Source organism: Eubalaena glacialis, chromosome 10, assembly GCF_028564815.1.
Source record: "Eubalaena glacialis isolate mEubGla1 chromosome 10, mEubGla1.1.hap2.+ XY, whole genome shotgun sequence".
NCBI lineage: Eukaryota > Metazoa > Chordata > Mammalia > Artiodactyla > Balaenidae > Eubalaena > Eubalaena glacialis.
Genome location: NC_083725.1, coordinates 121005688 through 121073568, shown reverse-complemented (window position 1 = coordinate 121073568; position 67881 = coordinate 121005688). Strand labels below are relative to the sequence as shown.

Below are 67881 nucleotides of genomic sequence, written 5' to 3'. Positions count from 1 at the left end.
GGGGTGTAGCCTCTGTGCCCCCAGCTGCACTCTCTTCATTCTGCTCCGTTTGCCCTGTGCCCTTGTCCACTTCTGCATCTTCTCCTTTCCGGACTGAGCATCTTTTGGGCAGGGACCAAGTGAACCTCATTGCAGGACAGCCGGTGCCAATGACGGGGCATCAGAGCCTCCTGCCCAGACGGCACTGGAGTGAGGGTAGACCACAGGGCACGTGGACGCTCGCGGTCAGGCATCCAGGTCCGGGTGACAGCAGGGCCTCCTTCCTCCCTCTCCGAGCTTCATCTGTACTCAGGGTTCCCGTCCCCAAAGCCTGGGCAGCAATTTGCTGTGCCCACCACCTGCCGTCACCCTGTCCTTGCTGGGTCAGTGCCCAGGGAGCCAGACCAGCCCCGCTCTTGATGAGCGCCCTGGACCCTGGGAAGCGGCTCGGCTGAGCCCGGCGCACCCTCCCAAGGGCTGAATCCACCCTTGACCGGCCAGCGCGCCGTCACCTGGGACCTCACCGTGCACGCTCCCTCCTGGAGGTGTTGAGCTCCTCTGGTACTCCTGGCCCCCGCCGGGTGGGGCCTGTGGCCGACCCGGAGCCTCAGTCCTTCAGGAATGGCTCTGGTACCTGTGGCTTTCACTGCAAAGTGAAATTAAACAACCCCAGGCTGCCCTGCCAGCTGGCAGGGGCACTCTCATGGGGAGTAGCCTCTGGGTGCCAAAGGGCCCTCTGGTGCCAGGCTGCTGGGCTGGGCGCACCCCCTGCACGCTCCTCTGCCCACTCACCTGCTGGCCACGCCCCTCACCGCGGCACCTGTGGAGAACGCCGGGCCTGGCAGCCACACGCCGATCTTGCCCGAGGCCAGTACCAGGCAGCCTGCTTGGCTACTCTGCTTCCCTAACCAGCGCAGGAGCACGAGGTGGGGGGGCATGGGAAGGCTGACTGGGGCCCCAGGTCAGGTGCGTTCAGGTCACAAGGCCATCCACTGCGTTGGCCACACCGGAAGCCCTGCCGGAGGCTGGCCTGGGCGGGGGCTGGGGGGCAGATCCCTGCCCTCCGCCATCCGGGCATTAATTCCCAGGGCCCTGGGCTGTCACCAGCCTGCCTCTGCAGAAAGACCCAGGCCCCAGGTTCCCCTCTTACCACTCCCTGCCTCTAAAATGTCCTGCTTTTCCATAATTTAGGACTCACTAAGTCTGGCCAGTCTTCATCTACTCGTGTATACATTGAGTGGGCACCTACTGTGTGTGGGGCTCCAGGTCTGCGAGCCCGTGACTGAAGATGCTCCGTCCTGGCGCGGAGCAAAGGCTCTCGAGGGCAGAGCCCAGCCCACCCAGGCACACGCAGACGTGTTTTCCTCAAGCCAGCCAGAAGCCCGAGCTGAGGGCCGCCTTCCCTGAGCCCCGGTGGCCTTGTCCCCGCCCTGCTCAGACACCTTTCGGTGCAAATGTGTGGGGCAGGTTTCAGCCCCGGGCCTTGTCACCTCAGACACTGACGTCACTGCCTGCTGGGGGCGGCGGGGGTCACTTCCCAGGGCCAGGCAGGAAGTCTGCCCAGCGCAGGGAGGGAGGCGCCGCCAGGCCCATCTCCCCGCCGGCTCCATCCCCGGAACCGTGGTCAGTCCCCACCTGCTCCCTCCTGGTCTGCGGGCCAGCCTCAGGCAGCCGGTCCCCAAGTCACGGCCCTGAGGACAGCTGCCAGACCCACACGCTCTGTTGAGGCCCCAGGGTCCAGGATTTGAGGGGCAGGAGGTCTTGGGCCACAGGTCAGGAGTCCCCTTGGATGGCTTGTGGCCGCTGAATGGGGACTGGAGGTCAGGAGCCGGGGGCCGGTGACAAGGGGCTTCCAGCATTCCCCGTCCGAGGGGCAGGGTCACAGGGTGGGGAGGACAGGGATAGAAGAGCAGGCTGTGCAGATACAGGGGCCCGGCAGGAGGACCAGGAGGACCCGAGAGGCTGGCCGGGGTGCCTGGGGTCTCAGAGACGGGCTCAGGCCAGACTCAGAGCAGAGGGCACCCCGCCCTGCAGACTCGGGGAGCAGAATCAGAGGCTTCCAGACGCCGCACACCAGAGGAGAGCCTTCTCCGGCAAAACGTCGCAGCAGAGGATGCTTGGGGCTTGGAGCAGGGCTCCTGGGTTCACCATCTTCCCTCTGGGAATCTTCCTCTCTGACAGCATTCCCCTCCCCCCCTCCCCACCTCTCAGAGCTGCTTCTGGCCAGCCGGCCCTCACACCCACTCTTCCAGGAGTGGTGAGGAACCCCTAGCCCCCGTGGGCTCCCAGTCATGTTCAGTCTTTTGGCCTGGATCGGAAGACCCTCAGGCTCCACTCACCACCCCCTCCCTCTCCAGCCACCATCACAACCGGTGCAGGCCTGGACATAAACTGCATGCCAGCTCCAGCCACGTCAGACTCCCTGCAAACCCAAAATGTCAGACAGGGCCTCCCTCTCACCTCTGTTCCTTCTGCCTGGAATGTCCTTCCTGCCTTCATGTGGCAGACTCCTATTCATCCTTCAAACCCCTATTCAAATGGGATGAGCGCTCAGTACAACAACCGTATAATTAACTGTCCCAACCACGATTCTTGAGAGTTAAGAGGGGGCCCATGAGTGCTTATGCTGGGACAATAGACATAAATTGGACTTGTGGCCACCTACCTACCATCCAAAGCTCTGTTTCTACCTCTAATCTGTGCAGATAGTTCCAGGGACTGGGGCACTGGCTGCTGGAGCCTGGGGCTACAAGATTCCTTTCCTGGAATGGACTCCCAGGAAACAGGGCCCCCGGCACAACCATCTCCACGGACAGCCTTGGTGTTGCCATCCCAGCTTCTGCCCGGGGACACTTTGAAACTGCTGAATCAGGAAGATTCCTGCTCCCCACTGACCCTCACAGAAGTCTCAGCAACTCATTGTAACAAAGAGCTGGCTAAGACCAGAGGAACGAGATGCTTTTTCAAGGTCATGCAGATCCAGGAGAGACCCTTCCCCACTGGGATCCTGGCCCCCTTGGTGCCCCATGTATGTTTCTGTCATCTGCATCATGGCAAATGGAAGGTCTTGACGGTACAGTGCCATGTCCCAGCCCTGGTCCCAGACATGACTCACCATAGTTCAAAATCTACAAGCCACAGACCCAAGGGACAAAGTGAGGCAGCATTTTACTTCTTGGCCAGGGAATTTATTCAAGATGTTTTCTTGGGAATGCGCTTCCAATTTTCAAACCAAGATGCTACAAAATTGTGATGCTACAAATTGGATGGGTGGATGGATTGATGGATGGATGGTGAATGGATGGTTAATGGATGGTGGTTGAGTGGTAGAGGGATGGATGGGTGGTTGGGTGTATGGATAGAGGGACGGACGGATGGATAGAGGGATGGATGGGAGGATGGATAAAGGTATAGTAGAGGGATGAGTGGATGGAAGGATGGATGGATGGTTGGATGGATAGATGGTGAGTGGATGGATGATGGATGGTGGATGGTGGAGGGATGGATGGGTGGGTGGAGAGAGGGATAGATGGGTGCATGGGTCAGTATAGGTGTGAGGACGGGTGTCGACATATGAATGGCTAGGTGGGTGGATGAGGGGTTGGTGGGCACCTGGAAGGGTGGGTGGGCAGTTGGATGGAGGATTGAACGGATCCTTGATCAGCACTTTCTTTGCCTAAAGGGCTGTAAGTCTGAGTCATGGAGAGCGGCTGGAAAGGTACCCTCCACCCTGTGAGGCGGTGGCTCGGCGCCGCGACTCCCAGGGCCGTACATGCCATGCGGCTTCTCAATCCCCAAATAAGGTGGACAAAGTCCACTCTGGCCGCCCAGGGAGCAGGAAGCCCGGGTGGGGTGGGAGGCCCTGCTGCCGGGGCTGAAGTCAGTTCCTTCTTCTCTAAACAATGGGCCTGGCCTGATCCTTGCCCTCCGCCGCCCTGCCCCACCCAGGCCGCCTCCACCTCGATGGGGTGCTGGGGCCCTCGGAACTGGATGCAGGGGGGCTGGGGGTGGGGCAGAGAGCAGAGAAGCGTCCGGCTGTGGAAAAGGTGCCGTCCCTCCGGGCCGAGGGCCCTGGCCTGGCTCCTGCTGCCCTGGCTGCCCCCAGGCTTTCTGCAGGTGTTGGAGAGGGGGTGCGGGGCTGCCTCCCCCGCAGTGTCCAGAACACCACTCGTTTTCTTCTCTGTGTCTTTTTCCCTCAAGTCACTCATTTCTCTCTCTCGTCCTCTTTCTGTGGCCGCCCCAGCTCCCGCCCCCCTGCCCCTCCCCCACCACGGCCAGTCTGGGCTGTGCCCCTCCCACAGACCACCAGTTGGCAGAAGAGGAGACTGGCCAGTTGAGTAGAGTTCAGGCCCCACCCAGATGCCAGAAGAGGGCGGAGGGCAGGGAGGGGGAAACTGAGTCAGCCCACTGTCCACGGAGTCTGACAGTGTCTCCTAGGGTTTTATTACTCAGCTGGGAATCTCCTGGACCTGAGCCGGGGCTGGCAGGGCTGCCCCACCTCGCTGCCCAGGCCACTGCGCCCATGACCCCCAGGAGAGAAGGCCCTACCCCAGGACCCCCTGACCCCTGACCCCCCACTGTCCCTGACCCCCATCCCAATCCAGGCAGAGGCCAAGCCTCCGGAGTGGGGGGGTCCCGGTGTTGACTAGGTCAGCTGGTCTGGGAGGGTCCAGGAGAGTCAGAATGAGGAGCCCAAGGGCTCCAGCCCCCTCGCTACCTGCCCAGCCCGGAGCGGGTGGGGGTCACAGTGGAGGTACCTTTTCAACCCACTGCTGCTCTGCCAACACTGCCGACCCACAGGCACAGACAGTGCTTCTGGACTGTTGTCAAATCAGTGAGTGAGTGAATGAGTGGATGGATGGATGGAGGATGGATGGATGGATGGTTGGAGGATGGATGATGGATGGATGGATGGATGGAGGATGGAGGATGGATGATGGATGGAGGATGGATGGATGATGGATGGAGGATGGATGATGGATGGAGGATGGTTGATGGATGGAGGATGGATGGATGATGGATGGAGGATGGATGATGGATGGAGGATGGATGATGGATGGAAGATGGATGATGGATGGATGACGGATGATGGATGGATGTGTATGATTGGACAGCAGGGCAGACAGACAGAGGCACAGAGGAGCAGCACCCCATCTTTGCCTCCTACACTTGTGCTCTCACACACACACACACACGCATGCGTGTGCAGTGGGCCTCCCTGGTCAAGGCCTCCAGAGCTGTCCTTCCTCAGGGCTTTAGTGATCAGGCAGACCCAGGGCCAGGGTCCCTGAGCCCGCCCAGTGGCCACCGGGTTCCTCCTGCTCCCAGTAGGGAGCCACGCGGCCCACGCACATGGCCTCCCGCACCTGCTAATCCCCTCTGATCCTGGCAACCTCGAGGTGAGGGTGTCCGCAGGGACCCCAGGCAGCCCAGAGGGGAAGGGAGCCCCAGGCAGGCCTCGCTCCCGGGGCGACTCCATCCAACGCCGGGACCCGGAGAGCCTGAGCTCTGCGGCGACCAGACCCCAAGCAGGAGGGTCTCGGAGCCTGCTCAGCGGCAACCCCAGCCGACATGTGGCTGCAGGCCCAGCCTGTTGCTAGGATTAGCGCTCAGATTAGCCCACCAAGTTTCCAGAACCCCGGGTGTCAGATTCACCAGTGCTATAGAAACCTGGCTGGGCTCGGTGGGCGGGACTGGCTCCCGGGGGGCCTCCCCTCCAGGCCCAGCCGCAGCCCCCCTCCAGGAAAGGAAGGGCCCCGGGGCAGGGACCAGGGCTCCCTGGGCCTGAGTTCCCACCCCCAGCCCTGCTGGGCGCCCTCCTCCTCAGCGCTCCTTGCCCAGGGAAGTTTTAGGTTTCCAGAATCAGCTGTTTTCCAGATACTGGAATGAAAACTAATGACCGAATCGTTCTGTGCCTGCAGTGGAAACGCAGAGCACTTTCCTCCGGCCCCCCCACCCCGACCCCCACTCCTTAATGCAGAAAATATCTGAGCCGATTTACCCTGTGGGCCAAAGTGTACCTTGGAACCTCACTTCCCAGGCCCAGCCCAGGGGCCCCTCCTCAGATCCCCTCTTCCCGCAGCCCCCCTCCCCGCCCGCCTCTGCTCTGGGCAGTGCGTGGGCCAGCCCGGCCGGCCAGGAGTCTGGGGCCTGGGGCCAGCCCTTGCTGGTGAGGCGGCCAGGACGCGGGGCCATCAAGGGGGGAGGCCCTGAGAGTTCCTGCAAACACGGCGAGGCTGGCCCGAAGGGGGTGCCCACACCAGGGCGGCGTGGGCAGAAACAGCAGCCAGGGCCCGACCCCTTCCCCAGGCCACCTGTCCGGGGCCCACACAGCGGCACCATATACCTACAGCCCCCTTTCACTGACGTCCCAGCATCTCAGAGGGGCCGGCTCCAGCCCCAAGCCCCACCTGAGCCTTTCAGAGCCTGCTGCGCTGCAGCCCGCCCCTCTGCTCCGTGAGGGCAACCGCATTCCTCCAGGGGCTCGGGACAGGCCTGGGGCTCATCCGTCCTGGGCACCTCCAGCCCCTCAGCAAATGCCCTCAGCTCCACCTCCAGCGCCCATTCGACCCCAGCCGCAATCACCTGCTCTTCAGCACCCCCAGTGCCCCGGCCCCTTTGGTCGGTTGACTCAACATCCAGAGGGCCCTTTGACGCTGAAATCAGACCCTCCACTAGCCCCTGCCTCAGAGAAAAAGGCACATCATCTCAGAGCCTTCCAGGCCCTCACCAGTTCCCCGGGGCCTCTGACAGTCTCTGAGCCACCCTCCCTGCCCATGTGGCCTCACCACTCTCCCCCTTCACCACCCCCCAGAGACAACGCGTCACTGTCACGCAGGACCTTGCACCTGTGCTCCTGCCAATGCTCAGTCTCTCCCCAGAAGCCCACCTGGGTATTTAGTTGTGGACGGACAGATGGATGGAGGCATGGAGGGAGAGATGGAGGGATGGAAGGAGCGGTGGATGGGGCGGATGCATGGGTGGATGCATGGATGCCTCCTGTCCCAGCCTCTTGGCCCTGACCTCCCACGTCTGTCATCTCCAGCTCCCTGTTTTTCGGCTGCGCACAACCCTCCCCCACCCCGCCCCGGCTTCTTAACCTCCAGAAGTTACCCACAGGTTGGGTACTTAGAATGTTCTCTTTAACCCCTTCACCCCCACCCACATGCACAGACCCAACCCTTCAAAAGACGCAGACCCACTCTGTCCTGCCGTTTCTCAAACCCTCCAATCCTCCCCCACCTGCACCCCGCGCTCTGCCCCTGCGGTAAAGACCCAGACCCTCATGGAGATGGGGCCTGCCCAGCTCCATGCTCCTGGAGCCCCTTCACCCTCCAAGCCCCACTGCAGGGCTTAGCACATGCTCTTCCCTCTGCCCCAACAGGTCCTAGTTGCCCTGGGCAACGCTGCACCTCCTTACCAGCTCAGGTAAATGGCCAGCGGGATCCTGGCCTGCCACAGGGCCAGGTCCCGGTCCCCTGCTCTCCAGTCTCTCGGTATCACCCGCCGACCCCTCACCCCTGGTTATACTGCAAGCTGCGTGAGCATGGAGTCCTGCTGGTCTCACCCCAGACTGTGTCCAGCTTCGGAGAGAACCAGGCCTGTGTGGGGTCCACGCCGGAGGAGACAGTGTGGATGAGATGGCGGAGGGCGATGCAGCGGGGTCTCCTGACACGTGGGGATCTCGCCTCCCCACGAGGCCAGGGCTCCTTGACTCTGCAGCCCTTTCCTTCCTTCCTCCCTCCCTCCTTCCCTCCATCCCTCCCTCCCTTCCTTCCTTCCTTCCCAAGGAGCATCTCAACCCCTCCACTCTCCCCATCCTCCTGCCCCCGCGGCCCCATCCCCCTCCAGGTCCTGGCCTCCTGTCTCCCTCCCTGGCCCTTCCCGCCCCCAGGCTGAGCCCTCACTCCCCAGCCCAAGCCCACTGCATCCCCTCTGTCCTCCATAGCCTCTCCACCTCCACTGACGCCCCTTCCCCCTCTGCCTCTGTCCAGAGACAGGCTCAGATCTCCCCTACTTGGGAAGAGTCCAAGCCCAGTGCCGGGAGCAGAGTATGCCAGGGCCTCTGTTAGGGAGGCTGTGAGGGTTCTGGGGTGCCCCTGCCCCCTGCGCCCCTCCCTGCTGTCTTGGCCAAGAGGTCCCCCCCTGGTGCCGCCCCTGCTGAGGGCCGTCGAGACCTTCCCCTCCGGGGCCCACCTGCCATTCGAGGGCCCTTCTCCCCGCGCTGACTGTGGCGTGGGAAGGGTCAGAGCGCTGCTGGGCCCTGCTGACCAGGCAGCCGGACAGAGCGGGCTGCTCCCCTGGCCTCGCTGCCCAGCTTTCCCAGCACAGAGCCAGTCCTGGGCTCCACCGCGCTCCCCGGAGCCCCTGGCCCGGCGCTGCCTGCTGGGCAGAGCACTTACAAGTGACGCCCGTTATGCAGGGAACGTCATAGGGCCCTGGGGCCAGAGCCGAGCGGGGGTCACTTTTTTTATTCAAAAGCAAAACCTAAACCAAGAAAACAAAGTGATTAAGTTTCTCCTCAGAGCGACGGGCCTCGCGAGGACGGGGCCGCCCAGCTCCCTGGCGCTCGACCCTCCGCCACCACCGCGGGAAACGACCGGATTCTGCACACAAACAGGAAGCAGCTGGTTTTCCCCAAACGTGAGGCCTGGGCTGGGTCCCCAGGGCGCGGGCTGTGGAGACGGGGGGCCGGAGCCAGGAGCTGAGCTGGGTGGGCTGCCCACGTCCTCGAGGGAACCGTCAGGAGGGACCCCCTGGGCTCGGTCCTGGGCCAGGGAGACAGGAGGAGGAGGAGGGGGCTCCCGCACGCGTCCCGCCACCACCGTGGGGCTCAGTCACCCCTCGTGAGCCGCCCGAGGGCACGTGAGTTTAAGCGGGGCTCCGTGGGGGCCGGGGGCAGGGAGGCTGGGCAGATGCTGGACATACCCCGGGAAGGCCTCCTGCGAGCCGGCAGGGGTCCACCCCGACACCCCCGTCCTGCCTGCTGCTCCAAGGCTGGATTCGATCCTGGGCCAGGAAGAGGGGGATCTCCCCCCTCCCAGCCCTGGGGTCCTCCCGGGGCCTCTCTGTGGAGTTCTGCTGAGATGAAAAGCTGGGAGCGGCCCGAGCAGAAATGTGTGCAGCTGGGAGCGCGTGGGCTCGGCCCAGCCCCGAAGGGCGCCACCCCGAGGGAGGCCCCCACCTGATTTGAGGGGGACACCGGGGTGTCCCAGGAGGAAAGCCAGGGTCAGGGGCGGGCAGGCGACTGTCAGCCTTGGGCAGGAGTGAGTTTCCTGTCACGGGAGTATGTAAAGAGAAGCTCACACAGGGAGGCCCCAGGCGGGGTGGACAGAGCAGGCTGGGCTCTGCATGGACCCCCCCGAGAAGCTCCATGGAGACACAGGCTGGGGGCGCCCATGGTGGGGACAACATCGCCAGGACACCTTGCTCACCGTGCAGCGCTCAGACGGCCCTCAGGGGCGGAGGCCGAGGTGGTTCTGATCCGGTCCCTCGTGGGGAGAGGTCCTGAGTGTGGATCAGGGGCCGGTTGTATGGGACTGTGGGCGGTCAGGCACACGTCCGTGTGTCTGTTACACTTCACCAGAAACTTACAACAAAAAAGACTGCTCGGACGAGGGATTCGGCCTGAAGGCTCTGGCCAGTCCTGCCGGGACCCGAGAGCCAGTGTCTCGTCCAGTGGGCGCTTCCCCAGACAGAGCGAGCTCCTGGGGCGGCCAGGGGGCCCTGAGCTGGGGAGTGGGCTCCCCACTTTTCCTAGCGGGCCAAGGGGCACGACGGCCCCCCCTGCCCATGGCTGCACCCCAGCCTGACTCCGCATCTCAGGGTCAGCATGGGGTGGGTCCTCCACACCCTCCCTGGGCCGGAGACCCTGACCCCACCGTGGTGATACTGCGGGGTAAAGGAGGTCCCTCTGAGCCAGGTTTGGGAGACAAGTGTCTTTAAAACAGGGTTAGAGGCCAGTTTTTCAGGAATGTTCTCAGATAGCAGGGCAGAGCGGGCTTTAGCCCGGCAAGACGTGAGAACACGTCCCAGGGAAACCATAGTTGGGACCGTGCGCCACTGACACCAGGATGGAACTGTCACCCGGTGGGGACAGACAGGATCTGGTGATAGACCCAACTGTTTATACAGGGAGCATTAAAACCACAGAGAAAAAGAACACCACAAAGTTACAACGGCATACGACCCACCAAGCCCTTCCGACAAGGGGCCAAAGAGGAATTACCTTCAAAATTGTCTTGAGGTAACTCCCTAGTAATTTGAAGTGAGATTAGATTAAAGAGAAAACCTATGTTTATAGGAAAACCTGCACACGGATGTTTACGGCATCTTTTTGCAGAACCGCCAAAACTTGGAAGCAAACAAGATCCCCTTCTGTAGGTGAATTAGATGAATAAAGTGTGGACCATCCAGACGATGGAATATTATTCAGTGATAGAAAGGAGCTATCAGGCCATGAAGAGACACGGAAGAAAAGTAAATATATACGACTGAGGGAAAGAAGCCAGTCTGAAAAGGCCACGTACTGTATGATTCCAACCACATGACATTCCGGAAAAGGCAGGACTATGGAGGACATTAAAAGGATCAGTGGTTGCCAAGGTTTAGGAGGAGGTGAGGGATGAACAGGCAGAGCACAGAGGGTTTTCAGGGCAGTGAAGCTATTCTGTGTGTTACCGTGATACTGTCACGGTGGGTACATGCCCCTATATATCTTTCTAAACCCATAGAGTGCACGACCCCAAGAGTGAACCCTAATGTGAAGTGTGGATGTCATCACCAATAATGTCTCAAAAGTACTTCATTAATTTTGACCAATGTCCCACCCTAGAGCAAGGTGTGAATGATGGGGCCACTTTGTGTGTGGTGGGGGTGAAGTGGTAAGGGTAACTCCCTGTACATTCTGCAAAATTTTCCCATAACCCTCAACTGGTTCTGTCTTCGTCCGAGGGCTTTCTGTCACCGATCTTTGATGCCGCTGACTTCATGGAGCACAGACTGTTCACACGGCCCACCTGTGTGAGCCCTTTGCTCCTATGGTCTCTGTCTTATGCACAGGGAAACTGAGACATGGCAGGTTTGAACCCAGAGCTGCTCCCCAGCCCAGGCCCTGTGAACTCTGTTCCCCCTTATTCTCTCCTCGGGACCCCTTTATATTCCTAAACATTCTGGAGGATGGCAAAGAGATTTAGTTGATGTAGGGTTGTACCTGCTGAGATTTGCTGTATTAGAAGTTCAAACTAATGCATGAAAATGTTTAATATTTAAATTTTTAGAAATTAAAAAAAAATTCTAAGTGAATTAAAAGTCACAACAAGAGGGACTTCCCTGGCGGTCCAGTGGTTAAGACTCTGCACTCCCACTGCAGGGGACACAGGTTCAATCCTTGGTTGGGGAACTAAGATCCCGCATGCCACACGGTGTGGCCAAAAAAAAAAAAGTCACAACAAGATTCTCCATATTAAAATAAAGTATTTTTTTTACAAAAAAGTAACTAAGCTTTTCTAATCAAAACACATTTAGTGGGAAGAGTGGCATTGTTTCAGGCTTCGAAAATCTCTGCGGCTATGGGGAGAGGAGGGCTGTCACGCGGGCATCATCATGCGGTCCATCGCAATACAATGTGGTGTTTGGGAAGAAGGAGAGTCATTTGATGGACTTCTCAGATGTGCCTGGGTTTCCTTTATGATACTACACCCAAACTTGACAAGAGGTGGGTTCTTAAAAGTGAGATGCACTGCGGGGTCTGAAACCCCGTCAATGATCTCTCCAGACGCTGTTATGTGAAAACCCATCCATCTAGGAGGTGAAGGAGATGGATAAACAAACGCATCTTGGCACCTGGATTGGGAACCAAAGGAGGACGGGGGTCGGAAACATGGGTGAAATCCAGGTGAAGCCTGGAGCTGGATCAGGGACCTTCGCCGTCTCTTACTTGACACACATGTTGGGCGATTCCGGAACTCTACCACCTTTGCAATTTGTCTGTTAATCTAAAATTGTTCCAAAATAAAGTTTCTTGGAGGTAAAAACCCACTGGTCTGTCCTGCACGCTCAGAGGACGTTTTCCTGTGCGTGGTCACTGGGAAACGCCAATCTCCGGATTAGGCAGATCTTCCAAGGTCCACGCTCTCCACTGTCGTGAACAAAAACTCACGTTCATGACCATCACCGCCTGGCTCCTCAGGGGCCTTTCAGGATTGCAAGGCTGTCCAGTTCAAGGTGGCAGGTGCACGCTTCCCAAAGTTCTGCTTTCCGCTTGAAAGTTCAGATGGGATCACCAACAACAAACGCCATGGGCTGTTTTCCTTGCGGCGACAGGATGGTCCTTCTTCTCCGACAAGGCGGCCAGCACATATGTGCAGGTGGCCAGCTGAGTTCGTAACTCAGACCGCCACACGAAGGCCGCTCCTGGATAAGCCGGGTCCTTCCTTGAGCGGCACCACGGCACAGCTCCAGGGTCCAGCTTAGTGGGATTCATCAAGTTGACTGCTTCACCAAGTGCTGCCAGCCTAGGTGCCTCCTCTGAGGCTGCCTCTCGGAGTGGAGCTCCACGTGCTGGGAGCCCCTCGCTCCAGCCCCACCCCGGCCCCCAATCCAGGCAAACGTCCCTCTTGTAAAGATTCCTGGTGGAAGAGCAGCCCCGAACCCACCCTCCACCCGCCTTCCCCGACTCGCCTTCCTCCCGATTCAATTCTCCTCGGCCTTCAAGGCTTTCTCTGAGTCTCTCCTCTTCCAAGGAGCCCTCCCTGACCAGCCCCACCTAGAGGAACACACTTCCTGGAGCTCCCACGGCCCATCCTTCTCCCCAGTGTGTTCCTGGCTCCCCCCACGTCGGGTGTGGACTTCTCGGGGGCAGAATCCCCCACTCCCCGATGTATCTATCTCCCCCTTGTCCACCCTGAAGTTCCCCGCCCCGCACGCCCGTCGCTGCCCCGTAAGCCCCGACTGCAGGCCTGGCAGCGGCCGGACTCCTTTGGTTCTGGGAATCCTTTTGACCCCCCGGTGAACCGCTGAGAGCAAACACTGGCCTCTGTGCTAATTACAAGCAGAGCATGGAGGGAACGTGCGGCCCTTGCTGAACCGCCCTGTCCCGCGTCCCTCGGCCTGCACAACTTCCTAGACTGTCACAGGGAATTAGGCCTGAAATCCCTGCGCGCTGGGAGGGGTTTCCATGGAACTCATGGTGGGCAGGAGTGACCAGGATTAAGGGGCCTGAGCCCCCTCAGGCTTCCTCTCCCGGGAACCCCCAAGGTCGGGCGGGATGGGTGTTGAGTGCTCCAGGGGCCCTGCCCGAAAGCGGCCCCTCCTCTTCGGCTGTGCCTGGAAGCGGCTCTTGCCAGCAGGGCCCCGTCGCCCACAGGACGGGGTTCCTAGCCCTCGACACTGAGCTCAGGGCATCTCCCAGACACCCCCAGCCTGCAGGACCCCGCCTGTACGATGCCTCCGGGTTGGGGTACTGGCCCTGGTGGGAGGGCCCTGGTCCAGCTGAGAGAACAGACTTGGTGCTGACCTGGCCCACTCCTTCTTCCAGGCCCAGTGGAGGAGACCTGCCTGTCCCGTGACCCAGGGAAGGGACCCTGGACACAGGGACACGTGCCTCCTTCCCTCTGGGCCCCTCCTCCAAGCTCCTGGAAGTGTTTCTTGGGCCCTGGATCTGGGAGATGCCTGGAGGGACTCCAGGGCACAGAGTGGTTTCCCCAGGTAACCTTGAGTGACCTTGACCTTCGTCACCATCTCCATCTTCTCACCTGGACAACAGGGCTGGTGACCACAGAGCCTGCCTTCCGGGGGTGTTGAAAGGATGCAGGAGGGTGTGTACAGACAACCCAAGAGCAGCCCTGGCCCCTGTGAGCTTTGGAAACATGCCGATAATTCTCACTCTTCACATGAGGGGTCCAGGAGAATCTGGGGGGATCCACAGCAGGTTCTCTTCACCTCTGCACCTGTGGGAGGGACAGTTACTCAGAGCTGGAAATGAGGCTGCACCCAGCAGGGGCTGGAGATCTGACCCCACACCCCAGCCACACTGGCCCCCAGCTTGCCCTGGGGTGGCGGGGAGACAGCAGCGGGGTCCAGAGCGCTGGAGCAAGCTGAGTCTGGGACTGCCCAGGAGAGACTGGCCCACAAGCGCGTCTTGCCTCAGCCTAGGGTGGCGAGAGGGCCTGGGCCTGCCCCTCGGCCTCGGGAGGGAGCCTGGGGACAGTGGGATTGCCAAGACCATGAGCCCCGTTATTCTCCGAAGCCCGTCATCATGTAATCGGCTCATTAAACACCTTGTTAGTTGTCCAGCCCTCCCTCCAGATGGTGAGCTCCCAGGGCAGCCAGCCCACCAGTCTACATGGCAATGGCCAGCCTAGGGCCTGAGGTCGGGCACTCAGGAGCTATCGATGACCATTGACGAGTCTTGACGTTTCTCAGGAGACCATCTGCAAAATGGGGGGAATGCGCTCCACTTTGAGGATTAAATGATAGCACAGATGTACACGGGTGCAGGAAGTTTCCCCAGTTGGTGGAAACTTCCGGGTGAAGGCTGACTTGTAAGTAGTAATTCCGGCCAGAAAAAAGTCACCTCAGGTGTGCAAGGTGAGAGAGATGGGAGTTTCCAGCGCCCAGAATGCTGGCTTGGGCAGCTGAGTGGCTGGGACAGCCATTCCTTGAGATGGGGAATCAAGAAGGAGGGCCACATGTGGAACGTGAAGAATTTCCAGTGCTACTGGGTAAATGAGCTGACACTGGATCCATGGTCCTGACCTTGGGCAAGTGGAACCAGGATCCATGGTTGAGGGTCTTCAGGATGTATGTGATCACTGAGGCTGTGGGAGGATGCCATCCCCCAAGGGGAGAAGTCCAAGGAAGGAGAGGAGAGAATGTGCTAAGGTCAGGACAAGGCAACCAACACTTAAGGAAAGGGGGACCGAAAAACCCCCAAAAGATGGACAGGGAAATGACCCCACAGCCACAGCAGCCAAGAGGAAACCATGTCTGAAGCCTTGAAAATATGGTTCCATTGTCTGCTGGTCTCCATGGTTTCTGTTGAGAAGTCTGTCACCTTCAACACATTGTTCTCGGTTATGTAATACGTCCTCCTTTCAAATCTGTCTTTTTGAATTTTCATGTTCATCAGTTGGACTTCAATGAGCCCAGGCATGATTTTCTTCAAATTGATCCTATTTGGGGTTTGCTGAACTTCATGAATCTGTAAGTTTATATTTTTAGTCAATTTGGGCAGGTTTTAACCATTATTTCTTCAATATTTTTTCTCCCCCATTCTCTTGCTTCTCCCCTTCTGGGACCTTAAGTACCCATGTGTTAGACATTTTAATACTATTCATGTGACCTTGAGTCTCTGTTCTTTTTTAAAAAAAATTTTTTTTTCTCTTCTTCTTTGCATTGGATAACTTCTATTGACCTGTCTTCAAGTCCACAGACTCTTTCTTTTGTCATCTCCATTCTGCCACTAATATCATCCAGTATTTTTTTTTTAAATTTCAGAGGTTGTATTTTTCTGTCTTAAGCATCCACTTAGATATTTTTAATATTTTCTATTTGCTGAAATTTTCTATCTTTTTGTTCATGTGAATGTGTTTTCCTTTATCTTCACTGGCATAGTTATCATAACTCTTTTAAAGTCCTTATCTGATCATTCCAGTATCTGAGTGACCTCAGAGTTGGTCTCGGTTAATTGTCTTTCCCCTTGAGAGGAAAACACATGTTCCTAGCCCTCAGGCATGTCATGTAATTTTGGATTGTATCATAGACTTTGCGACTGTTATGTTGTAGAGGCTCCCCAAGCCAGGAACGTGAGCAGAGTTTATACATAAAATTTGTAACGTCCCCTTCTCTGGCTCTTTTTGGGACTCCCATCTCACTCACCGACAACCTTGATTGCCCCAGGCACCTTCTCCTGGTTCCTCCAGCCAGAAAGATTGGGATTTTAGATGCCTGAACGGTACTGTGACTGCCCTTCCAAAATGACCTGCTTTTGCTAACTAACTCGCTAGAGCCCTTGGGTAGTTTTTTGTTTGTTTGATTGTTGTCCAGGTTTATGATTGTTATCTTCAGGAGGGCTTGTTTGTTAGAAACTTACTATCCATATAGGAAGGGTAACCAAGAGAAGTTTCAGGATGGGGGTGGGGGTAGGCGTCAGCAGCAGCAAATGCTCCTGAGAGGCCATGTCTTATAAAGAAAAAAGTGTCCATTGAATTTGGCTGCAGGGATGTTGGTGGTGCTGATGAAGAGTCATTCCAAGGGTAGTGGGATAGCAGCGTGGGATAGATATGGCAGGATGAGTCATAAATAGCCTCTCTTGTGTTAAGGAAATTTCTTTTTATTCCTAGCCTAGTAAACATGTTTTATAACTGGTAGTGCAGGGGACTTCCCTGGTGGTCCGGTGGGTAAGACTCCACGCTCCCAATGCAGGGGGCCCGGGTTCGATCCCTGGTCGGGGAACTAGATCCCACATGCTGCAACGAAGACCCAAAGCAGCCAAGATAAATAAATAAATAATAAAATAAAATATTTTGGGGCTTCCCTGGTGGCGCAGTGGTTAAGAATCCGTCTGCCAATGCAGGGGACACGGGTTCGAGCCCTGGTCCGGGAAGGTCCCACATGCCGCAGAGCAACTAAGCCCATGCACCACAACTACTGAGCCTGTGCTCTAGAGCCCACGAGCCACAACTACTGAGCCCACGAGCCACAACTACTGAGCCCACGAGCCACAACTACTGAGCCCACGAGCCACAACTACTGGGCCCATGTGCCACAACTACTGGAGCCCATGCATCTAGAGCCCGTGCTCCACAACAAGAGAGGCCACCACAATGAGAAGCCCATGCACCACATCAAAGAGTAGCCCCTACTCGCTGCAACTAGAGAAAGCCCGCGAACAGCAACGAAGACCCAACGCAGCCAAAAATAAATAAATTAATTAATTAATTAATTAATTTTTAAAAGACACTATACACTGTAAAAAAAAGAAAAGCTACACATATAACTGGGAGTGCACTTTAAATTTTATGGAACATGTTTGGGCACTTATCTATATTACTATATGGCTTTTCTTCTCTTTTCTATCATACGGCCTATTAACGTGATGATATTAATGGATTTCTTCATGTTGAGTCACTTTTGAATTCCTGGAAGTAAACTCTACTTGGTCATGGTGTATTATTACTCTAATTCAATACACTGCTGGATTTAATTTGCTCATTCTTTTATTTATAATTTTTGTGTCTATCTTCACATGTGAACTTGGCCTGTGGTTTTTCCTTTTTTTGTACTCTCCTGATTGGGCTTTGGTATCAGGGTTATGTGAACACAGAAAATGAATCAGAATTTTGTTCATCTTCTGTGCTTGAAACATTTTGTATAGTATAGGAATGATCTTGAACATTGAAAAAAAGAACTTACCCATAAAACTCTCTGGGCCCTGTGCCTTTTTCTAGGGTAGGATTTTATAGCTTTCAGTTTGCAACCTGTTTATTGACAGGTTTAGATATTCTAGGTCCTTAAGACAATTTCCAGATACATATTCAGTTAAACAAGACCTTTAAATTCCATTTAATCAACAAATATATTTCAATTCCTGTTATGTTCCAGACTCTAAAGGCAGATATATTTCAATCTGAATCAGCATATAGAATGTCTATGAGGATAGACATTCAGTAAATTTCAGTCTCTTTGCTTTCCTCCCTCCTCCCCGACTAGGGATGTCACAAGTGACAACACAGTAGATATCCTGCACTTGCCTTATACACACCCACATGTCAATTCATACATATATCTATCCCTGTATCTACCTATTCATCCATCCATCTATCCACCCACCCATCTACCCACACATATATACATACATTCATATGTACATACATATACACATACATACATCTACCCGTCCACCCACTCACCCATCTGTCCATTCAGGGCAACCACACTGAGTCTCTACTCTGCAACAGATACTGGTCTAGGTATTGGGGTCCATGGAGATATAAGCTAAGTGCTTAAGTGCTGGAAGACCAAATAAAGGATCAAAATGGCCCCAGGAGGCTACAATACAAATAGAACTGAACAAGATAAGATGCTGTGCTAGGATCCAGGGGACCAAGGGTCCAGAGTGGCAGATTTGAGTGACTGATTTCAGGGTGGGCCACCCCACCTGAGCAGGGTGGGTAGTTTTCAGCTCCTGCTTGGAGGAGGCAGCCTGGAGAAGGAGAGGTCCAGGGTCCCAGGTGAGAAGCCCCCTGGGGGGTAACTCTCCCGACCTGGGCATGCCCTCAGCTCTGCTGTCCCTGTTACCCTTGAGTTGACACACCAGGTTCCTCCTTCACTATGACTGTCTTGAGGGCAGGAATGGAACCTTATCCGTCTCCGTGGCTCTGGGACCTTGCTCAGAGCCCGGCACCAACGTTTACTGGATAAAAGATGAGGGAAAGGAGGACCAATGGCTGGGAGGCAGTGCGCACTCACACGGATGCTGTAGAGAGCTGGGTAGGGCACTGCCTCAGCATGGGTCTGGGTTTCCTCCCCTCCCACTGAAGCTCCGCACCCAGGTCCCCGGCGGTGGGAGATGCCCCCACAGCCTCAGCTCCCACCTGCTGGAACACCTCAGCACACAAGAGGTCTGGAGAACCTTTCTTCCCCACAGCTGCCCAGCAGGGGCAAGACCCTGGCTGGGGAGCATCCCAGGCCCCTGGGCTCCAGGAAGGTGGGGGGGGGAGCGCTTGTTCTCACTCCTCCCCCTCACCGGCTCCGCTGAGAACCAAATCGCCTTATCAGAAACTCCCTCGAGTGACTGGTTAACCAAATAGCTAGAATTCCTGCTCAGAGGCACATCTGTTCCTGATCGAGGGGAGGCCAGGGATGACAAGGAGGGGAGGGGGGAGCAGAGGTACAAGGCCAGGCCTTCCCTAAATGATGCTCGGGCCAGACCACGGGGAGTGGGGTGCCAGCCTGGCAGAAGCAGACCAGATTGTCTCCAGGGCTGGGGGCAGGACAAGCCCCCTGCCTGTACCACCCGCCAACAGTGGGAAGCTGGGACCTGCCCACCAGGGTGGGAGGGAGAGGGATGGGAAGCACCCCCCCGTGCACTGGTTCAGGGATGCTGGGCCACACAGAGCTCTTCCCAGTGGGCGTGCCTCCCCTCAGGGCTCTGCCCCCTCCACCCCCTAACACACCCCCAACCCTCAGGCTCCAGCTGGTCCCACGTTTAGACCATCCCTAGAACGGCACCTGAGCGGCTTTGCTCGTGAAGGCCACAGGTCGTTCCGAAGCCACCCATGCTCTTCCCTCTGCCCAGAATGCCCTTCCAGACTCAGCGTCCGGCCAACTCCTCTGTGCCTTCGGTAGCAGAGTCTCCCCATCCAGGTGGTCCTCCTCGGGTACAGGGGTTTCCAGGGCGCCTCTGCCTCACCCCCGCTGGTGAGACTGTGGATCTGCCCCATGACACCCGAGCCCTCAGCCCAGGAATTCCTTCTTCTTAGGCTCTGGCTCCCCGGCCCCCAGCGCAGAGCACGAGATAACGGAAGGATGAGAGAGGCCTCGCAGGGAGAAGGCAGAGGAGGAGGAGACAGGCTGAGGCCGAAACAGAGGAAGGGATGAAGAGGGAGGCTGTGAGGGGGAATTGCACACAGCGGTCAGAGTGGGAAGGGCCCAGTCCCTCCTCCTGGCCAGAGCACCTCGAGTCCTGCCTGGCACCCACCTCTGTGCTCCAGCGTGGGCCTGGCCCCGCCAGGGCTTGGGAGGAGCCCTGCCTTGCTGTCCCCCAATCTGGGCTGGGACCGCCAAGCTCTACACCTGCCACTTCACGGACACTAGCCTTCCTGGGTGCCCGCCCCCAGGGCAGAGAGTGTGCCCCCCACTGTGGGCTCCACGCTGAGCCGGGTGAGGGGACATGGGCCCTGGGCGTTGGGGCAGGGAGGAGCGGGGAGAAGGGGGTGCCGCGCAGGGCAGGCGGGTGATGGACCAAGTCCGGTCACCCCGCGACTCTGTGCGAAGGGGTGGGAGCTGGCGGGCTGACAGCAGACTCCGGTGGGGGCTTCCTTGGAGGGGAGCCGCTGGGGGCAGCATCTGCCCACCTCCCCCTCTGGGCAGGGCTGTGCGGCATCCCCAGTCCAGCTAGACGGAGGGGCACCTCCAGCCCCCAGCACGCTTCCTGTCACTGACACCCCGGAAGAGGCAGCGTCCCCTCACCCCAGCCTGAGGAGCCCCCCACCTCGGCCAGGCCCCGCGCCCCTTCTGCGCGGCCGCCCATCGCGGAGGGCCCGGCCTAGGGCGAGGGCCAGTGTAAACAGATCGTTTCTGTCTGCCTGGGGGGTGGGGGTGGGGGAGCTGTCTTGAGCTTTGTTATGTTCTGAAAAAAAAGGCAAAAAATGTGGGTCACAAACCACAAACTGTTTTGCTTTCGGCATAACTGGCACAAACAGGCATTTTCTCTGTGGTTTCTGGCCGCTGAGGCCTGGGCTGTCTGGGGCTGGGGCGGGAGAGGCTGGAGGCTGCGCTAATGAGGCCAGAGGGGGCTGGGCAGGTAGGGGCCAGGCCTCCCGGGGTGGCCTGTTGGCCTGTGGCCCCCCGGGGCGGCCACACCTGTGCAGGAGTGCCAGCTGGGTGCCAGGCCCAGGCAGCCGGGAGGAGTGGGGACCCCGGGAGCCAGGACCAGCCAGGCAGGTGGACACAGGTTGCTGGAGGTGAGGCCTGGGGCCCAGGGCCACATGCGCGCTTGCCGAGGCAAGGAGGCCTGCCTCGGGGAAGGCGGGGTTCTCCCCTGAAGGCGGAGAGCGGACAGACGGGGCTGCGTGGCGAGGGGTCCTCAGGGGTTGGTATGATGGGGTCCCTCCCCACACCCTCCGGGGCCTTCTCCCCGGCTGGCTCTGCGCTGGGGGCTTCGCCGAGAGCTCCGGACAGCTTGGGAGGACCTGACAGCAGGCGAGATGATGCACCTGTGGTTACGGCATGTCTGGGGGTCACAGGCAGGGGCTGCATGCCAGGCCGCTGTCTACACGGGAGGGGCAGCTCTGGACCCCAGAGACCCAGGAGCGGGGTGAGCCAGGACAGCACAGAATGATGGAGAGGGCACGGGGGCGGGGGGTTAGGGGGCCCAGGAGACAGCAGCCAGCCTGTGTGAAGCCTGAGGGGTGAGGGGGTGGGGACCGAGACACGACCCACCGAGAAACCGGAGGGTGCCAGGTGCTTAAGACCCCAGGAAAGCCTGGCCTGGGGTTTGCACTCTACCCAGTGGCCCACGGGAGCCATGGAGGGTCCTAAGGGGAGAGCAGCAAGCTATGGGCCTGCAGAGCAAGCTTGCCTAGTCGCACATGGAGAGTGTCTGGAGCAGAGACTGGAAGCAGCGTCCAGCTTCCAGTGGGCCTTGGCGACTGACTGAACGTGGCGGGAGGGGGCAGAGGACCCTGGAGCAGGTGTGGGGTGGTGGCCATGAGCGTGCTCTGGTCAAGGGTCTGCAGCACATTGAGGCAGCTGAACAGGCCCCAGCAGGTGCCATGCTGCATCTCAGGTGAAAACACCAGGTGGAGACACACGTGGGGTCAGCAGCGGGGAAGCAAGTCCAGTGCCTCCAGCTTAGCAAACTCAGTCTCCTCCCATGGCTCACGGTCAAGCCTTGGTGTCCTCCCGCCCTCCCCCTGTCCTCTTCACTCAGCAAGTGGTCGGGGGACCGGAACACACGGGGTGCTCCTGAAAGGGTGCTCAGGGCAGGCCTCCCCGAGGGGGGTGCAGTTCAGCACCGAGGGACGAGGGCAGGGCCCAGGTGGATGCCGGCAGGGAAAGGGGTCCAGGCAGAGGCAGCCCGTGCAAAGGCCCTGAGGCAGGAACATGCACGTGTGTTCAACCAGCCCAGCGGTGGGTGGGCCAGGGTGGCCTTGCAAGTCATCGCGAGGACTCGGTTTGTCTCCAGGGAAGCCAAGAGCAGAGGTGGGACCGGGTCTGATGTTTTATTTTATTTTATTTATTTATTTAATTTGGTTGCACCGGGTCTTATTTGTGGCAGGCGGGCTCCGTAGTTGTGGCATGCAAACTCTTAGTTGCGGCATGCATGTGGGATCTAGTTCCCTGACCAGGGATCGAACCCAGGCCCCCTGCATTGGGAGCTCGCAGTTTAACCACCGCACCACCAGGGAAGTCCCTGGTCTGATGTTTTAAAAGACCACCTGGGCTCCGCTTGGAGGTCAGAAGTGGAGACGGGAAGGGATCATCCTGAGGGGGGGTGCGGGCGTGGCCACCTGCTGGGCTCACTGCAGTGCCCTCGGCCTCTGGAACAGGGCCAGGCAGAGGAGGTGTGCCCTCGTGTAACTCGTTTCCTCAGTGACCACAAGCTGGGTGGCTTAAAACTATAGAAATTCATTCTTTCTCCGTCCTGGAGGCCAGAGGTCTGAAATCAGTTTCACTGCACTCAACTCAAGGCGTCCAGGGCCAGGCTCCTTCCAGAGGCTCTAGGGGAGGGTCCTTCCTGCCTCATCCAGCTTCTGGGGGCTCCTGGCTTGTGGCCGCATCCCCCCAATCTCTGCTCTGTCTTCACACGGCCCCTCCTCTGTGTCCTTTCTCCTCTCTGCCATGGTAGGAACCCCTGTCCCTGGATCTGGGCCCTCCCTAAATCCAGGTTGGTCTCACCTCCAGATCCTTCACTTCATCACATCTGCAAAGACCCTTTTTCCAAATCAGGGCACATTCGCAGGGGTTTAGAACATGGACACGTCTTTTCGGGGAGGACACCTTTCAGCCCACCCCCGTGGGTGCCCATAAATATTCCTTGAATGAATGACAATAGCCTCTGACCTCATCTCCCACACTTCCCCCGCGCCCCCCGCGGCAGCCCCATCCCCAGCCCCGGACTCCCCAGGTCCTGCTTCACCCCTCCTCCCAGGAGACCCTACCCCCACCCTCACCTCCTGAGTCACTTTCTCCACGAGGTCTAGCCACTGGAAAAAGCACCCCAATAATTCCCTCCATGACTCCGAGCCTGGGGTGCCCCGCACGGGGGTGCTCATCCACACATGTGAATGAGTGGATGAGTGAATGGATGAATGGAGCCCCGGGGTAAGCTGAGAGCTTGCAGAGCAGGTGGAGAGACTGGGCAGATCCAGGGCACCTGGGACACGGCTGGGCCAAGCAGAGCGGAGTGGGGGCAGTGACGGCAGTGGGGGAGGCTTGGGGCTAACTCAGGAGAGCCGCGGGAGGGCTGGCTGTGCCCTGGTTGTGGCGGTCTTGGTGGGGGCAGAGGCACGGGTGAATGGGCTGCAGTGAGGGTGAGCAGGCTGGGTGATGGGGCAGCTGGGAAGGGCAGGGGCTGCCCAGAGCTGGAGGAAGGGAGACCCTGGCCCAGCATCCCAAGGGTCCCGGGAGGGGCCCCGGGCAGGGCTGCAGTGGACTTTTCGGGGGTGGGTCCTACATGGGGTTGGCAGGAGACAGACTCCAACCTGGTCTGGGGGTGGGCAGGGCTGGGCAGAGGGTCCCGAGCTGGGTCCACACCCCAAACCCCCGGGAGTGTCTCAGCACCTCCCTGGTGGGGGGGCCCTCTGCCCCACCCTGGCCCCCAGCCTCCCCTGAAGGGCCCTGGCTGCCCAGAGGGCACGGTGCCCCCCCATCCAGCTCGCTCTTTCCCACTCTCCCAGCCCTCCTCATTCTTGATCCCACCTCCTCCAGGCAGCCCCTCCCCACCCCCTGGCTGAGTTCTCAGGGAGCGTGGGCAGTATGGCCGCCCCTGGGGACGCCACCCAGACCCCAGAGGCCACAGCCCAGCACCAGGCCGGCAATAAGTACCAGAGATGGAGTGAGCGGATTCAGGTGCAAGGCCTCCTCCAACCCAGACAGAGGCTGAGAGCCCTGGGCGCCCACTGAAGGCTGCCCAGCCCCCGGGCACAGCCCACCGCCCTCTCCCCACTGGGCACACCTGCTGACCGAGGGCTTGGGGATAGATGGGGTGAGGGGAGGGCTCGGTAGGCCTCGAGCATCTTGGATGCCAGTCTCACTGCCTTCTGAGGAGCACGAGGGTCCTAAAGGTCAGTGGTCAGGGTGGTCTGGGCGGCGGAACAGGGCTGAGCAGGGGAGGGGGTTTCCAGTGCCCTCTGATGCGGCCTCAATCTTGGGGGCACGGGGAGCCCGTCTGCGTGTGCAGGTGGGCACACAGGTGACATGAGTCCCCAGGTGTGGGTAGCCCCGAGTCCCCATCTGTAGCAACAGCTACAGTTTCCGGAACCTTTCAGAACCTGGCCCACGCCCTTCCCCCTGTCCCCCGAGGCTGGGAAAATTCCCTGGGGTTGACAAACAGCGAAGGCATTTTAGTCCTCATCCGTGGGCTCTTGGCAAAGCCCCCCGGGGCGCCCCCCCCCCATAGCCTGGAGCCCTGTCTTTGAGGATTTGGTCCCTGAGATGGTCCCAGAGCCTCCCGAGATCCACGAGAGTGGTGGCACCACTGCTGAGAGCTGCGGGCCTTTGGGCTGTTCTCCCTGCACCCCATCACTATTCCATGAGTCCTTTACACTGCCTTCACTCTTTTTCTCTATTTTGTTTTCCTCTTTCTTCTCTGATCGAATGAATTCGGCTGCCCTGTCTTTGAGTTCACAGATTTTTTTCTTCTGCTTTATCTAGTCTGCTGTTGAACCTCTATATTGAATCCCACAGGGGCCCAGAGGAGGTGTCCCCCCCCTCCAGGGTCTTCCTGCCCCCCCTTCCCACCTGCCCTGCCCCCTCCCCAGGGTTCAGACCTCCCCTCCCTCCCTCCACCAGGTACCCAACTGAAAAAGCAGAGGACTCAGAAGAAAATAAATTTAAATGCTTTATTGGGATTTGCGAGCGTTAAAAGTTAAAGACAAAACCCAAGCGGTGGATTCTGCCAGAAATAGCATGTTAGGGGCAAGTGGAGGCGAACACGGCCGCGGGATGGACTGGGCGGCAGGTGACACTCGGTGTTCTGCGCGTGGGGGTCCTCAGATGATGGCGTAGAGACCCAAGAGGGGGTCCTGCTGAAGACAGCTGGGGGGACTCGGGGAAGAGACACGATGGAGGGCCACAACCAGAGCATGGAGGTCAGAAGGGGCCCGGGTCAGGGTGGCGATGACCCACAGAGAGCTGCTCACTGGGGGACACAGAGGAGCCTCGGCACACGCCCCCGGAGCCCCCACCCGATCGAGGCAAACGGAACCCTGGGTGGGTGGCGTCTGGCTGAGTGGGCAGGTAATTTGGGGCGCCTCGAAGACAATTTGGATCTCAGGCCAATCTGTCTGGCTTCTCCGATTAAGACAATTTGGCTCTTTGGGCTTCTGTCCAATGGTCCAAATGGCCCACTCCCTGGGCGCTGGCCGGGGGACCCTCTGTGCCTTGGGTGGGCTGGCACGGACCGCCCCCTGGGTCGTGCCAGCCCCGTCACCGGGGCCCAGAAGCTTCGGGCCTCTAGATTGCTAGTCGGGCTGCCATGCAGGGGGGCTGCACTGGGGGCAGAGGCGGGGGTGAGGTAAACCTCCCAGCCGCCCGGGTCCCTGCCGCAGCCCTAGGCGCTGAGATGGTGGCTGGGTCGGTACCGCCAGACCCAAGGGCCTCGGGGCCCAAGCGACCCCAGCTGTCGGACACACTCGCAGCTCTCCTGCTCTGCGGGGCTCGTGCCCTCCGGACCTCTCCTACTGCCCGGCATCACCCCACCTGGTCACCAGGAAGCCCCGCGGAGCTCCGAGCTTCCTGGGGCCAAGACGGGGCACTGAGGAGGCGGGCAAGCTGTCACCGAGGGGTGCGGGGAGGGCTCCCCAGGTGCGCGGAAGGCGGCCACCTGCTCCCGCCCGATGGAGCCCCTTGCTCACGCATCTGTAGCCCCTTCCCCCCCGGCCGGCAGGGCCAGCCGGGGGCCTCACCTTGGTGGCCTCCGAGCACCTTCCTGACACCTGAAGAGACGCCTCCCTGATCCCTCCTCCGCCCCTCAGGACCCCCGGGGACCAGCCACCGTCCCCGGGGGCCAGGCCAGGCAGCGGCCGTCTCCATTCCCCTCTGACTTCTCGGGGGGGCACAGTGGCCAGCACCCCCGCGGAGGCTCCACTCTCCACTCAACCCAAGCGACAGGGACAGGCAAAAATCAAACCAAGGGTGATAAATGGCGGAGGGCAGGACGGCGGCGGGCGCCGCGGAGGTGACGGGTGGTTGGCTTCATGCGTTCCTTGTCCTTGGTCACTGCCCCCCTGTTACACGGGGAGGGGAGTAAGTTTAATTTGGTACATGAGCGCGTAAAAAGCTAAGGAGGGATCAAAAAAAAAAAAAAAGGAAAAAAAGCCCCAGGAGAAGCCAATTAAAGGGGGGAAATAGATCAATTGGCGTCAATTTGGGTTCCTGATTCGATCTGTAATTCTGCACGTCTCCTCGTCAATCCTTCCTCCTGACCGTTTTGTCCAAACCCTTGCTGGACCACTTCCTACCCCAGAGCATCCCCCCCCAGCCCCCACTGCCCCCCCACCCACCCCACCAACCCCCAGACTTCCCACACTCCCCATCACCCTTGCCAGCCTCCAGGGGGCCCTCATTTCTGACAGGCTCCCCCAGGAGGCTGGCAAAGATGATCCCTAGGTGTGCTGGGGGGGTCCCCAGATCTCACAGGAGCACACCTCGGGGGTCAGGCGATGTGGCAGGGCATGTCTTGCTCGGCCACAGCCATCTCCAGTCTGGCCAAACCCGTTCCTCACTCGGCACGATAGTAGGTGCGTGGATGCCAGGGGGGTCTGGGGGCATCGGGACTCTCACTGCAGGTGCCGTGGGGTCAGGACGGGTGCCGAGAAGGAGGGGGGATCTTCCTCATCTCGGAAAGATGGAACCACCCGCGCCTGAGCCTGGGACACACACCCTCCCACCCTAGGGCGCATCCCAGGGGACCGGAGGGGAGCACAGGACGTGAAAACCTCATTGCAGGGCAGCTTAGAGAAGAATTTGGGATGGAATGCGGTCTCATCTGCACAATGCTGGGTTTGGGTATCCCACATATCTGGGTCTGTGTGCGTGTATGGATGCACGTGAGGGCTGTGGATGTGTGTGAGCTTGTGTGGATGCGTGTGTGTGAGGGTGCGTGTGTGTAAGGGAGTGTGTGTGTGTGTGTGTGTGTGCCCGTGCAGGGTTGCATGTGGGTGCGTGTGCTTTCAAAGGTGAGGATTCAGACGTAAGATTTTGGAGTATGTGGGCGTTTATGCCAATTAAGTTTTATCTGCGCGAATTCGGGTTTTCTGTTCCGTGCACCGCTCCTCGGGTCTTGCTGGGCCCCCCCACAGCTCCATAGCGGTCTCAGTGATGGAAACGAGGGGGAGGAACAGGTTTGGGTCTTTGGTGTCACACTGCCAGAGCCCAGCGAGGGTTTGGTGAAGGAGGGAGATGGCTGGCGAGCAGTGACAAGCCTACCTGCAAATTTGGTGCCTTCCTTTCTCTTGGATGGTCAGCTCACAGCCAATTGAAGTCCAGGTCCGAAAGGAACGAGAAGGAAGGGTGGGGGCCAAATTCTTTTATTTTGCCAATTGTTTTGAAGCCAATTTATTTTTAGTATTTTTTTTCAGCTAATTGAATTTTTTTTTTTAGGGTTTTCTGGAAAGCTAGTTAGCTTTTCCGGTGTTGCTAAGAAGCCAATTCATTTCAAGGGGGCCGACACGTTTGTGATTGCAATTTTGGTTGGGTAATTTGGGGGTTACAATTTGGAAGAGAGAGCTAAAGCCAATTGGTTTTGTACATTTTCAAAGATTTTGTTGTGATTCCCTTAGCCCGATGGAGGGGGCCGAGGAGAGACCAGCCTGACGTGAGGAGGTTGGGGCACGGGGGCCAGGTCGGGGGAGTCCGCAGACAGGACGGTACAGAGGTTTCAGAGGTGGGACCTGATGGAAAGGTCCCGGTCAAGAGGAGGTCACGAGTGGATGGTGCCACTTTGCAGAATTACGACAATTTGGCTCACTTCCGATGGCCGGACGCCTCAAGAGAGGCGCCCCCGTGGGCGGCGGGGTCCTGGGTGGGCAGGGTGATCAGGGGACGGTGACGCTTGGCCTCTCTGAACACCTCCAGCTCCTTGGCGAGCGTGCGACCCCGGCGGGCTCGCAGGAGGGCAGGCAGGCCCCTGCGCAGGCGTTGGGCGGACTGCTTCCAGGTGTCATATTGGAAGAATTTGCCCACGGGGTATCTGGGGAAGTTGTCCTGAGAGGGGAAGGGCCGGTCAAGGGGTGCCTGGCCCCCAGCCCCTGGCCCCAAGCCACCCAGGCCCCAGGCGGACATCTGGGCAACCTGCTGGGGGCTGTCCCTAAACCTTCCATCGTGCCTGACATGTGACAGATCAGTAACTCCCCCGGCTTCTGGCCAACGCCACCACAGGGGAGCACGTGGCAAACATGTAAAGGACTCCCTAGCCGTGCTTCCAGCTAAGGAGCTGCCGCGCCCTGGTCCCCTGGCTTAGAGGTAACAGCCCCGAGGGGCTCCAGAGAGAGGGGAGGGTCCCGGAGACCCCGGTTTCCCTCACAGGGGCCGGGCCGTCCATGGGCTCAGAGCTGGGGGCTGCCCACGGGCCCAGAGCTGGGGGGCCGTCCACGGGCCCAGAGCTGGGGGGCCGTCCACGGGCCCGAGCTGGGGGGACCGCCTTACCGGAAGCACGGTCGGAGGGGTCGACACGTCCCTCTCGGACTTGGCGGGGGTGGCGCAGTAGGTCTCCAGCAGGGCCAGGTCGCAGCTGCGGAAGCAGCACTCTTCCACGATGCCACGGCTGCGGCGGTTCACGCGGCTTGCCGGCCTGCCTGGAAGTCCCACAGGAGGAAGGAAAGGGCACGTCAGCACCAGGGCCCCAGGGGGCTCCCCAGGGTTCCTCCAGCCAGCCCCCCGCCCCTGCCCTTGGGACAGGATGCCGGTCACCTTGCAGGGACAGCCAGCCTCGGCCCGGAGGGGAGGAAGAAAGCGAGAGGGGGGCGCGCAGGGGCCCCAGAAAGGAGAGAAGGGACAGCGGGTGAACGCGCTCCAGGACCAGCCCCCTGGCCTCTCGGTGCCTCCCTCGTCGTACGTAAAGTGGGCACGGCCTCCTGGTCCACCACCAGGGGCTGTTTGGAAAATGCACGGGGCCCGGCCCCACATCCTGGGATCCCAGGGTCCTGACCCAAAGGCCGACTGGGACCCAAGTGCCGTCCCCGAACCAACCAGGAGCCTGGGTGCCTGCGGCCCTAGAGACGCCGCCGAGACAGGTAGGAATGGGAGGAAGAAGGAGAAGACGGGAGGAGAGGAGTGAGGACCTGCAAAAACCACGCCCTCCTTTCTTCCCGTCCTCCCCCTCCCCTCCGCGCACAGGCTCCACACTCAGCTGCAAGGAATCCGCCATCGCTGGGGGGAGGGAGGGGAGCCCCTAGTAAGGGGTCCAGGTGCAGGGTCGAAAGGGCTGGGGGCTCAGCCCAGCCCTCCTTCCAGGGAAACCTGGTGCCAGGGGGCCACTCCCCGGGCAAGGGCCAGCCAGCACCAGATCGTACAGTGCCATCTCCTGCCCCCAAACGTGGCAGGAGAGAGAGGCCACAGGAGAAGCCAGGGCAGGCAGGGGCCTCAGAAGCGTCAAGAAGCAGGAATGCTTTTTAAAGAGAAGCTTTGACATGCCAAGACGGGCATTTACGGCCCATTTCAGAGAGTGGGTAAGTAAAGGCTGCAGAAGAAGATGCCTTGTGGTGGGTGACGGGCTGGTTACGATGAGCCTTACGGCCATTTTGCCTGCTTGCCCCAGCCATGTCCCCACTCACACCCAGCCCTGAGCGGTGTCTGGCTGAGCCCAGGGGGAGCACACACTCCCTCCCGCCTTGAGGGTCAAGAAACTGCCCCCCAGTTTCTCCTGTTATCCAGATGGACACTCTCCGGAACTCCCCTGACCCGTCCTACAGTTAAAGAAACTGAGGCCCAGATTGCTGGGAAGCGAGGGCAAGAGCCCACACCCCGAAGGAGAGGTCACCTCCAACGGGGGACCCGCCCTGCCACACCGGGCACAGGGGCAAGGGAAAGCGGAGGTCTCCATGTGCCCAGCCAGCTCCCGCAGGTCGGGAATCAGAGAGGAGGGCGAGGAATAGCCAAAGCACTCGGGCCAGCAGGCGGGCACCCTGCATTGTGCCCTGCCCCTCAGGTGCGGATCCCACCCAGCCCTGGGGGCCCCAGCGGTCCCCTCCTGTGGATGGAGCCCAGCGTCCCCCAGCACGTGGGGCATGCACACTCACGCCACCAGCAACATGTGCTTTTATTCTTATTGGTTTTCAACCCATTTGATTCCATTTGAAATCTAACCATCCATGGGTATCTGCCCGTTGCCAAGATGTGGGCAAAACGTGCGGGGAAACCAGTGCCCGCAGCCCTGCCCGTGGGCAGGTCAGGGAGAAGCAGGAGGGAAAGGGCTGCCTCCCTGCGGGGGCCTGGGTCACCCCACCCGGAAGCCCGGCCTCCAGCCCACTCTGCACCCCACCCGCACCTGCCACTTAAGGTCTGGTCCCCCTGTAGATACCACCGTCCACTCTCCCTCCCACCTTGAGTCATGTTGCAAGAAATCAGGGAGTGCGGGCACCGCCCAGGCACACTGTAAGTGCCTAATAAATGTGGACTGAAAGGGAGTGACTGTGCTCTCAAAGTCTCAGAGCAAGGGCCCCGGGCTCATTCACCTCCGAGGGGCCTCCCTGGGCCCGTCCCCCAGGCCAGGTATCCTGAAGGACCTGCAGAGGTGTCTGGCAGGCGGTAAGGAGGACTCCAGCATCTATCGAGCACCAGCTGTGTACACCCCTCCGCCCTTGCCCCGCTGAGCTACTTACTGAAGTAGAAGCCGCGGTCCCCGCAGACAAACTGGAGGGTGTCCACCAGCTCCCCGCCGCACAGAGTCTCACTGGGGCGGTAAGCAGCATAGCAGCACGAGGCGAAGGCCAAGAAGGCGAGCAGCACCAGCACCGACTTTCCCACTCGGATCCCCATTGGTGTCTGCGGGTGGAGACGAGAGGCGTGAGCCCACCGCCCCGCCACGGCCAGGTCCAGGCCTCTGCCACTGCCCGCCAGCCAGGGTGTCCCGAAGTGCTGGCCCCGCCAGGGGATGAGGGCCTGCTCCCTTTGGGGACACTAAGCCCAGCCACCCCCTAATTTAAAGTCCAGTTACAGTTTTAAAGCATGGCTTTCTCCTTAATCTTAATTGTTTTAACTACAGAAGAACAGGCGCTTTCACCGCTGAGGCAGGCAGGATGCAGAACTGCCCCACGTGAAGGGCTGTGTGTGGAGCACATCTTTGAGGGGCACCAAGTGCTAGTCAGTAATTTCACGTGGGGATCACTGCCCCCATCGTTATTACCGCAGGGGCTCAGCCACACCCAGAGCTGCAGGGGCCAGTGCTGGACACTGGACCTGGCCTCCATCCTATGATGTCATGGGGGCGGGGCCGGCACAGGGCAGCGGCCACTCCTCGGGCCTCCCAGCGCCAGCCAAGATGGCAGACGGCCCCACCCCAGCACAGAACATGTGCATCCCAGAGGACCAGCTAAGCAAGGGTGCCAGGAGGACCAGCCTTCCTCCCAAAGCAACAGGGGGGCTCTGCTGGGCCAGCACCACCCTTCTCCTTCCCGCACTGCCTTTCCCACCCTCTCAGTCTGCGGCTGAGCAAAGCCTGGGTCAAGGGTCCGATGGTCAGCACGGCGGTGCCAGCCACGCTCCCAGGAGCCTCCTTCTCCTACATCACATAGTCCCTCGACTCCAGTCTGCCCTGGGCACCCCAAACACACATAAAAGCCAAAAGCCTCCTTTCCAGGCCTCGCATCACACTACCCAGGGCCAGGGACCTCAAAGTCCCTCCAGGACCACCAGACCCTCTCCCCATTTGGGGTACCAAACCCTACCCCAGGAGCTGGAGAGAACAGGTCAGGCCATCTGGAGGCCAGACCCCAGGTCCCTCAGGGTACCATCTAGAAGGAGAGGCACGTCTCAAGACACACCCCTTTGCAAGGCTGTGTGGCTGCAGACCTGGGGCAAGGGTTAACCAGGTCCCCTAAGGAGTCGGGGGGCTTGAAAGGGACCTTGACTCCTCTTTAGACACAGCAAGCCACCCCTGCCCCTCCAAAAGGTGGAAGCCCCCCAGGCAGGCAGCCCCAGCCTGCCCTCTGCAGGCCCAGGTATGAGCCCCCTCTGGGGGGACAGTCACGGCCGGGTGCTCCTGAGCCCCGTGGCACCCGCAGGCTACCCTAGTAAGGGCCTGGGTGGAGCTGCCCACGTGTGTCCCTCTTAGGCTGTGCACCCAGTGAGCACAGAGGCGCCGAGCAGCACGCCCCTTGCCAGCCTGGAGCAAGGCTGCTGCATGCTGGGCCCAGGGGAATTTTGATGCAATAAATCGTGTAGGAAATGAGGGACTGAGGAGGAAGCAGTCTCGCTCAAGCTCCTGACGAGCAGGGCCAGCTCCACGGAAGGTCGAAACCGCAGCCTCGCTCAGCCCACCTCCTCCTCCCTGCACCAGACCCCAGCCTGTCTCCCGCCACCCCAGGGCCGCCCCCCCCCCCTCCGAATTCTAAAAACAAATTTGGCCAGCTAGGGAGTCGGTGCTGTCCGAGCGGCAGCTCCATCCTTCTGCAAGCCCAGCCACTTAGTGTGGGGTCCAGTGCAGGGCACCAGCAGACAGCAGAAGACCAGACGAGAGGCATGCAGCTGTGCGGGCCAGGTGAGCAAGCGGGCAGAGGAGGGAGGGCAGGGGTGAGAGGGCAGAGGCAGAGAGGAGGGACGAAGGGGCTGAGTGAGAGGCAGCGGGTAGGGGCCAAGGGGCTGAGGCCGGAGGCGCTCAGTAGCCGGCAGGCCGGAGCGGGAGGGCAGCGGGGTCCTCGCTCAACAGCCCTGGTTACCTGCAGCTGGACAGGAGGCTCGCTGGGGCTGGAGGAGGAGGAGGAGGAGGAGGAGGAGGAGGAGGAGGAAGAGGAGGAGGAGGAGGAGGAGGAGGCTGGAAGGCTGCCTCGGAGAAGAAGCTAATGTCCAGTTTGCAGGCTGGTCAGTGCCTCAGCTTTTATGTCTGAGACGGCTCCTCCCAGCCCCGGCTCCACCCTACCCCCACCCCTCTCCCTGCTGACCACTCCCCCCGCCCCCTTTGCTCCCGCCCCCTCCCTCCTTCCAGCCATTCCCTTCTCTGCGGCACCCCCAGCCGCCTTCCCCACCATCTCTTAGCAAAGAACGGGGGCTGGGGGGGCTCATCCTGCACCCCCAACCCATCTTGGCACCGGGAAATTGGGGGGGGTGCAGGGAGGGGGGCTGCTTTCCACCTCCTTGTATGGAAACTTCCATCTGCCCACTGCGGCAGGGGCAGTTACCCTCTCTGGAGTTGTCCACTCCTGCCCTTGAGCCCTGCACCAGGCCCTCTCTCCAGATTCCTGGCTGGCAATGTTGGGGACAGAGAAAGGGAGGCTGTAGCGGGGGGGGGGGGTGCGCTGCGAATGCGGTGTCTGGCAGGACTCTTTTGCCAACTCGGCCCCCCTTGCTCCATCCTGGCCCCGCCCACCCAGTTTTCCTCTCTCGGTCTTGCTGGCACTGAGTCAACATACCAGGGTGGGTTTCTGAGATTTGCGCCCGTCCTCGTTGCACTGCCCCCCGCCCCCGCGGCACAAATCACAAACTTTCAGCAACACCCCTTGCACCCGCAAAGCGACCAGGAAGTCGCCTTGCAGACAGCTCACACCTCCCTTGGCACTTCCCAAGTCCCCACCCCCGCCCCCCCACCCCTCGCCCCCTCCTCCGCGGCACAGGGCAGAGCGCGGGGTTTGCGACGCGGAACGTGACCGACAGCCCCCCACCCCGTCTGCCCCGGGCCCAGCCGCCCCGCCCGGCCCGGCCCGGCCCGGCCCGCACGCAGCTTACCTGGAAGCCGGCGCAGGGGCCGCCCACCTCCCTGCTGCGTATTGCAAACCGAACAGCGGGCGTTGGCCCTCCTGCCGGGCACTCCTCTGCCAGCGCCGCTCTGGCCGAGTCGCGGGGGCCGAATGTGCGACGGGGCAGAACGGGGGGATGGCTTTTTTGGGGGGGTGGGAAACTCGTCTGATTGTTTGGGGAGGACGGGCTGTCTGCGGGCTGGGGCGGGCCAGATGTTGTACTTTTAGGGGGGGAAAGGGTATCGGGAAATGAGGTCAGCTGTTGTATCAAGGATAGAGAGGGGCAGAGATAGTGAGAGAGACAGAGTGAACGTGAAAAGGGGGGGGGCCGAAGAGAGGGCGAGAGAGAGAGAGAGGACAGCGAGAGACGGGCAGGCGCACAGCGGGAGAGAACAGCGGAGAGAGAAACAGAAAGCGTATAATTAATCCACTTTGGGACGGCGAAGGCGAGAGGGCGGGCGTGGAAGGGGAGGGAGTTGGAGGCAAGGAGCTGGGGGGGGCGGGAGGGAGCAAAGGGAAGGCTGCGGAAGAAGAGAGGGGGCCGGGACCAGAGGCCGGAGAGGGGACGGGGAGCGCAGAGAAGCGAGGAAAGGGCGCAACGTCGGGGGCCGGGGAAGGTGCTGAGGGGGGCGGAGCGGAGGCGTCACCCGGGCCGCGGGCGCCCAGCTCGGTTTGGGCCGACGGAGCCCTCGGCCGTCGCGAGCCCGGGCCTCGGGGGGGGCGGCGGTGGCGGCGCCGGGGCCGCTCGGGACGCAGCGAGGAGGGGGAGCGGCCGGGCTGCGCGCCGGGGAGGGCCGGGAGGGAGCGCGGGGGATGACAACGCCGGCGGCCTGCGAGCCGGACTGCCTGCGGGGGGGACCGCCTCCTCGGGCGAAGCGGGACGGGCGTTGAGGTAGATGAGGAGGAGGCGGCGGGGGATCCGCAGGCCGGCGGAGCGCGACCCCGCCGACGGCGCCCGAGATGGGAGTCAGCAGCGTGGCGGCGGACGGCGTCGACGCGGGGCCGCCAGCCGGGTGGAGGCGCTGGCGGGCCGAGCGCGGGCGGGCGTGGGCCAGGAGGCGGGGGCGGCCGGAAGGGGGGGGGCCGGGGGCCGGCCTGGCCTCACGCAGCTCCGCCGGAGAGCAGGCGAACTCCGAGCGCCAACGCCCGGCTCTTATAGCCGCGCCACCCCGCGGCTCGGCGCCCGCTCGGGCCCCGCTGGCCGTGCGCCCGCGCCAATGGGCGCCCGCGGGGCCCTCGCCCCGCCCCCGGACCGCCCTCGCAACTCGAGCCAAGGGCGGGGGGCGGGCTTGGGGTCCCGGGGGGCGGCGGTCGCGGGGGGGGCTGTGGGGTGCGCGGGGGCGAGATTGGATTGGGGGCAGGGATCGGCAGAGTTCGAAAAAAATCCCGAATCGCCATTCTAAAGTGTTTGGGGTCCCCGTCTTAGGTTCCGGGGTGCCAAGGTCCCCGCATTAGTGCACGGGGGACGCGGGGTGACCAGGGTGGGCGGCGTCACATGCCCTAGCGACGGCCGGGTCCCCGCGCCCGGCCAGGGGGCTACGCGGCGAGGGTGCCCTGTCGGAAGGCGGGCGCAGGTGGCTCGACACTGGGTCGGGGGTCCCCGTGTGCCGCTGGGATGTGCAGGGGAAGTGGGGAGTCCCTGGGCGCGGGCGGGGCGCGCAGCCGCCACCTGCCCGAGCAGGCGCAGCACCTCGAGCCGCAGCCGGAGCCCGAGCGCCCCCCGGTGCCGCGCGGGAACCGGGGAGTAGCCTCGGCGGCCGCCAGGTGCGGTACGTGGGGAGGGCCGGCAGGGCCAGGACCGAATCTGGGCCAGGCATGGGGCCGGCCCGGGCTTCGCCTGCCGGGAGAGAAACGAGCAGGGCGGGAAACATCGCTCAAATCCTACCTGCATGACCGGGCTCACCGGGGTGCATCTAAGCAGCTCGCCTTTGGGGCCCACCCAAAATATCCGGATAATAGTTCCCCCGTCCTCAGTGCGTTGGACTTGCGTAGACTCGGGTTCAGCCCCAGGGGCCACCACGATAATTTGGGGGTCTGGGGAAACCATCTCCTGGAGAGTTTGGACGATGTAAGAAGTCGTTGTGATTTTTACCAAGTCAAAAACCACGCACGAGCCCCCGCGCCCCGCCCGCCCCCAGGAGCCCCGGCCGCCAGCGCCCCTCCGAGGGGAAGGGGCCGCCGGCGGCGGAAGCCCGCGCCCGGCTCGCCCCCTCGCTCCGCCATCAATCACGTCGCCCGCGCTCGGCGCGCGCCTCCCGGAATCCTCCGCCCGGCGGCTGGAGGCGCCGCGCCGCCCGAGCCGGGTGCGCCTGTCCTCCGCGTCCCTCCTACCCTGCGCCCTGCCTGCCCCGCTGGGGGGCCGCCGAGGCGCTTTCCCCACGACCGTGATCTTTGCAGAGAGTCAAACGAAAGCGGCGCGGGTTTCAGGGCGCCCGGCCCAGCGAGCGCGGCCGCCGAGGGGCTAGCCTGCCGCAGGCTCCCGCGCCCCGCGCCGGTGTCCCCGGCAGCCGCTCGGGACGGCGGGACGGCGGCGGGTGGGTTTGGGAGCCGGGCCGGGACGCGAGGCGGCGGGGAGCTCACCGCGAGGCTGGAGGCCGGAGGCTGCGTCCGCGGGCGCGCTAGGAGCCGAGGCAGAGAGCGAGCGCTCTGCAACGGGCGGTGGACGCGCTGAAGGTGAGCGAGACCCCGGGGGCAGTCCCCAGTGTCCGGGGGCAACGCCCAGTCCGTTGGAAGACCCGGGGACAATGCCCAAATTTGGGGGAAACTGGGGGCAATGCCCAGTCGTTTTCCTGGACGCGGGAGAAGCACTGCCTACGTCCTGGAGGACACGCTGCCGGGCCAAGTGTGTTTGGGGAACACAAGAGAAATTTTCCAACTCCGAGGAGCTCCGGGGACTTCGTAGGAGACGCAGAGAGGCCCAGAACCAGTGCCCGTGGTACGCGGGATTGGGGAAGCTGCAGAGACCGCGGCGGGGCCGGGAACAATGCCCAAAGGCCGGGAACGCAAGTCAGAGCCGCCTGATTTGCAGGCGAGAGAACGAGTGTCCCGAAGTGGGGACCCAAGGGAGGTTGCGTCGGTGTGGGGAACTGCGATTCATGACTAAATTCGAGACTCCAGAAGAAGAGTCCGAATCTGAGGACCGGGGAGATTTCTCCCTGCAACTGGGGGACAAGGGAGCCGCGTCTAAAATGTGGGGACCCCAGCATCTGGGTCAGCACGCTTGTGGGGGGTCCCACTTTGTGGGGAAGTAGGTTTGGGGATGACCCGAGGAAAATGCTCAGCGTGAAACTTGGGAGAACCCCAGAGGCGGACTGTCTAAAACTGGGGGAAGAAAAACAATGGACACATTTTGGGGATCTAGGCAAATCGTCTGTGCGGTGGAGAAGAGTGGAGATTAATTTCCACAACTTAGAAATTCAAGTTAGTGGCCTGGACGCTTGCAGCACCCAAGGAAAGTAACTTGCATAATTGCTGTGGCTTTTGAGAAAATTCTCAATGTCCTTTAGAGAATCAAGAAACACGATCTAAATTCCGGGCAACCTGGGGTGTGATCAGAACATTTGAAGAATGCAGAAAATCAATGTCCTTTTATATCTTAATTTTTTGCATTGGTTTCAATTAGTTTATTTTTGGTGAACAGGAAAAAAATATATTTTCCTGGGCACTGTCTGCATTTGGGGAACCCTAGTAAGACGTGGCCCAAGTTTGGGGGATCCATGAAAATTGTTCAACAGAGATTGGTACCTAAATTTCAGGGAACCTGGTTAGTAGCAAGGAAGCTTGTGGGACGCGGCCTATAATACCTGGGATTTCCAGGACCCGGGGGATATTTTTCGGTATCTGGGCAATTTCACTTTGGGAGGCCTGTGGAAAATTGCCTAAATTTAGGGGGACTCGGGGCAAGGATCATAAAGTCAGGGGACCCGTAAATCAATTTCAAAAAAAAAAAAAAAGTTCAATTCTTTTGTGGAGGGGAGAAAAAAAATCTCAGTTTATTTTGGAGGGCTGGCAGGCAGTATCTCAATCTAGAGGCCCCAGAAAAATCATTTTTGAATCTGGGAATCCAAAGAAGTTCTTCAAAGTCCTCAGGAGAATTGAAGGTCAATATCTAAGTTTTAGGGGGAAAGGATTAAGAGTTCCTAAGTGGTGGGGCCTGAAGAATCAGTGCCTGAAGTTGGTTATCTACAGGGGGTTTGCAGTGTCTGGGAGACCCAGAAAATGTCGGCTAAATTTGGGGTGACTCACTGGGTGCCTGGGATGCTTTGGAGCCCAAGAAATCAGTGCCTTTCTGTGACAGAAGTGTAACATTGAATGTGTTTGGGGGGCCTGGAGGGCAATGCCTAATGTTGAGAGCCCAGCGTGTCCAAATAGAGGAAAGGGTCCAGTGTTGGTTGGCCTGGGATTTGGGATCAGTTCTGAGTTTTAGAAAACCTGGATTCTTGTCAGTAAGCTCATGGGGCCCAGGGAATTTTTTAATATTCAGAATGTTATGAGGCGGAGAAAATATTCCGAATATTTGGTTACTGGGACACTCAAAAGAGCTTGGTATAACAAGATATAGGCTCTGTGAAAGAGTTTGTTTTGTGCGTGGTTTGACCCAGGGGGACCTGGGAGATTTGTGATTTGGGGGAATCTGCCTGTTCCACGATCACAATTGAGCGCACCTTGGAGAATTGCTCCGTGTGCTTTCGGGGCCTGGGTAACAGTGTCTAAATTTTAAGGAACCTGATTAGTGGCAAGGAAGCTTGGAGATCCCCGGAAATGAACGCCCCATATCTTCATGGCCCACCAAAAAAAAAAAAAAAAACTGGGGGGGTGGGCCCAGAAATCAATGCGTTTTGGGGACCAGAAATCATCCTCTCAATTTTGTGGAACTCAGGAGATCAGAGCGCAGACTGTTTATGATTCAGAAAGGGGATCGGCGTGCTTTGGGTGTAATGCCTAAATTTCGGTGGAGGTATGGGAAGCAGCGTTCAGACTCTGAGGGTCCCGGGGAAATGGCTTAGTGTGTTGCGGAGGTGGGGGGGAGGTGCCTAGGATTCTTTGTGGAAAATTTGGGGAACCCAGGGTGAGGCCAATACATTTGTGGAACTCAGCAGATAATGCCCCGAACTCTGGTGAACCAGGGGAACAGGGCTTCAGTGTGGGGGGCCCAGAACAGGGGTGGTAAGCTTGGGAGCCCCTGTCGTCCAAAATTACGGGGACACAGGAAGAGAGTGCCACTTGTTTGGGAATGATGCCTAAATGCCAGAAAAACACTGCACATTCTGGGGAGCCAGGCGAATTGGTCAGCCTGACCACAGGACCCAGGGTTAATGTTTAAATCTTCCTGAATAGGGTTTGCCACTGTGTAACTCTGCGGAACCTGGGGGTGGGGCTGGGGGTATATAAAATTGTGAAGAGCCTGGGAGAAAGCACCCAGTGAGTTTGGGGACCCAGGCCACTAGTGTAAACCTGGGAAAGCCAGTGGGGGTTATGCGTTTTCAGATCCCCAGAAATTAATGTCCAAAAAAACCCAAAGCAAAACAAAACAAAACCCCTTGTGACCTGGAGAAATGTTGAATGTACTGGGGGGACCTGAGCAAGGCTTAAATTTGGAAGAGACCAGAATATATAATGTCTGCGATCCGGAGGAGCGGGGAAGGTGCTGGGTGGGTTGGGACCCTGGGAATGGAGGGCTGCGTTTGAGAGGTTGAGCTCCGGGGCCCGGGGAAGCACCCGCCGCTGGGGATCCGCCGCCCCCGGGACTCGCGCGGAGCAGTGGCGCCCTCCCCGGGGGACGCGAGCGCGGATTGCGCGGCGGCGGCGGCGGCGGCGGCGGCAGCAGCTCCGGGGCTGGTGCGCGGGACTCCCAGGGGCGCCGTCCACCCCGGCTGGCACATCGCTTCTCCCGCTTTTGCCTCCTCGCCCCTGAGTGCGCTTCCGTGCAGAAGCCCGGCCGGGCGGGCGTCGGGGTGGAAGGGAGAAACCCGAGAGCCGCGGGGGAGCGATGGGGCGCTGCTCCCCCGGCGCTCCCGGGGCTCCGGGCTCCCCGCTCGGCCGCCTGCGAGGAGGCCCGCGGGCTCCCCGCCGCCGCCGCCGCCGCCGCGCCCCACGCGCTCCCGCGCTGCGAGCCTAGGCGAAGCCGCGGCCGGGCTGCCGCCGCGGGCAGGCTCGTCCCCGGCTCGGTTTGGGGGCCCGGGAGCACCCCCGGCGGCCACCCCCTGCTCGCCCCGGCGCTCCGCGAGCGCCGTCCGGGCCTTCCCCAGCCCCCAAACGAGAGCGAACCCAATTTTGTTTTGGTAATGCGGGGAAGCAGAAGGGCTGGGGAAGAGGAGGAGAAAGTGGGGGGAAGAGATGGGGGGCCGGCCTACACGGTGGCTGGGGGTCAGGGGTCTCCGTTCGTTTTTCTCGAAGAGAATTTTCATGAAAAGCCTCCCTCTCCGGGCTGTGAAAGCCTAGTTCCTTGAAGACAAACCCTGAACCCTACCCAGCCCCAAGGCCCTGGCGGGAACTGGATCACCCCCTCGGAGCTGGGCAATGTGGGAGGTGGGGGACAGCCACCCCAGGGGCATCTGTGGGTTGGGGGCGCTGTCAGAGAGGGGGTGCTGCTGGGGGCAGCAGAATGGCGGGGCCCGGGGACCGGTATGCCGGCCGTCGCTTGTCCCCGCTGTCACCCCACAGAGGGACCCCAGCTAGAAGGGGGGCACCTCAAAGCCTGACACTCTGGGAAGGCAGGGGTTAATGCCATTGGACAGGTGTGGGGACTGGGCAGGGCTGAGGCAGCCCTTTCACAGGAGCTTGGCAGGACAGGGAGGACACCCCCCCACCTATGAAAAAAAACAGCCCATTTTCCACCCAGAGCCCAAGGCACGTGGGGAATGTTCCCCCTTCAAATTCCAGTCCGTATCAATCACCCCCGTGTCCATTCCAAGAACATCTGGCCTGTCTCGCCCCCCCCCCCCCGCCCATCACTGCCCCCCTTCCCCCCTCCACCAGCTTTCTGCAGTCCCCCGCGTCCCTGGCTTTCAGGCCTATGCCTATAGGAGGGAGGGCGAGGCGGGAGCCTCCGGAAGGGAAGCCTGGCTTCGTAACTCCCTATTCTGTGGCAACTTGTAAATTTGGGGGCGAGGAGTATTTTTAAGTGCCTGTCTGCGGACCCGGCTGCCTGGGATCCCAGAGCAGATTTCAAGTCCTGGATGAGGGCCTCTGCTGCCCTTGGCCCTGCTCTGGGCTCCTCACCTCTCCAGGCCTGCCTCCCAGGCTCGGGGTGGCGGAAGGCTGGGACGTGTGTCAGTGGGGCCGCCTGGGCGCATCCCTGCCAGTGGCCCTTTGGTGAGCCCCTCCCCTGCTTTGTGCCCTGAGCAGGCGCCAGCCCTGGAGAAGCTGCCGCTGGTGCTTGCAGACCTGGACCTTGGAGGTAAGACGGCTGAGGCCACCTTGGGGTGCCAGGCTGGGCCATCAGGGCGAGGGGGAGGGGGGCAGAGATGCACTTCCTCCCCCTGAGGGGCTGCCTGCTGAACCCTCGCCTTATTTAGTCACGAGTTCGGCTAAAGGGGCAGGGTTGTCGGGGGCAGATCCGGGTCACCGCGGGGCTCAAAAAGGGCACTGGCCGCCCCCAGCCAGGACCAGCCGCCCAGGTCGCCCCGACTTCCGGCCCCCCACGGTAGGAAGGGACCTGCCAGCAAGCCTGGCATGTCGTGGGGCTGGGGTCTCCCCCAGCACAGGGCTTGGCTGGCAGGAACTTCAGCCCCAAGCGCCATTCCCCCCCACCCCTAACGACCTCCCCCCTCCCACCGTAGTGCTCCAGCCCTGCAGCAGCCCTGGCCGCCCCTCTAGATCTGCAAACCATATTCCAAAGAGAATAATCATCCCCCCAAAGATTCGCACTCACCCCAGCAAGCCCAGCCCCTGCACCCAGGCCGGCGGCTCCGATGCTCCTGCTTTGCCGGTTCCCTCGCTCCCGCCCGCCCTGCAGCCGGCCTTTCCCACTCCCCGGTTTCCTCCCCCGGCTCTGGCTCCGAGCTGGCCGCCCCCCCCCTCCCTGGGACTAAGCCCAGCATTTTACAAACCCGGCTCGTTCTCCGGGAGTCCCCTGAGCGCCCCTCCTTCACCCCCCCGCAGGGCACCCGCCACTGGGGGCAAGGACCCTGCCCTCCAATCTAGGAGGGACACCCGCTCCGGTCAGCCCAGCTGGAAGCAGGGGACCCAGGCCCCAGCTGGAACGCCAGGACCCGACGGCACAAGCCACCCAAGGCACAAGGCACCACAAGCCACTGATCAATAAACCAAAAGTCAGAAGTACGTATGGGTCGGTGTGCGGGCACCAGGGGAGGGGGCCAAGCAGGCGCTCTCGGGAAGGACCGAGGCGTTGCCACTATTGTACTATTTTATGTAGTGTCTGAACTAAAGACACCTTTAAAAAACATTCTTGGTTTCTCTCTCGGATGGGCAGACCAGCCTGCAAGGGGGCACCTGCTGGGTCCCCCACTGCAGGCCCTGAAGAGTGGCCTCTGTCGCTTTGGGGTCAGGAGCAAGCACACAGACCCACCCACCTCCACCGCCAAAGCTCTCCGAGAGCCTGGAGCGAGCACCCCTTTGGAGCAGCTTAGCCCGGGCCCCCACCCCGGTACCTGCTGCGTGAACCCTGCGGCCACCACCACGGAGCTGGCTCCAGAAGTGTCCAAGGAGCCTCTGGCCCCTGGGCCTTTCTAGTCACCCCCCCCCCGGCCCCCACTCACACACAGGAAGCCCTGCCGGACTGAACACAATGGAATCATGACAGCAGCACTCAGAGTGCCTCTCCCGGCCTCTGGTCATACCTCACTTGTGCCTCACAATTCTCAACAGCCAGGAGGGCTGCGCCTGTTGCCCACTTTGACAAACGGGGACACAGAGAGGTCAAACCACTGGTGTGAGGACACACAGGCAGCAGCCCAGGGCAGGGAGGACTGGGTCTCACATGCCCCAGCTGAGCCCAGCTTTCCTGGCGTCCCCTATTCCTCCCCAGCGTATGAGTTTTTCCCCTGTGCCCTCCTTCTTCCCCCCTCCTCCAATTCTGTCCTCACCTTGACCCCCTCCCTGGCTTCTCCCCTAGGCTGCCCCCCTCCCCCTTCCTCTGTCCTTCTTCTACCAGGAGCTCCCCTCTGAGGACCATGCCGCTGCCCAGACTGCAGGGGGCCTGCTCTGCCCACACCTGAGCCCCCCAGGGAGAGAGGCACCTGGAGCCGACCACCTGAATCCCAGATTGCAGCTGTGTGACTCTGAACACACCCCCAGCCCCTCTGAGCCTCCACTCCTTGTCAAAGGGGGGATGGGAACTGAAACTGCCTGGGGGGCTCTGAGCACCAGAGGAAATCAGGCCCCTGTACAGAGCCTGCTGCACAGAGATCTGTACCAGGGGACGCTGGGTCCTGCCCTGGGAGTCTGGAATCACTCACCTCTGCGGGGCTGGAGCTGACTGCCGGCTTCAGTTCTGAGCGGATGGGGATCGCCTGGGCCACAGGCCGCAGCAGCTGACCTCCGGGCTGGGGTCTCGGGTGGCTCTGGCCTGCTGCAGCTCAGGCCGGGGCTCGGGCTGCAGCTCAGGCTGGGGGGCAGCCTGGGCAGGGAGCTGACCCGGAGGAGATGTGGGGCCTTGGGGCTGGGAGCCGGAGTCCACCTCCTCTTCCTCAAGCTCAGTGGTGACTCTTCGGCCCCTGGGGAGAAGCAAAACGGTGTTCCTAAGATGACCGCTTTTAAAACAAATCCACCCCCCCCCCAAGCCAGGGCCCTGGTCCCCTGCCCCTCCCCTGGCTGTTGGGTGGAGAGGCCTGCAGGTCACCTTGTCAGGGTTTGGGCGGTGGCTCCCCTTCCGGTCCCTCTGGCTGCCCAGCTCTCCCTTTCTTAAAGCACTAGGGAAGGAGGAAAGTGCCCACAGTTCACCCAGAGCTGGGCTTCCCAGCAGCCAAGCCTGCACAGGTGCCCATGGAGGACACCTTCTTGTTGGACAGGCTGCCCCTTCCTGGGGTGGACTTCTGCCTGGGCATGGGGGCTGAGGGCTGCACACAAACAACCCGCCTTGGGGGATCACAGCACACGATATCAAAATTCTCCCCTCTACTCCCCAACATTCCCACCTTGAATGGACGCAAGGAGGGAGCCGGGCACAAACCAAAGGACACAGCTCTGCCTCGGGAAGGCAGCTGAGGGTGGGGGGAAACTGGGCTTCTCTGGGGAAATGAACCCCTTCCCCACAAACACCACCCTGGGTGGACGGAGGCGTCTGGGACCCCGGGTGGTGGGGGAGAAACACGTCATGCACAAAATAATGCACTCCTGGAGAAACTACCCAGGGCAGGGGAGGCTGGGAGGGGCCCCAGGGGAACACTGTCTAGAGGAGAGAAGCTTTACTTTTTAAATCCTGCTGTGGGGTCCCAAGGGGCATTGCCCCTTCATTGTCCTTCTCACCCTCCAATGACATAGTGGGATTCTTTGGGGTGGGGGGGGTGTTGTAGGGAGTGGGGAGAGAGGGAAGCTTTACTTTTTAAGTGGCATCAAAAAACCAAAAGACAGCTCCAAAATCTCAGGGCCCTGGCCCCTCTGCACCGTGTCCTGTTTGTCTCTGGTTGCCGTCGGGGAGGGTGGGGTGCAGCAAGAGGGAATTTCTCACACAGAAAAACCCTGCCTTTTACATTTGCAAAAACAGCTGTGCCTTCCTGCTGAAAAGAGCAGCCCTACCCTCCGCCTCTGCCCCTCCCATTTTGCAGATGAGTGAAGGAAAACTTACTTTCCTTGCAAAAGACTCGATGGCTCTGGGCAGCTCTACCGAAGAGTCCCCCCTCCAGCTGTCCTTCCTCTCCCCTCCGAAGTCGAAGCTTGCCTGGGTCCTCTGGCACAGAGGTCTCTCTGCTCCTGTTAACTGCCCCAGCCCCAAGCCCCCAGCCCACCCACACCTGAATGCTCAGAATGCAGCTTTTCTCACACAAAGGGGAGGGAGGGAAGCCCAGTCACCTGTACTCTAGTCGCTGCGTAGTCCCCGAAGCTCCCGGGCGGTGAATAAAGAGGACTGGGGAGTCGCTGTTGCCCCAGGCTCTCTGCCGAAACTGCCCGGCTGATGATCCGCTGGCCGGGCCAATATTAGCAGTCGCCGCCAAAGCAGGGGGTCCTCTGGCTGTGCTGCCCAGACCCTCCAGCCGGCTTGACGCAGAGGTGGAGGAGGAGGGGGACGAGGCTGAGGCTGGAGAGACGATGAAGGGCACTTTCAAAGTGTGCATTATAACAGGCCCTGAGAAGCAGGGGAGCCTCGCTGCCACTGAACACGGCACCTGCTCAAATGCCAACTAAAACTATAGTTTTGCCCCTCACCTCCTCGTCCCCTCCACGCCTTTCCTCAAGCCCCTCCAAATTTGGGTAGCTTTGCGCCAACTTGGTGGTGCTGGGGCAGCTGGCTCTGGCACCTTCCCACGCGAGGGCACAGCGCATTAGGGGGTGGAGATCTGGCCCACCCTTAGCCTGGCAGAAAGGCGTTTGTGGGCATAGGCATTAGCCGGAAGCACTCCCTGCCAGCTGGAAGGTGGGACTCTTCGGAGGGGGTGGAGAGTGGGTAGGGCCTCACTAGATTGACACTTGGCAGTCACTTGACACGCTGGCACGCCGGTGGGCGTGGCACGGGTAAAATGGGGGCGGGGCCTAATGGGGAAAAAGCCAGGGTTCGAGAATGGTCAGAAAAATCTTTCTTCATGGGCTCCCAACACAGCTGCAACACAATGCGGCCAAGTCCGTCCTTCTTCCGGAGGCAGGGGACTCACCTGGGAGTTTTCTCCCTTCCCTAGTGGCATCTGATACTACCCCCTACACCCTGTGTGTGGTGCTGGGCACCAAGGATGCTGAAGCAAATGGCAGGCAGCAGGTAGCAAGCAGCAGTGTCCTGCTCACAGGTACCCCTGGGTGGGATGACTGGGGTTCACAGCCTTTTGAGCTTGGCTGAAACTCCAGTTGAGGCATAGACTCAGAGGTGTCAGAAGCTGGTGGTGGTGGTGGTGGGGACCCAGATAGAAGTGCTGCCTGATTAGACTTAAGTCTCGCTGGGAACTTAAACTTTCCTGAGCCTGCAGGTAGAGCAGGAGGCAGATCAAAGACTCACTAAGAGGCAAAGACATGTGCCGTTCCCAGAAGACCACCAGCCCACACCCTCCCTGTGCCCCTGCACCCCAGCTTACCAGCCTGTGTTGGGGTTTAATTCTCCCCTCTCCCTTTGTCTTTCAAGACCTCACCTGGACTTCCTTCCTTAGCTGGAGGTATAGGTCATCTGGTGGGAGGACAGGGCTTTCAGTGGGGAAGAGAGTCAGACTTGGGGGGACTCAAATCTGGTGGGGGTGTCCTAAACAAAATGCAGATGCCCCAGAGCCATACCATCCTCTGGGAGGAGAGCCAGAGGGCCTCCTCACTGGTGTCTTGGGTGGGGAGGGATGCAGGGATGCTAAAGGTCCTGAATCAGGTCCAGGGCACAGAGAGGGGACTCAGTGTGAAGCAGCCCACAATTTGGGGGGTGCAGCAGTCACTTGCTCACGCTGGCTCTGCTTTGGGTTCTGTGGCTTGGAGTCTTCACAGCCTGTGCCACACACCTATGCCCGCCCCCCCGACCCCGGTGTCTGCTGCCAGATGCCCAGATGTCACAAGGAGCTACTTGCAGGTCCCTACAGAGAAACTTAGCTGGGACTTCCCAAGCCTCAGGTGGGGCTAGGGAGGGTGAAGGGCTGACCCCACGTCAGATAATGGGGTTCCATGGAAGGCCCACCAAAGGGGATGTCTTCAAATTGAGAAGGTGGGCAGCTAAGGGGTTGAAAGGGGAGCAGCATTTCAAACCCACAGATCAAACTCTTGGAAATGTGGAACCTCCCACCCCTAAAACAATGTATTGAATCTGAGCTCTGCCCTAGTGTGAATCCCCATTTCTGGCACAGCCCCAAAGGGGATCACACCAATGCAGGGCTATTTTATTCCATCAGAACCTTGAAGCCCAGAGTGTTTAAGCAAAGGAAGGGGAGCGGAGAAAGGGGTTCAGGGTGGGGAGGACCCATGGGGGACTAGCTAAGCCATGGTGCCACTGAGTCAGGACTAGAAGTATTGTGGGTGTGAGGGCTGTGACCCTCAACATCTTATTCCATTTACTGTCCATGGTGGGAACACATGGCCTATAGGGGATACAGGGTAGTGGGAGAGAAGCGACAAATTTGGGGTGCACCTCACAACATAAACCTCACTGCCCCACTTCCTCTTAGGCCTGAGAGAGGGTTATCCCATCCTGGGCTTCTGGTCAGATCCTATTTATGCAGGAGGGACTTGAAGGACCCTTAGAAATTCCGAAGTTTCCTCCACTTGGTTGCTTAAGTGGCCTCATGCTGACACCTGGTGGCCACTTCTAGAATTACAGTGCACAGCTCAAAAGTTCTTCGGAGCGGCAATCTGGGGCACCCTGGGGAGAGGGCTGGGGGCAAAGTGACAACATTCTTCCTGCAAGGGGGAGACTCCCTGCAGTGTCGGGGTACTGGTGGGCTCTGCACCTTTGCGCTGGGATCTGAGGCTCTCCTCTGCCCCCGCCCTGGCATTACAGAACTGACGGTGGAAGGAGGCCCAGGGGAATTCCTCTCTGGTGGTTCCGATCCCAGGGGTACGGCGAGGTAGTGCCTAGAGCACAGGTTAAACCCGGGACGCCTTCCCAAAACATCCGCTGTGTTCTGAGAATTGGAGAAAACTGTATTATGTTTATATCAGAATAAAATCAGATTCATTACTGAGAGGCTCTGCAGCAGAATGTTTGGGACCCCCATCCTGAGGCAGGGTCCCCGAGACCAGATTCAGGGGCTGAATCTTGCTCCCGCGACCCCCAATCCCCGCAGGGCTTTCCAAATCTGACCCAAGCCTGGCACCTTGTGGCCACATCGAGAAATGCAACCGCAGCCTCAGAAAGCACCTGGCTGTCCTAGAAATCAGTATTGCCATGAGGATCACAGAAGAGCCTCTTTACCAAACCTGAGAGCCGAGAGAAGAGGGGGAGGAAACGGAATGCCCATGCTGAACTCACCAGTTGTCCCGAGAGCCCCGCACCACTGGGACCCGTCTGACCCAGCCACCTCTGTGCGGGCAGCCGGAGAGGCCAGGGTGAGGCCACCCCAGGGCAGCAAGGCCACAGTGGGAGGGCCGAGGGTTCATGCTGTACAGCTCACACCGCGGTGTATCCAGAAGGGGAGAGGAATGGGCAGGAAGAGGCCTGGAGGCTGACCCGGCTCAAATCCCTGCTCTGCTGAAGGACCCGGGCGAGCCCGGTCACCCCTGGGCTGCCACGTCCCTCTGACCTCACAGGCTTGACATGCTGGTGCCTGAAAACCCTTAGGTCAGCGTCCAGCACAGACCACATACTAATACATGTTTGTTATTGTTCATCATTATACTCTCTCAATGCAAAGTATGTTTGCCCCTGACTCCCCTGACCGACGGCACTAGAAACTTCTTTCCTGGGTGTTGGTAGCTGAGTCATGGCCCCGGCTGGTCCTGAGTAAAAGTGGCCACCTGAGAGGACTCTGGAGTTTGGGGGGAGGGGGACTGGCCAGGCAGGGAGTCTTGCCCTGTCCCCGGGCACAAGGGAGCCCCAGATCCCCTGGGCCATGCACACCCCTTCCCTCATCCTGCTTTTGGCCTCATTCGAGACGTGTGAGCCCTCCACGACCCCAGCCCTGGGCCTCCTCCCTTGGGGAGCTGGTCTTCCTGGCAAGCCCCACCCAGCACCCCGACATGCCCACGGGCCACCCCTGGTAGTGAGGAGCCTTCTCCTTTCCCGTGGAAGACGCATCAGCTGCCTTTTGCCTTTGCTGCCTGGAGGGGCAGCAGGCTTGTGGAGCACTAAGGCCCAGAGAGGGGAAGTAACTTGCTGGAGATGCAGAGCGAGAATCCGCAAGAAGTGCCCTGGGCCCGTAGTCCTCCCTCAGCCTTCCTCACCTACATGCCTGGCCCACGGAGGACAGCGCAGTGCATGCCAGGCGCGTGGAGGAAGCCTGAGACCGCGGCCTGTCCTACTGGGGAAGGAGCTGAGAGTACAATTCAGAGGACCTGCTGACACCATGACAACGGGCCTGGGGGGCTCCCCACTCACACACATCGCCCCACTGGACCCTCACCACCAAGGCGGGGAGAGTCTCCTTGGGTTCCCTTTTGATGGATGAGGAAACCGAGGCTCAGAGATGTTATGTAACTTTCCCAAGGCCACACAGCCAAGGGCAGCAGAGCAAGGACTTAATCCCCAGGTGCCTGGTCCACCAGCTCGCACCCGTCAGCCCTACACTGGCCCGAGTGGACCCTCCTGCTGACCCCAACATGCTGAGGGCGTTCAGGAGGTGAGGCGTCCACAGGACTTGACCCATTGTGTCCTCCAGACCTCAACCTGCACCTTCTTTTTGGCCAGGGCCTGGAGGACGACATCTCTGTGTGAACGCGGCTCCCAGTGTGGCTCCAAGGAGGGTGGCACGGGCTGTATTTGCCCCACGGCAATCCCTGGGCTCGGTCTGCACCCTCGGCGGTGACAGCCAGATGCGGACACAATCTTAAGGTCTAGGCACCTGAATGCGGACACAGGACTCTTCCTCCAGGAAGCCTCCCAGCCTGCCTGTTCTGACCTCCTCTGATCTGCGCAGCTGGAGTTGGGGGGGGCGCCCCCTCAGCCCTCCCCTCTCCTGTTTTTCCTCTAGCTCTTCCTCCCACCCGGAGTCTGGCCTCTTTGCCCTCTCCGTTCCCACAGCTGGACCCGGGTCCAGGAAGCAACCCCAGCAGGTGACCAAGAGCAGAGCCATCATGTAGGCCTCAAGGGAGGAAACCCATCTTCCATCCTCTCCCTCTCCCTGACCCTTGGAGGGTTTCTTGGACAGGCTGAGCTTGTTGGACCACAGGTGGGTGCCAGGGAAGGCCAGGGAGACCATGGAGGGCTATGGAGGACCAGAGAAAGCCAAAAAAGGTCATGGAGGGCCAGAGAGGGCCAGGAAGGACCATGAAGGGCCAGAGACGGCCAGTGAGAGCCAGGAAGGGTTAGGAAGGGACAGAGCTTCGGGTTCAGAGCCGGGGCCCCCATGTTCACCTCCTCCCAGCCCTGTTCTGGCTGCCCGCTGAGCTACCACGCAGGCCTGACCCACAGCCCAGAACCTGAGGCCCAGAGAGGGAAGGGGATTTCCAAGGTCCCCCAGCAAGTGGGCCATGGGTGTGGGAGGGGCAGGCAGGGTGCCCCCAGGGAGGCCAGGCTGGAACAGGGCCAAGTTCTGAAGTGAGGATGGACTTTGAAGAAGAAAATCGTGTGCTTTGAGACGCAGTGTGAACGGCCGCAGGCTGCAGGGCTGCCGGGGCGCCGGCTCTGTTTTCCAAAAACACAGATGGACTGGGCAGGGGGTCCGAGTGAGGCTGGCGGAATGCGCTCCTTGCCCCCCTCCGCCCCCCCACCTCCCACCCCCGCCCCGCGAGGTTCTGATGGGCCAGCCGCCTGGTCCACATGGGGCTGCAGAAGGTGGGCCACCCGGAGCTCACAGGCTCTGGACCCCCAGGCTGGGGACCTGGAGGCCCACCTTCATCCCTGCCAAAGCACAGAGCCAGGCTCGGCTGGGAACGACCCTGTGACCTTGACCCTGGGTCTACGTCTCTGAGCATCTCTGGGTGAAGGGAGCCTGGGAGGCAGCACCCACTTGCACCCCCCTCCTGAGGCTCCAGGGATGTCCCCAAGATCCCATATCTCAGCCCAGTGCCTTGGAGGGTGGGGATTGTGGAGTGACGGACCCAGGCCCAGCTTCTGGGGACAGCCTCAGGGACCCATCTGTGGGCTCCTGGAGACTCTCCCAGGGGTCTCCGGGTCAGACCCCCGACAGCAGCAGGTGGCAGGAAGTGGGAGGTTTGAGCCGAGGTGGGGTGGGGCTGGCGGGCTGCCTGGGGAGGGGGCTGAGCTGAGGACCTGGGGGTGGGGGGCTGGTGCTTGGCTGGGGAGTGGTAGGGAGCCACCTCCGCTGGTCTCCACTTTCGAAGGTCTCTGCCTCGCTGTTCCTGCACCAAGGCCAGAAACAACAGTGCCGGAGGGAGGGGGTGGGCCGGTGCCCCACCACCCTGCTTGTCTGTTTGTTATCTCCACGGCTCCCAGGCCCATGACCACCCCCTACCCCCAAACATTCTTTCTGGAACTGACCTCTCTCTCCTCCCAGCACCAGGAGGGGGAGATGGGGATGGACATGGGAAAGAACTAACCCTGACCCAGCTGGACCCCCGCCAGAGGCCTCCTGGGCCCAGGGTTCCTGGTCCCGAAGCCCCTGCCTCACGTGAGCTTTCTGGCTCGAGTGGCCAAGGTGGCTACAAGCGGAGCAAGGAGCCGCCTGGCCTGACGGTGACAGCCACCCCCCAGCCCCCAGCCTCAACTCCCCCAGGCCCCGGAGACCCTCAACCAAGGCTCCAGCTTGGCACGGGTGCCTGGCTTGCTCAGCCAGGATGGGGGCCCTGGAGGAGGTCAGCCCCAAGGACTTCCGGCCCCAGGTCTCTGATGCTAGAGGGTCAAACTCTCACTGGAGACGTTTCCAGAATGTTGGGGGCCCGGCACATTTGTCCAGCTGCTCCCGCAGGAAGCCTGGGCCCGTGAGGGGGGTGTGGGCTTGGATGGGGGGCTGAGACCTCGGCGCCCTCTCTCCTTCCTTAGCCTCATGGCCTCCAGGGCCCGGGGCGGTCAGCCCGTTGGGCATCCCCCGGAGCCCCTGTGCCTGCCGGCAGCGGGGAATGCGGGCGGCGTGGGCAGCAGACCCCTGCGGAGAGGACCACTGTCCCGGACGGTACGCCCGGCACAAAGTGGAGTGTGGCAAAAGTGGGGCTTTGGCGCCCTCTGCTGGTTCTGTCTGTGAATGACCGCTCTGACCGCCTTGCCTGGCGTGGACGGGTGCCCACCTGGTAAAACCGCCCGCGCAGGGGGCCCAACCCTGCCTGGGTCCCGGGGCAGGTTCCCCAAGGTGGGGACTCACAGCCTAACTGGACACAGACACCGGCCGGGGCTCTGCCTGGGCTCTGCCAGGGGGCCTTTTCCAGGAGCTCAGGCCACTGGTTCCTGGTCTTGCTCCCTCTTCCCAGCCTGGCCCCCACCAAGCACCAGGCCCTCAAGGGCAGAGAGCCCACCCCAGCATCCCTGCGTCCACCTCCCATGGCCCTCAGGATCTGCTCAGGCCCGGAGAACAGCGAGGACAGTAAATATTTACTGCCAACAGGAGAAGGCAAATACAGCCCCAATGGCCAGGTGGAGCTGCCAGTTCATCCGTGCCAGGAGCAGATGCAATCCGGGGAGCCAGCCTGGAGGCAGCCACACAGGCAGAATGTCCTTAGTGGGTGGGCACCAGAGGGCCTGACCCCAGCCTCAGTCTCCCCATTAGGAACACAGGGGCAACAGCACACACCCGCCCCCCACGGCATGCGTGACAGTACAACACAGAAGACGCAACAGTGAGGGAGTGGAACGTGTGGAGGGGCTGCAGTCGGCACTTGGACCCCACTGCCCACGCGAGGGTTACACACGGGTCTGCACACCGCTGACGGCCACCGCCAGCCGCATGGGCCAGTGAAGCTCGGGTCCCAAGGGCAGGCCAGGTCTGCCCTCCAGTTCCCAGAAGGGGTGGAGCCTGGGCCTGGGTGGGGTGGCAGAGCCGAGGTCTGAGGGCCTGGCTTCCGTGGGGCGATGTGGGGGGTCCAGAAGCAGGGGCACCTGGGGTTCAGTGCCCAGGGCGGTGCCGAGCAGGAGACTGGGTCTGATCCCGCCCTCGCCCCCGGGGCCCTGGCAGCCCTGGGCAGCCACTTCTCCTTCCCTCCGTGACCCCGTCCCTGCTGGGTGTATGGAGGGCCCCCACCCCACCTGTTCGAAAACACATCCACTGGTACCCAGGGGCTGGTGGGAGCGGCTGGGGCAGGGGTGGATCCTGGGTCTCAGAGCGGCAGCGGGTCTCAGGAGGGGAAAGGAAGACAGGCCCCAGCCCAGGCAGGGGACCGAGGGCCACGTCACACCCTGACCCACCACGTTCCCCACCTGGTGGACTCCTCTCCCGAGCCCCCCCTGCACCACCCAGGACCAGCCATGCTGCAAATCCTGCTGGCCGGGATGGCCCCCCTGCCCCGGGACCCCAAAGGCTTCCTCCCTCTCCACAGAGTCTGTTGGCACTTGAGGGGGAGGGGAAGCGTCCGAGTCATCCCCAGGGTCTCACTGGCTGGCAGGGCCTTGAGGGCAGCCTGACTCCGACCAGCCCACTTCCCAGCCCCAGCTGCGTGCGGCCCAACCTCGGGCACCCACATACCTCAACTCCTGCGGGGTGCCCCTGCCTCTACCCGTGCTAACGGGGCCGCCTGGGTGATCCCATGGGCAGCTCGCCGCTCACCCTGGCCACCCCCTCCCCCTCCTCTTCCGGGTCCAGTGTCCAGCCGTCCACCTGCCTGCCCAGCCCTGGCCTCCACTCCAGGGGCGGGGCCTGCTGGAGGCCTGCAGCGTCTCCCCTGGGGGGTGTCGATGTGGCCCTGGGGTGGGGGGACCGGGGTGAGAGTCTCGGGGTCACAGGGAGGGCCGCCCAGCCGGCTGGGTACCAGGCCGGCCTCTGAGTGGTCTGCAGCAACCGGGGCCCAGGCACCCAGCCCCAGCCTGGCCACCCCGAGCCCTGGCCCGGGTGGAGCCTTCAGGAAAGCTGCAGATTGATTTGGCCTGGGCGACCGGCAGGCTGGCCAGGCCTTGGTACAGCCAGGTCATCCTCTGACCTCCCAGGCTGTGACCAGCCAAGGCACCCCTGGGTTCTTTGGTGTGACTGGCAGCGGCCTGGGCGGGTGCCCCGCGGAGCCACCACGTGCAACAGTGGGGCACTGAGGAGGGGGGTGTCAGGGCCCCCGAAGACAGGAGCTCACCACCTTGAGGGGTACTGCCATGGGCCCTGGTGCCCGTCTGCCCGCATGCCTGTGGGCACCCAGTGCATGACGCAGAGAGAACAGAGAGGGGTCTGGGGCAGGACCCCCCGTCACCAGGGCCTGGGCAGGTGGGCCGGCCTTCCTCGCCCCCGCCCCCAGCAGCACCTCAGCCCCCCAGGCCACACAGACGACAGCAGCAGGGCTCATTCAGGGGGTTTATTGACCATCCGGGGTGGGGGGAGCGCGGTGCTGGGCCGCCTGCCTGGAAGGGGCGTCCGGCCGGGCCCTAGTTGCAGTAGTTCTCCAGCTGGTAGAGGGAGCAAATGCTGGTGCAGCACTGCTCCACGATGCCGCGCTTCTGCGGGGGCCCCTCCAGGGCCCGGGGCTGCAGGCCGCCGGCACCGGGGCCTCCACCCAGCTCCACGGCCCCCACTGCGGGGAGAGACGGTCAGGCAGACGGCGCTCCCCTGCCCACCCTGCCCGGCCCTGGAGCGGGACCCTGAACAGGTGCCCTGGCCCCCTTCCCCTCCCCACAGCCCGCCCAGGACGGGGCCCTCTCCCAGGGTGACGGGGGGTCTCCCACAAGCAACCCCATTGCCGACACATCACCCCGAGACCATCGGCACCCAGGACTCGACTCACTTCAGAAGATTCCTCCCTGGAGCTGCCCTCGGTGGGGAGGGGAGAGAATGGGGCCGGGGCGCTGGGTGAGGCCGGGGTGAGAAGGGAGGGGGGGAGGGGCAAGCCCACCCTCAGGCGTCCTCCTGGCTCACCCTCAGGGAGCTGGTCACCTTTAGGATGTGACCACGAGAACATCATCTTCCTTTTTAAAAAAATCCCTCCTGACCTCCCACTGGGTGCCAGCTGGAAGCAATGGGGCGGCGGGGCAGCGGGGCTCACCCTGCGGGCCCTCCACCTCCCGGCGGGCCTTGGGCGTGTAGAAGAAGCCACGCTCCCCGCACACCAGGTACAGTGCCTCCACCAGGTGGGAACCGCACAGGTGCTGGTTGACGAAGGCCCGGGCAGGGGTGGGCGCCCAGAGGGCCAGCAGGGCCAGCAGGGGCACGAGGCGCATCCACAGGGCCATGGTGGGGGCACGAGGACCTGGGGGACAGGCGGGGTTGAGGCCAGCGAGGGGGCACCCGGGACCCGCAACCAGTGCTCACCCCCAAACGCTCCAAGAGAGGAGCCCACGCCCTCCTGCCGCTCAGCAGAGCTCGTGCCTGGGGCCCCGACGCACCGGACCCCAGCGGGGCCGGCCCGGACCCAGGCTGACGCAGAGCCCGCAGGGACAGACCTGCTTGCTGACGGCCTCGAGTGCAGCTGGTCCCGAGGGCTGGGGGCTGCTGGGCCCCGCCAGCTTTATAGCCCCTGACCCCTCCACCTGGCCCATTAGGGCCTCAACTTGGTGGCAGATGGCCGGGGGCTGAGGCTGCAATTTCTGGATCATTTCCTTGCTGCTGGGTCTGCAGGAACCTCTCCTTGGTCGTCAGCACCTCTTGGGGCCACGGGGTCATTAGAGTCTTAACGAGGGACCTAATGCCAAGCTGTCCCCGCTCACAGCTGGGAGCAAACGCCTCCACGGGAGCCGAGCCCCACCCAGCCTTGCTTGGGTCCCATCTTCCATGTTGGTCCGGGGAGTGTGGGCAAGAGAGAGGACCCCTGCCCGCTGTCCCTGGGGCTGCCCTCGGGGCCCCAGAGGTGGTCCAAGGCCATGGGTGGGCAGTGATGGAGCGTCTCCTTGGCTCAAGGCCCCATCCTCACCCACCCCAGCACTGCGGCCCGCTGAGACCCCCGGCTCCCTGGGGCACTGCCGAGCGGGCTGAACTCAGGGACCTGCAGCCGTGAGGCCCCTGAGGCTGGCCCCTGTTCCTCATCTTCAATGTAGGGGCCACAGGACGCATGGGTGGGGCCCCGCCACACCCGGCCCAGGCGGCTTCTCGGCCCCCAGCCCTCTTCCTAGAGCCCTGCCCATCCCCCCCGTGCTGACCCCTTTCAGACCGGCCCCTCAGCCCCATTGCATCCTTTGGCTGTCATTTGGGCTGAGCCCCTGTGGTGCCCCCAACCCCCTGGACAGGTCCCTGGAGGGAGGCCCAGACCCTAGCAGCCCCCCACGCTGAGGAAGGGGCTGGACCCTGCCTTCCCAGGTTGCCATGATGTCCGGAGGCCCCTCTGCAGCCAGGGGAGATCTGGGAGCCTCTTAGAGAGGGGTGTGCAAGGCGGAAGGCTGGATGACGGAAGTCCCAGGTGGGAGGGCAGAGCCCAGGGCCCAGGAGGGCAGGAGGGAAATGAGGCCGGCCGTTAGCCCTTCCCCAGGGCTCAGTGGGGCTCACAACCACCAGAAGTGGCTCCATTTGACGCCTCACAGGCTAAAGGGACACAGGTACAGGAGGGCTAGTCACAGACAAGGTGCTTGAGGTGCAACTGATGGAAGGACAGACCACCAGGGAGGGCTGGGACGGAAGGCTTTGCCCAGGAGGGTCTTGACGGATGAGTAGGAGTTTACCAGGATTAACATCCTAAGAGCTTAGAGCCAGGGTCCTGGTGGTGGGAGGGGGAGGTAGGGGGAACCAGAGGGAAAGAGCAGGGCCTGGAAGATGGGCTGGTGTCTACCTCCTGCAGGAAGTAAGGAGCCAGCCACCTCCCAGGAAGCCCCAGGCTGCTTGCTCCAAGGGCCAGGGCCAGGATGGGAACGGGGACACCCTGGGCTGGGCCAAACCTGGAGGATTCTGGGGGCTCTAGCTGGAGGGCCAGGTCCAGACCTGTCGAGTAAAGAAAGCCCAGAATCCAGCCCCCTGCCCACCTTGCTGGGGAGACTAAGGCCCAGAGAGGTTACCTAGGGGCCAGCTGAACGCTCCATCAGCACACATTGCGGGGGGCGGGGGGCGCGTTCCCAGGTCCTGCTCTGGGTGGGGTGGGGCACGGGGATCAGAGGCAGCTGTGCCTTGGGCCCCCCCGTTCCTTTGCTTGCTGTCACAGGCTGGCCCCTGGAGCCCATCCTCCTCCTAGTGGGGACCTCGGGCTTGCGGGGAGGGCCCAGCCCGCAGCCCTACCTAGGAGACCACGGCTGCGAGCCCTGCCCCCGCAAACCCAGGCCAGGCCCCCACCTCCATGCTGCCACCCCACAGAGATGGGACAGCTCAGCCAGGACCCCCTCAGCCCTCTGGAGCTGCTGGTGGCTCAGCACAGGCTGGGGGTCCCCTGGGCGAGCAGATGACCCCGGGGCTGCCTGGAGGAGGGGGCAGGCAGTGGAGGAGCCTCTGAGCAGGGATGGGGCAGAGTGTGAGGGGCGCAGGGCTGGGGGCTGAGACACAGACACAGAAGCCAGCCGGATGGGCACTCAGAGGGATTTTTTCTTTTATTGAGACTGGGAGCAGGTGGCACACGGCACACGGGCAGCACACAGCACAAAGTCACCTGCAGGCAGAGCTGGCAAGCAGTGGGCGGGGCAGCAGGGTGCCCTCCAGCAGGGGGATCTCTGGCGGGCTCTCGGGGTGCCCTGTGAGCCAGCCCTTCATGTGGGCGGGGCCGGGGCCGGCGGGGGGAAGGCCAGGAGACCTGGGGCCGGCCTACGGGGGCCTGCGGGGTGGCACCCGCATCTAGCTGATGGCACTCAAGGCGTGGGTGAGGGTGTGCAGCTCGTCCCGGACACCATCCAGGGCGCGTCGGATGGCGTGGGGACTGTCCAGCACATCGATGGCCAGCGTGTATGGGTCAAACTTCACGGAGAAGGGGCGCTGGATGCGGGAGGCATAGCTCCTGGTAGGGGAGCCGGCAAGGACCCTCAGTCACCCAGTGGGGAGGAGCCGGAGGGCTGGAGCCCCGGTCTCCGTCACAGCAGGCTCAGAGCTCCCAGGACTTTTCTGAGCCGCCTGGGCCCCCAGAGCTCATTCTGTCCAACCAGCCAGACAAGATGGGGGACTGAGGCCTCCTCCAAGGGCTGGGGGCTGTTTACGGCAGGGAGGGACGGGCCTTTTCCAAGAGAGCCTCTGCGAGACACTCCATCCCTCCCTGCTCCTTCCTTGAGGCCCCGCTCAGCCAGGCCTCCTCCCTCAGGAAGGTTTCCAGACCGTGCGCCCTGCAGGGTCCATTACATCCCTGTCCCTAAGCTTGGGTGTGGGACCCAACCCCCGCCCCCCCACTGCAGGCACATAGATCCTGGGCCTCAATCTCCCCGGTGACAACAGGAGCCTGGCTGGAAAAGAGGCCCCTTCCAAGGGCGAACGGGTGGGCCGTGTCGGGCTCTGCCCTCCTCCCCTGGGGAATGCTGGTCACTGCACCTGCAGCCCTGGAAACTCCCCGCTACCCCCAGGCTCCCCACCTGGCCCTCAGTCACCCTGGCCCTTGTCCTCTGTCCCCACCACGGCCCCAGCTGCTCAGAGGGCAGGGGACTGGGAAGGACCCCACACATCCGTCTTACAAAGTCAAACTTCACCTCCTCAGAGCCTGGTCTTGGCCTGGCCTTGACGTGGCCACCAGCCCTGCAGGTCTCCCCTCCCCAGACTTTTCGGGGGTCCTGCTGCAGGAGGGGTGCTGTAACCGAGGTGTGCACTGTTTTCTCCACTGTGAAATGGGTTCGCAGGCCCAGCCTGCTGGCTGGCTCTCCCAGTTTGGGGGGCACGGTGGGAGTCTCGGCCTACCTGAGCTTGTCCTTGGCATCGCTGAAACTCTCAGACACGAAGTAGACAGGCTGATAAGTCTGGTCCTGGTAGGGCTGCACAGCTGCTGCGTCGGGGTCGAAGGCCCGGATCTCGGGCTCCTCAGACAGGGAGTGCTGGCGGGAGGCCGGGAGTGGGGGGGGGGGCGGATCTCAGGGCCCCGAGGGAATTGGAGCCTCTTGGCCTGACTCCACGGTGGGCTCTGGGTATGGATTCATACCCGCCTCTCTCCACTGGGGGTCCTCCCGAGGCCTGGGGACAGTGCGAGTGGGACTGGGCAGGGACAAGGTTTCTTGGCCCCCCTAAAAGGGGAGCCCCAGCCTCCTGGGATGCCCAAATCCAGAAGGCACAGCCAAGGTCACCCTCTCCGTAGGGACCCGGGCTCCAGCCCCTTCCTGGGGGGGCGGGGGGGAGCGTCTCACCAGGAGCTCCCCATAGGAGGACAGCAGCCCCGCTCCGTAAGCCTTCACCTCGCCGTTCTGTTTGCACAGCCCAAACTCCACGGTGAACCAGTACAGCTGGTGGGGGCAGTTGGCAGGGTCAGCCGAGAGACCACAGCACAGCATTCCCCACTGACCATGGCCCCAGGCACCCATCACCCAGGCAGAGGCGAGCCAGGCTCCGGGCGGTCACGGCGTGAGAAGCGGAGACCTCAGCCTGGACAGGAGAGCCCGGCCTGGACCCAGCGTCCTGCAGGGGGAAGGACCCACCGTGGACAGCTTCTCAATTTCTTCGTCCGATGCCCCCAGGGATGCGAGGCCGATGTCCTGTGGGGGAGGGAGAGCTGAGGGGGGAGAGGCTCAGCCCACCATGGCTTGGGCGCCTGTGTGAGGGGAGGGTGCTGGGGCTGTCTGCAGCCCCTCCAGGGGCCTCCTGGACACTGCCGGGGTACAGAGACCCTCCCAGGGTGCAGGAACCCTCCTGGGATGCAGGGACACTCCCGGGATCCATCAAGGGCCCAGGACCGCTCTCTGCCGTTCCTGGGAGAGCCAGCAGGTGGCAGCACAAGCCGCGGCACTCTGCCCCCAGCTTGTCCTCTGGGCACCGTGATCCGCTGACCCTCGGGAAAGGATTCTTCCCCGTCTTTGTTCTAAGGTGGTCTTCCCAGAACGGCCCACCCGCCCCTCTCTTCCAGGACGATGCAGTCTCTCTGAAGTCTCATGACCCAGGTGTGGGCGGCGTCCAGCCCTGGGGGTGGGGAGGGGCAGGCAGCACCCGTGGCTGCAGGTGCCGCCCCCCAGCCCCTCGGCTGACGCCCAGCTCCTGAGGCCTCGAGGACACACCTGGGAGAACTGGGCGAAGGTCCGGTCGGCCAGCATGGGCACGTGCCCCAGCAGCTCGTGGCAGCAGTCCCTGTGTTGGGGGCGGACAGCGGGTGGGGCCGGGGGCCGGGGCCGCAGCCTGCCCCCTCCCCCAGCAGCACGCACCGGCCCCCGTCCTCCGCAGGCCCCGGTGGCGGGCTGGGCTGGGCACTCACGGCTCGGGGGAGTGCATGGGTGAGGAGGCGTGGCGGATGTACTGCGTGCACTGGAACACGCGGAAGGCCAGGCTGGCCAGGAAGTCCCGGGCGGACAGCAGGCCGGCCACGGGCCGCAGCTGGAAGCCGGTCCGCTCTGCAAGGGCGGCGGGCGGGCGGTCAGCGCGGGTGGGGCCGTCGGCTGGCCACCCCAGGCCCTCCCGCCGGGGCCTCCACGGCGTCGCACCCTTCAGGAAGCGGGAGACGTCCTCCAGCTGGGGGATGCTGTCCTCCCGGTACCCGCAGAAGTGCTCCAGCAGCTCGAAAGCCTCCAGGTGTTCCCGGCACGCGTGGGTGGCGTATAGGCCCCGCAGCGTGGTGTAGACCTCCTTCCTGCGGGCGGCGGGGGGGAGCTCAGGCTGGCCGGGTGCCCCCCTCTCCCAACCTGGACCCCCGCCGCCTGCTCCAGACCCCTCCCCGCATCCAGCAGCCCCTCCTGTGGGCGCTCTGCTCTGCCCCCTGCAGACCCCAGGCAGCCTCACACTGCAGGCCTCTCACTGGCCCCAAAGACACTGGCCACTGGGAGTGGACGTCTCCCACCTGCAGCTTTGGGGGGCTTCAGGGGACCGTGGGAGGCCTCGGGAAGTCCTTCCTCCACCCGGACTTAGTCTGTCCTCTGGAGGCCACGACTCTCCACGCAGGGATTCTGGGGGTCTTTCCAGGCCCTCCTCATTCCCCACCCCACCCCTCCCCAGCTGCCATCACGGGGTCTCACCAGGTGGCAGTCTCCTCGGCCGTGTACTCCACGTGGGGAATAGGGTCGCCTCTGGGGAGGGGGTCAGCGGTTAGTCCAGGCCCCCTTGGGGAGGGCGTGTGGGTGGGGGGGACAGGAAGGGCCTGGGCTGAGCGAGCCCGGCTGTGTGGCCGCAGCAAGTTGCTTAACTGCTCTGTGCTTCCGTTTCTTCGGCTGTGACTTGGGGACCCCGAATCGCTGACCATGGTGACAGTGAAGGTGATGGCATTGGTGACAAAGACATCCCTCCCTTCCCCCCACCCAGGTCTAGTGTGAGGCCGCAGGACGGGGTCTGGGTCTCAGAGAATGAGGCCCCGAGGGGGGTCCTTACTGCTTGTACTGGAAGGCGATCTCAGCAATCAGCTTCCTGCGTTGGCGGTACACCTGGTCCGAGAAGCCCTGACGGCAGAGTGGACGCCATCAGCCGCCGCGGCCCGCCAGCCTTCCCCACACCCCCAGCCCAGATGCGGCCTGTGATACCGGCAGGCGCCTGGCGGCTGCACCCAGCCAAACCTCAGGGTTCCACCAGGAGCCGGGGGCAAACAGACACCCCGTCCCAAGCCGGGGTCCACGCCCACCGCCCCAGCCATGAGTACGGGGACAGGTCAGGGCCCTGGCTCACCGGATGGTCCAAGTCCAGGTCAGGGTCAAACTTGGTGACCAGGTGGTGACACTTGTCCAGCTCAGAAACTTTCCTTGGGAACCAGAGGACTTCACGCAGGAAGGAGGGTAGAAGGACCGGATTGGGTGTTGGGCTGTGGTGGGAGGGCCCCCCTGGAAGCAGCCTCCCGCTTGCGACTGGGGGGCTGGAGGTGACCCAGGCCCGGACACAGACGAGGAGGATGGGGGAGGGCCGGAGCCAGCAGAGAGGGAGCCCCCAGGCCATGCACGCGGTCACTGGGGTTCCCCTGTGGGACCCCTTGCACCCCGATGTCTCGAGGTCACGTGGTTGCACTCAAGGGCGTAGGGGCAGCCTCACCCTTGTTCTCCCCGGCGCCCCGCACATCTTCGGCCACACGGCGAAGGGAGCTGAGCAGGGTGGGCAGGGCGGCGCTGGGTACCTCACAGCGCAGGAAATACTCCAGGTGCGGGCCCCCTGCCCGCGGCTTCTGGGCGGGCCGGGTCTCCAGGTGGTGGATTTGGGCTTCAAATGTCTTAGGAGCAAAAGCAGGGAGAAAGAGGGAGGGAGAGATGAAGAGACAGAGACAGACAGAGAGGGAGGCAAGGGAGCTGGGGAGCAGGCACCGGGGTCGGCCCGCTCTGCCCTGCCCTGGATGCCGGCAGCCAGCAGCCCACAAGACCGCTTTCCAGACTCAGGGCCGCCGCTGGCTGCCTGGGCAGGTTTCAGCTGGGAAAATGGCTCTTGTCTAGTTGGTCTAACAGGGGTTGTCACAGGGTCCCGCAGACCCAGCGTTCCGGGTGGGGCCTTCTCCCAGGCAGCCTGATTTCCATCCCTGGTGGCCTCGTCCGAGACCTCTAGACACCCGGGGCTGGGGGTGGGCCCTGACCCCACTGTGGGCAGGTCGGGAGGCTCAGGCCCCCACCAAGCACCACTGAGTGCGGGGGGGCGGGGTGGGTGCGCTCCCCTGCCAGCTCCCATCACCCAGCAACGGGCGAGCCTCGGTCCTCACGGCCCTCGGGCCACACGGCCATCACGGGAGCTTGAGAGGAGTCGGCTGTAATGTCACTGGGGTGCGTGTGCCCGGATCCAGCAGCGAGAGCCATCAGCTGTCACATGAGCCCGACCCCACCAGGGCCAGGCGGGCATGGGGGGCCCTGCGTCCCCGGCTGCCCTGGGGGACCCACACCCACCTGCCCCCAGGGTGAGGTGGTAGGTACGGGGGAGGGCTGGGGGCCGGGCTCAGGGAGCTCCTGAGAACAGAAGGGTGTGGCGAGGGGCTGTGAGCCCCCTCCCCGCGTGACCCCCGGTGCGCCCTCACCTCAAACACCTTCACAGCCCGGGACAGCGCGGGGGGCTTGGTGGCCCGCAGGGTGAAGAGGAGATTCAGCACGGCCTTCCCGTCCCGCTCCTCCAGGGCCTCCCCAGGCTCCGCGGCTGCGGCTGCAGCCTCCGCCTTCTCTCGCTCCTTGCGGGCATCCTGGATGAGGCTCTGCCGTCTCCCGACGAAGCGTGGGGACTGTGGGGACAGACGCGCCAGCTCCCCCCGCCCTCAGCCGGACCCACAGAACCTGGGACCCAGCTCCAGCATCGTGCCTGCCGGGGACCGCAGGGGCGGGGGCAGGGAGGAGGCTGGGAGCCACAGCTGAGGGTGGCCTGGGGGAGATGCTGCGTGGCCTGTGCCCCCAGGCCACATCTAACCATGTTAGGGGACAGGAGGGGTGAGTCGGGAGCTGCCCTGCTGCCCCCGGGCTGGGCAGGGCCAGGGGACATGGTGTCTGGCCCCATGGAATGACCTCTCCTCACGGCCCCATGCCCAGCCCTGCCTCACAGCCCAGAGGCCCTGGCCCCACCTTGTCCACAGATGGTCCCGAGACCGTGAGCCCCCGGGGTCTGTGTGTCTGCCCCGCCCCCCGGCCTGAGTAGAGAAGAAGCCCCCTGTCTGGGGCTCATCATTTGGAGCTGAACTTCCAAGAAGCTTCTGGTGCTCTTGGGTCTTGGAACATGGCAGGGGGCCGCGGGGGAGCCCTCCCCAGATCTCGCACTCTGCGGTGGGCAAGGTGTGGACAGAGCCAGGGGCCTGGGGTGAACACTCTCTACCCCACAGCCAGTCCCCTGAGATGGTGCCTGCAAATTAAATTTCCAGAACCCAGCCCGTATTTTCATTAAAGCTCCATAAACAAGAGCCGTTTTAAACCTGCAGGGAGCTGATTATTCCCGGCCATCCCTGAGGACGAACTGGAGACCCCTCTTCCAGGCCAAGAAGCCCCCAGTTTTCCAGTCTCAGAGAGGGGGTGGCCCAGCAGGTCTTCCCAGCACAGCCTCCCTTGAACTCGGGGGCTCCCAAGTGGTGGGCCAGGCCTTGGGGGCCATCCCTGGTGGTCAGGGAGGCCCAGGGTTGCTGGGCAGGGGAACAGGGGAGGTGGGTTTCAAGACAGGAGATCCCACGTGGGACATGGAATGCGTGGCAGGTGGATGGGTGAATGACGGATGGACAGCTGGACGGACGGATGGATGGACGGATGGATGGACGGACGGATGGATGGACGGACGGATGGACGGACGGATGGATGGAGGGACGGACGGATGGATGGACGGACGGATGGATGGACGGACGGATGGATGGACGGATGGTGGATGGACGGGTGATGGATGGGAATCACCCTGGAGCTCAGACCTCCCTTCAGCTCAGCAGAACTGGGGCCTGCACCCCCGTTTGCCCAGTGCCCCCCACCACCTTGAGCTGCTGCAGGGCCTGGGACACTGTTGCACACACACTGGGTCCAGCAGGACCCACCCACAGAGATTCAAACACCCGGGCACAGGGGTTGCCCGCGGAGTCCGGGCAGGGGAGGTGCTTGCGGCCAGGACTGGACGCCAGGCCTGGGTCCAGGGCGTCCATGTGGACCCTGAGCCTGGAGCCTCCCGCCAGCCTTCAGGGGACACCCCTGGGCTTCTGGTTCGTTCCGGCCCATGGGCACCAGCCTGCCTCTTACCATGATGGCCTCGGCCTGCTTGGCGTCCAGCTCGGAAACGGCCCTGCGGAAGCCCTTGGCCTGCGGCGAGGCGGCGTTGGGGGTGGGCATGATGCCGGCGAGGTCCGGGCTCCGTCTCCACAGCCCTCTGCCAGGCAGCCTCTTATAGGCTGAGCTGACGTCAAAGCCCCTCTGGGTCTTCCACCTCCCACCTCCCACCTCCTCCGCGTCCCCCTCCTGCTGCCGCCTGAGGGAGGTGGGGTGGGCGAGGAGCACGGAGACGCAGGAGAAAGGGCTCTGTCCCATTAAATCTAATTGCATCCACCGTCACAGGCACCCAGGCGGGCGGCCGGCCCTTCCTCTGAATCATCCGGGCTCCGGCAGGCGTGCTCTGCAGGGCTGGGTGCAGCCGGGCCTCTCGGCCCACACCCAAGCCGGGTGATGGGCGGGTACACGGGGAGGTGGAGTTCTGGACACCCCACGGTGTTCGTTACACAAAACCCTGACTTTTGGTGGCCATTGGTCCAGAAAGCCAGGCTCAGACCTCAGATGTCAGGAGGCAATTTGCTTTTCCAGAAGATTCTTCACTTCACCAAATTTCCCAACAGGGTCCCGAGGCATGTTCCTGTTAGATGTCCTCAGCGGGAATGTTATCTGCCCCCCCCCAACCAGGCACATCCAGCAGGGCCCAGAATGTTCCAGAAGGGCACATCCTCCAGTGTGCAGGAGAATGAGGGATGCGGGGGTCAGAGAAGTCTCTAACAATTGTCCCACTCACTCCTGCATGGCCGTCTCTTCCCTTCTCCTGGCCCGCCCCTACCCCCCAGCGTCCCCCAAGGCCCTCTTACCACTTATCCCTGGGGTGTCACCACCTCAGGGATGCGCCCATCCCTGAGGACTGAGGCCCAGCCCCTGTGGCCCAACCCTTCTTCACGTGGTCCCTGGCATCATGCGGGTCCCGGGACAACCCCAGCCCAGAGTTTCTCCTGAGTTCCATGCACGATGTTCCTCTGGTGGTGCCCCCACCCCGGAGACCAGGGGACCGGAGGGGACCCCCCCTTGGCACCAGGCAGATGTGAGTCCTGCCCTGTCTCTCCCGGCCCCTGGCCCATCCCCATGTTCAGGCACAGCTTTGGGAAAGGTGCGAGGTCCCCGGCAGCTCCAGCTGGTCACCATGTAGTCTCAGTCGACCTCCCCCGCACCCCTCATGCCCCTAAGAAGCACCCACTCTTCATCACAGTGGCCATCCGCACCCCTCTCCTCCCGGACCTTCCCCAAGTGTGGTCTGACCATGCCATTCCCTTGCTCCACGATCCTCTATGGCTCCCCATTGCTCTCTGGAAGCAGCCTGAGTGACCCCCTCCCCTCACCCACCCCTATTGATCTCACCCCCAACCATCCCCATTTCCTGCTAAAGGAGGGTTTGGACTTCATGACACCCAGTTTGAAGTACTGCTCCTCACCCTTTTCTTCTCCTGGCAAACTCCTATGCATCCCACAAAACCAGCTCAGCTACCATTCACTCTGCAATGCCTACCCCTTCTTGCCCCTGATATTAACCTCCCCCTCCTCTGCTCCCTGAAAGCAGGAACCTTGCTGGCTTGGCCCACGGCTGTGTCCCCATGCCTGGCCTGTCTCATCTCCTAGGCTCTGGGCTCCTGGAGAACATGTCTCAGTGGCCCCTGCCCCCAGGGCCCAGCCCAGAGGAGGTTCCACAGGGCTGTGAGCCCTAAATGGCGCTAAAAGGATCTGCCCAAGACCCCAGCAGGGAAGGCGGGGGTGGCTCTGCCCTCGTGGGCCGACGTGAAGGGCGGTGGGCTTCCACTGCCCCAGGCCGCATCTGCCCTGCCTGAGTGCCCAATGGTCCCCAGGGGTGGCCAGCCTCCATGCCCAGCATCAGGCCTGCTGCAGCCCTGGACAGGTTCCCTGCTCCCCCTGGAAGCCCCCTGGGGCTCTCATGTGTCTCCTTCTGGGAGGGCTGCTGGGGACCCCTTGGTGACATGGGTCCAGCCCTTCGGTGGCTGGCTCATGTGCTCAGAGGGGGCCCCGTGCAGGGGGGTGACATATCCACTAAATACTGCACAGGAGGCGCGCGGGCCTCCACCACCGGCTGTGGATTTAACCTTTCGGCAAATATCTCCGCTGATAACAAATATTGTTTCTAATCCCTTTGCTTCCCTAAGCCGGTGCCTGCGTGGAAGCTGTGTGGAGCCAGTTTTCTGAGTCTGCCCTGGGGCCAGGCGACCCCCAAGTGAGACCCCAGGCAAGAGCTGAAGGTGGGAAGCTGGTGGACACGCTTCAGTGACCAGCGCGGCCCCCTCCTGACCACACGTCCATCTGCCCATCCATCCTGGGAAGACTTTCCCACACCCCTGCCCCTCCAGGGCTGGCTGGACTGGGCCCAACTCTGGGGCCCCCAGAGCACAGAAGTGCTCCCTTTTCCTTTAGCCGCACCCTCCCCCCCACTGTGTGTTACACCCTCTTCCACCCCAGATGGTGAGGGGACCCAGGGCGCCCCAAGCCCGCTAACATCCTCTCCCCTGGTTCTGCACCCTGGTCTCCTTCCCGCCGACGGTCCCCTCTGGCCTGGGCCTCCCAAGTGATCGCAGTGTCTGCCTTCAGACGGGCTTCATAGACCCATTCTGCAGATGGGAAGACTGAGTGGTTTCTCTGGGTCACGCAGGTTTCCCATCTCCCAAGACATGGCTCTTTCAAGGACACACTGGTGTCCGTCCCAGGGGCTGAGGGGGCTCAGGGCCCCAGGCCCCAAGGGGAGAAATCTAACAGATCCACGCCAGGCAGGCAGACACCCCCGAGGAGGGCAGGGCTGGAAGGGGGCCCACGGGGGAAGGTCAGGCATGAGAGAGCCCTGTGGCCTGGACACAGTCCACAGGGGAGGAAGGGGCCGAGCACCGAGGGCTGGGTTCGGGGGCGAATTGGGAGAAGGGGCCGGGCACGGAGGTGAGAGGACAAGGGATGTGGCGTGAGGCCAGGGCTCCGACAGCCCCTGCCGTCCTTCCACCTGCTCTGGGCCTCAGCCCTCGCTGCCCGCACCCCTCCCCTGGGCAGTCCCCTCTGCCACAGTCACGCTGAGTAATTACAGCCACCTTCCCAGGCAATTAGGAGGTGCTGAGCTGGAGTGTTTTCTCTCTCAACAAGCGAGGCCCCCAGAGGACGTAATAGCCCGTAATGACAGTGTGCCCGCTCCTGGCATCAAGCCGGCGCCTGGCGTGGGGCAGGGGCAGGGTGAACAGCATTCAACCCCCGGCTCCACGACCACAGGGCCGTTCCGAGGCCTCAGGCTGCTCCCCCAGGCGCCGGCCTCTCCCGCCATGGGACCCCCAGCCCCTGCTCTCCTCCCCAGACCCCCTCAGGAGGGCCGCTGAGCAGGGCACTGCTCCAGCCCGGGGCTCTGCAGGGCCCCACCATCAAAAACTATGAGCAAACAGTCAGGGAAAGCGCTCCTGGCAATCCAGGTGTCAAAGGTCATGTCCGAGGGTGGTCTTTGTGCACGGGCGTCGTGTGTGTCCTGGGAAAGGCACACATCTGTGTGACACACACAGACACGACACACACCTCCGAGGACTCGGGGCACTGAGGGTGTCACGCTGCCTGGTCTGTCTCCGGGCCCCTGTGGTCCCAGGGGCTGCTGGGGACAGGGAGGTCTGC

The 67881-nt window shown here is 61.9% G+C and overlaps 3 protein-coding genes across 8 annotated transcripts; all 3 read right to left on the bottom strand.

Moving 5' to 3' along the window:
- Nucleotides 1–27439: 27439 nt before the first annotated feature.
- IGF2 (insulin like growth factor 2) lies at nucleotides 27440–42491 on the bottom strand. Of its 5 annotated transcripts, none has more exons than XM_061202283.1 (4): nucleotides 42428–42491; nucleotides 30747–30909; nucleotides 28573–28730; nucleotides 27440–28131 (listed from the first exon to the last, which is right to left on the bottom strand). In XM_061202283.1, exons 2-4 carry the CDS (start codon nucleotides 30901–30903, stop codon nucleotides 27892–27894), a joined length of 555 nt encoding a protein of 184 aa, XP_061058266.1. In that variant the 5' UTR covers nucleotides 30904–30909; nucleotides 42428–42491; the 3' UTR covers nucleotides 27440–27891. The 5 variants fall into 5 exon arrangements, with proteins under 5 accessions (XP_061058266.1, XP_061058262.1, XP_061058264.1 ...); XM_061202279.1 differs by lacking the exon at nucleotides 42428–42491 and adding an exon at nucleotides 35701–35865; XM_061202281.1 differs by lacking the exon at nucleotides 42428–42491 and adding an exon at nucleotides 35701–35865 and having other exon boundaries at nucleotides 28573–28721.
- An 11506-nt stretch (nucleotides 42492–53997) lies between these two features.
- On the bottom strand, nucleotides 53998–57229 carry INS (insulin). Its single transcript, XM_061203810.1, is given in 7 exon segments — nucleotides 53998–54143; nucleotides 54612–54815; nucleotides 54869–54886; nucleotides 54995–55042; nucleotides 55045–55095; nucleotides 56838–56971; nucleotides 57129–57229. Coding segments are annotated over 7 exon segments (702 nt in total).
- Nucleotides 57047–64372, bottom strand: TH (tyrosine hydroxylase). Of its 2 annotated transcripts, none has more exons than XM_061203902.1 (13): nucleotides 64234–64372; nucleotides 62559–62756; nucleotides 61598–61772; nucleotides 61241–61329; nucleotides 60950–61017; nucleotides 60601–60651; nucleotides 60073–60218; nucleotides 59847–59982; nucleotides 59653–59722; nucleotides 59080–59136; nucleotides 58792–58887; nucleotides 58352–58485; nucleotides 57047–57470 (listed from the first exon to the last, which is right to left on the bottom strand). In XM_061203902.1, exons 1-13 carry the CDS (start codon nucleotides 64321–64323, stop codon nucleotides 57311–57313), a joined length of 1470 nt encoding a protein of 489 aa, XP_061059885.1. In that variant the 5' UTR covers nucleotides 64324–64372; the 3' UTR covers nucleotides 57047–57310. The 2 variants fall into 2 exon arrangements, with proteins under 2 accessions (XP_061059885.1, XP_061059886.1); XM_061203903.1 differs by lacking the exon at nucleotides 57047–57470 and adding an exon at nucleotides 57993–58244.
- Nucleotides 64373–67881: the final 3509 nt, after the last annotated feature.

Coding starts and splice junctions, on each gene's coding strand:
- IGF2 (XM_061202279.1), bottom strand. CDS start 35,862: ATGGTTTCCCCAGACCCCCAAATTATCGTGGTGGCCCCTGGGGCTGAA. Junction 28,731..30,746: donor GGACCGCGGCTTCTACTTCA/GTAAGTAGCTCA, acceptor TTCCTCCTGTGG/GACTTCCAGGCAGGCCGGCA. Junction 28,132..28,572: donor CCCCTCCGACCGTGCTTCCG/GTAAGGCGGTCC, acceptor TTCCCCTCTCAG/GACAACTTCCCCAGATACCC.
- TH (XM_061203902.1), bottom strand. CDS start 64,323: ATGCCCACCCCCAACGCCGCCTCGCCGCAGGCCAAGGGCTTCCGCAGG. Junction 59,137..59,652: donor CCTTCGCCCAGTTCTCCCAG/GTGTGTCCTCGA, acceptor CCTCCCCCACAG/GACATCGGCCTCGCATCCCT. Junction 57,471..58,351: donor GATGCCAAGGACAAGCTCAG/GTAGGCCGAGAC, acceptor CTCCCCTACCAG/GAGCTATGCCTCCCGCATCC.